The sequence below is a fragment of the Rhinolophus ferrumequinum genome, chromosome 16 (genome assembly GCF_004115265.2).
Source record: "Rhinolophus ferrumequinum isolate MPI-CBG mRhiFer1 chromosome 16, mRhiFer1_v1.p, whole genome shotgun sequence".
NCBI classification, from domain to species: domain Eukaryota; kingdom Metazoa; phylum Chordata; class Mammalia; order Chiroptera; family Rhinolophidae; genus Rhinolophus; species Rhinolophus ferrumequinum.
Genome location: NC_046299.1, coordinates 66,547,966 through 66,620,054, shown reverse-complemented (window position 1 = coordinate 66,620,054; position 72,089 = coordinate 66,547,966). Strand labels below are relative to the sequence as shown.

Sequence of the window (72,089 nt, the reverse complement as noted above, 5' to 3'; positions counted from 1 at the left end):
TATTGACTATATGCTATACCCTACATATAGTATAGGTATATAGATTCCCTACATTCGCATGACTACTTTGTAGCAACCATTTTGTACTTCTTAATCCCTTCCCCTTTTTCACTCATCCCCCCAACCTCCCTCCCATCTGACAACCATCAAAATATTCTCTGTATCTGTGAATTTGTTTCTGTTTTGTTTGTTTGTTTCGTTCTTTAGATTCCACATATAAGCAAAATCACATTGCATCTGTCTTTCTCTGTCTGATATACTCCACTCAGCACAGCACCCTTCAGGTCCATTCATGCCACCTCAGATGCCAAGAACCCATTCCCTTTCATGGCCTAGTAATATTCCACCGTATATATGTACCACCTCCTCTTTATCCATTCTTCCATTGACAGACACCTAGGCTGCCTCTCCATCTTGGCCATTGTAAACAATGCTGCAATGAACATATGAAGGTCTGACAATTAAGTTTGCAACTTGTTGCAACGATGTTGATAACCTTTTTTGATATCAGAGGGATTATTCATTATGAATTTGTAACAACTGGACAGTTAACCAAGTTTACTATTTGGAAGAGCTGAAAAGGTTGCATGAAAAAGTTAGATGACCTGAATTTTTCACCAACAATTCATGGCCCTTGCATCACGACAATGTACCAGCTTACATGGCACTGTCTGTGAGGGAGTTTTTAACCAGTAAATAAATAACTGTATTGGAACACCCTCCCTTCTTACCTGATGTGGCCCCCAATGATTTCTTTATTTACCCGAAGATAAAGGCAATATTGAAAGGAAGACATTCTGATGACATTCAGGACATCAAAGGTAATACAATGACAGCTCTGATGGCCATTCCAGAAAAAGAGTCCCAAAATTGCGTTGAAGGGTGGACTAGGCGCTGACATCGATGCATAGCTTCCCAAGGGGGGGAGTACTTCGAAGGTGACCATAATGACATTCAGCAATGAGGTATGTAGCACTTTTTTTAGGATGAGTTCGCGAACTTAATTGTCAGAACTATGGATGCACATGTCCCCTCGAAGTAGCGTTTTGGGTTTCTTTGGGTAAATATTCAGAAGTGGGACTACTAATAAGAAACAATTGTTATAGCCTTGTTTTAAAGTCTATTTTTTTCTGGTATAAGTATTGCTAACCCAGCCTTTTTGTTGTTATTGTTTGTTTCCATTTTCATGAAATAACTTTTTTCCCACCTTTTTGCTTTCAGTCTGTGTGTGTCTTGTAGGCAGCATATGTAAGAGTTTTGTTTTCTTATTCCTTCAGCCCCCCTCATGTCTTTTGATTCGAGCATTTTTTCCATTTACATTGAAAGTAATTGTTGATAGATATGTAGCTATTGCCATTTTGATACTGATATTTTTGATTTTGTTTTTTTTTCAACTTAAAGAAGTCTCACTAAGATTCATTGTAATGCTGGTTTGGTGGTGGTGAACCCCTTTAGCTTTTTCTTTTCTGGAAAGCTCTTTATCTGTCCTTTGATTTTAAATGATAGCCTTGATGGGTAGAGTACTCTTGGTTGGAATACTTGCTTTTCATCATGTTGATTTTGTGCCCATCCCTTCTGGCCTGCAAAGTTTATGTTGCGAAATCAGGTTACAGTCTTATGGGAGCTCTCTTGTGCATAACTGCTTTTCTCTTGCTGATTTTAAGATTCTCTCTTTGTCTTTAACCTTTGCCATTTTAACAATAATGTGTCTTGGTGAGGGCCTGTTTGGGTTCATCTTGTTTGGGACTCTCTGTGCTTTCTGGGCTTGTATTTCTATTTCCTTTGCCAGGTTGGGAAAGTTTTCATTCATTACTTGTTCAAATAGGTTCTCAATCCCTTGCTTTTCCCCTTTTCCTTGTGGTACCCCTATGATATGAATGTTGTTACACTTGATATCATCCAGAAGTCCCTTAAAGTATCCTCATTGTTTTTGGATTCTTTTCTCTTTTTGCTGTTCTGATTGGCTGTTTTCTTTTACCTTATCTTCCAAATCGCTTATTTGATCCTCTGCTTCATCTAATCTGCTGGCGATTTTTTGTAGTTCATTCTCCATTTATTCTTTACTTCTGACTTTCTTTTTTTTTTGATGGTTTGTTTGTCTTTTTCTTATGCTTGCTATCTCTTTGTGGAAGTTATCACTAAGTTCCTTGAGCATCCTTATAACCATTGTTTTGAACTCTGTGTCTGGTAGGTTGCTTGCCTCCATTTTATTTAGTTCTTTTTCTGGAGTTTTCTCCTTTTCTTTCATTTGGGACATATTTTATTGTTTTGTCATTTTGGCTGTCTCTGTGTGTTTGTTTGTATGTATTAGGTAGATCTGCTACATCTCCCAGTCTTGGCCAGGTGGCTTCATGTAGTAGGTGCCCTGTGGGGCCCAGTGGCACAGTCTCCCTGGTTACTTGTGCTGGGTGCTCCCAGAGTGTCCTGTGTGTGGGTTGTTTATGCGCTCCTGTTATAGTTGAACCATGATTGCTATTGGCATATCAGTGGGTGGGATTGACCTTCAGACTGACTAGCTGTGAGGTTTGGCCACGTCCACAGCTCACAGGCTGCTGTATGGGGGACTTACCCAGCAGAGCGGGATTCACCCCAATCGGCTCTGTTGAGACTGCCCTTTGTGTGTGCTTCTTGTGGGGTTAATTGGGTGATGCTCTGCTGTGATCTGAAGGCAACCTCCAAGTATGGTTTTAAGGCCTCTTAGGAGGGACTCTGGTGCTGGCCCCTGTTACCCACTGTGTGTGACCAACCAGGGACTACCTGGTAGGAGGTACACAGTGATCCATGGTTCGCTGCTTATGCTGGACCTCGAGGCATGTGGAAGAGGCCATGCTATGATCTGAGGATGGCTGTCACCAGGTATAGCTCCAGGTAGCTACACCTGGGGTAGCTCCTCAAAAAGCCAGGACACACCAAGGGTGCTGCCACCTGCAAGCTCCTGTAAGTTTCAGCCACTGATAAAACATCATATGGTATGCGAGTTGGGTGAGGTGGGGTCTCTGAGTCACCAGGGTGGGACGAGTGGTAGTCTCTAGTTTAATGTAGGTTCTGGTTTGGTGCTAGTGCTGAGCCTGACGCTACTCAGAAAAGTCTTATAGTACACTGAGGCCAGTCACAGCCTGTCTGTGGGACTCTTGGACCCTAGAGTTATCCATGAAAGAGTGTAATGTGGATGGGGCTGGCTGTTTACTGAGGAAGTGCCTGTGGCTTTGGGTGCATCAGGTGGGGCGGGGTCCTCTTTTAATTAGATATATTTTTAATTGGATATATTTTTACTTTATTCTTTGAATGGTGAGTAAGAAACATGTACAATGGTCAGTTATGACCTTGATCAATATGGGATTGTCTAAACGCTGAAGATCTAGACAGTTACAAAGGGGCTAATGATATTCATGATGGATTTTTAGTCTCATACCTATGAATGCCCAACATACCTCTTGAAATCCACTCCATCTCCACCCAGATATGGAACAGTCATGACCACTGCATGGGTGGCAAACTGCCCTACTTTATCATATGTTTGAGGCCAGCAGGAACTTTACAAAAGTAGAAAATATACTCTATTGTAGAGTTTTTTACCCAACACTATTGTTAAGCAGGGCACTCAGTCATGGAGCTGGAAGAAATGTAGCTAGTATGACAAAGAACTCTGGAGTTGAAAGAGAAATGCTGAATTGGGAGAAGCCTGGTTATAGTAGATTTTTAAAAAGTCTGTGAAGTTGTAAATGGGTCTTTGAGAAGTGCAGAATTGATCTTTGGTCATTTCTCATTCTTTGAAAACATTAGCTTTCTTACTGGTTCACTCTCTTCAACAGATCCATGTCAAAACTGGTAATTTTAGTATCCACAAAATGACGAGTCAAACACACTGGTTGTTCATCCCTGTGACGACTCCACAGATTTTATTCTCTACCTGTGTGCCCTGCTCATTGTCATTCTTGCATGAGACCTTGTTGTTTCTAGGTGTCCCTCACAAAGTGATGTCCCCTTTACTTGCCCAGCTTAATGTTGATGCTCAATCATTATGAATCCCTCCATTCTTGCTTTGTCATTTGTCCAAACCCTAAATCTGGCTCTTTTGCCTATTATGTCACTCCAGCCATGCAGCTGGACTTGGGTGAACACAATGTCATTCTGATTACTTCAAATTCATGACAATTAATGTGTTCAACAATGATACCATATGTAACTACAGACTCTAGTTACTCTTCCTTTATTCCAGACAATTATTTTATACATACTTCATACATGAATTATTTCAATATTTAGTATGTTCTCTGCTTCTGTCAGCAAGAAGGCCATCCTTACTGGTTTGAAAGTCTTAGTATACTCCTGTTATCTAGATCTAATGATTAGTAGTGCTCATTTCCATTCTCAAAGTGTTCATGTTAAATTATAATCTACTCTGCAATATTGTGATTTATAAAGTGTTTTATCTTTATCCATAGTTTTTGGCTCACAGCTCTCCAAACCCTTGGAATTTCCTAAGTGTTGAGAGTGATCCAGGTATCTTTTATTCATTCAATGAAGGTGATTTTGGACCCCCTCCTGAGGGCTGGTTGCCAAAAGAATCAGTCATGTGATTAGAGGTTTGGAACTCTTTCAGGCCTCCCGCCATGGTCTCCCTCCCGCCTCCTGACCTCCAGGTACGGGAGAAGGATTGGAGATGGAGTTCAGTTGCCATTGACCAATGATTTGATCAATCATGCCTCCGTAAAAGCCTCCATAAAATCCCAAAACGACAGGTTGTAGAACGCTTCCAGGTTGGTGAACACGTGGAGATGCTAGGAGAGTTGCGTGCCTCGAGAGGACATAGAAGTGTCATGCCCTTCCCACATACCTTGCCCTATGCACCTCTTCCATATGGCTGTTCCTGCGTTATATCTTTTTATAATAAACTGGTGATCTAGTAAGTAAAATGTTTCTTTGAGTTTTGTGATCTATTCTAGCAAATTAAACAACACATTGGAACCTCCAATTTGTAACTGGTTAGTCAGAAGCATATGTAGTAGCCTCGGTTTGTGACTGTCATTTGAAGTGTGGGGCAGTTTTGTAGCACTGAGCCCTTTACCTGTGGAATCTGATTCTGTCTCCTGCTAGATAGTGTCAGAATCGCTTGTTGGTGTGGGGATGCCCCTCCCCCCCCCAGTTGGAATTGGATTTCAGAACATCCATTCAGGCTGGCCCGGTGGCTCAGGTGGTTGGAGCTCTGTGCTCCTGGCTCTGAAGGCTGCCGGTTCGATTCCCACATGGGCCAGTGGGCTCTCATCCACAGGGCTGTCAGTTCAATTCCTCGAGTCCCACAAGGGATGGTGGGCAGCGCCCCCTGCAACTAAGATTGAACACAGCACCTTGAGCTGAGCTGCCGCTGAGCTCCTGGATGGCTCAGTTGGTTGGAGCGCGTTCTCTCAACCACAAGGTTGCCGGTTGGACTCCCGCAAGGGATGGTGGGCTGCGCCCCCTGCAACTAGTAACAGCAACTGGACCTTGAGCTGAGCTGCGCCCTCCACAACTAAGACTGAAAGGACAACTTGAAGCTGAATGGCACCCTCCACAACTAAGATTGAAAGGACGACAACTTGACTTGGAAAAAAGTCCTGGAAGTACACACTGTTCCCCAATAAAGTCCTGTTCCCCTTCCCCAATAAAATCTTTAAAAAAAAAAAAAAAAGAACATCCATTCATATTCAACAGATAACCAAATCTTTACAGCAGGGCGCTTGGTTGACCTTTTTTCTGTCTCACTGTTTATTTAGGTGATCGTATCCAATCACAAATCATTAAACAACATCTGTATCCCTAAAAATTTCAAACTGAGATCTTCAATCCAGACCCCTACCCTGATACCCAGAAGTCACATATTCAACCTTGCATAAACTTGTGTGTTGTTAAGTAGGCGTATTAAAATCACTGTGTCCAGCATGAGATTCCTAATCTCCCATCAACCTGTTCTTGACTTTTTCCCATAATAGTGACAATTCTGTCTGCCCAATTACTCAGGCCCGAAACTTCAGTCACTTTTTGAGTCCTTTCTTTCTCTCACACATCTCATGCACTGTCAGAAAATCCTATGAGGTGTTCCCTGTAATACACCTGAGATTTGACCACTTCTCTCTCTCTCCACCAATATGACCCCATCTACCACCATCGTTTTGTATGTGACTTGTTACAATGGCTTCCTAACTGGCCCTCCTGCTTCTGAACTTGATCTTTGGTCATATTCAGGGCTAGGCATTGGGTTAGTGTCTGAAATATACAGGTTATCAATAGAGGCAAATGTTATAGATAATTAGCGACCATAGCCTCCCATTTTATGTATTTGCTTAAATATATACTGAAGGACCTTAGGATCTCAGATAATAGAGAACATGTGCTTTTATACTGCATCAGGCACTTATGTCCATGTTTACCAGCAGCTATCCAGCCAAAACGTGGTGCTCTAGAAGACCTCTAAGAGCAGAGGTAGGAGCATGTGGCCTCCCATCCTAGGACTGGGACAGTTAACTCCTTTCTCCTCTTGTAGGCCTTTTGCCAGTGGTGACATGTTGGTAACTCCCCCCCTTTCAAATTAAAAATCAGAATTCCCTGATTTGATCTGTCACAAAGACTGCAACCCTCACACTGGGAGAGGAACAAAATTAGCAAAACTCACCAAACCTGGGACTTGAACTTATAAAACACATTCAACTCTACAAATGTGTCTGAACCATTTTTTAAACTATAAAGAGCAGGAGCAGAATACAAGGGAAGAGCGTCAAAAAATGAAAAAAATGCAGTAAAACATCTAGAAAAGAGAAATATGGATGGGTGCAAAGAACCGCACACAGGCGGGGCCCTCATTGCATTCTACAGAGGTTACTACCACTGTCATCTCCCTTCTGGACGATCTGTTATTGTGGTGATCCCACAATGACAGATCGTCCAGAAGGGAGATGACAGTGGGAGTCACATCCTGGTATTCACATCCTTGTGTAGTCCCCTCCCATGTTGTGTCAGGGTCACCCATTCCATCAAATAGGATGTGACAGAAATGGCATGCCACTTCTTTTTTTTAGATAATTTTTATAAGAGCTTTCTTGAGCCAAACTGATGACATATGCTGGGGAACAAGATCTCAAATGCTTCTGGTGGCATGTCACTCTGAGCAAGGTTATAAAGGACACTGGCTTTTGCCTCTCTTGGATTGCTTGCCCTGATGGATGCCATGCTGAGATGCACACATGGCAAGGAGTCGAGGCCTCTGCCAACAGCCATGTGAGTGTGCCAGCTGGAAGTGAATCCTCCAGCCCTGGCCAAGCCTTCAGATGACAACAGCCTGGCTGAAAGTTGAAGTGCAACCCCAAGAGAAATCCTGAGCCAGAACCACCCAGATAAGGCTCTTCACTCTCAGACATGGTGTGAAATAACAACTATTTGTTGTTTTAAGCCACTAAATTGTAGGCAATTTGTTATGCAGCAATAGATAACTAAAAAACTGCCTGCAAAATCTGTGATTGTAACAATTTTCTGAGAGAACTGACTTGGCAAGGGACAGGTGACCCCACTGTTTTCTTATGTGCAGAAGCAGTTTGCTGGACACCCTCTGAAATTCTGGACACCGACATATTAAGTAGGCCTTCTGATAGAAGACTAACAGTGACTCAGGATAAAACTCCAGAAAAGCAGCGTCACTTCCTTTGGGATGTCTTTATCATTTCTATTACTTCTCTCATTTATTGGAGAGTTCCCCTCCAACAAGTTCCTCTGGTGCGAATGTAGAGTTTCTTCAGTGGTGGCAGTGCCCACACCCCCCACACTTCCATCAGCTATTTCCTCTGTAACTCCATTTATTTTCAATTCACATTTCATTTCCAGTGTTACCATTTTTCCTTTCTTTGCTGCAATTTCATCTTCATTGGCCAATTCCCTCTTTATGCACTTTTTGTAAAATGTAACATGGGTTTGTGCAATAGTCTGACTCCATATTTGATGTTTGATGCCAGCCTTCAAGCTCAACCAATCTTCCTTCCCCTTCTGCCCCTCATCTGGGCAAGTTACTGTGGAAGCCCGGTTGCTCCCTCCTTTGGCTCTGAAGGGAAGTACAAGCCATACAAGTCTTGGCATGTGTCTTGGAACCCACACTTCAGCCACACCCCTTAACCACAATAAAACCCTGAAGCCAGTCTTCCCTGCTTTCTCAAGCCATTTTTGGCCCTGCTTGGGAGCCATCGCTCTTCACTCCAGAAAACCTCGTTATGTGAGTAATAAATCTTTTCATACCCTCTTTGTGCATGTGGAGTGTGATCAGTTTTGACATCCAAACCAAATTTTGGGTGGGGAGTCCATCTCTTTTCTTCTGGGTAATGTCAGAGATAAGCACAGCTGAAAATCAGTTAAAGCAGTGAAAACATTTTATTCAGTGACTACTGACAGGAGGGAAATAGCTGAGCTCCATTGGATTTGTGCAGAGGTGACATTTTAAAAAGGAGAATGGGGGCAGGGGACAAGCAGGGGCTCAAGTAGTCAGAGAAGTGATAAATTACTAGTGTTGGTCAGTGTAAACACACGAGGCCAGCGGTGTCTGCAAGTATCAAGTTAGAATTCCACCCTACAGACTGGGAGACAGATGACATCATCCTTTCTGATGATTACATTTTAAAGGAATGGCTTTCAGGTCCTTGTGAGAGACACTTCTGAGTTGTGGGAGACACACATACATCTCAGAGGGACAGAGGAAGGATTTATAATTGCAAGTCCTTTTTAATAAATGATCTAAGAAAAGGAGGTCAGGGGCCGATCGTTAGGTGTTGGCTGAAACTAACAGTAAATTCTGGCATTTCCTAGGGCAGGCATTTTAATGGTGTGTGTGTGTATGTGCACGCACATGTGGTAGGGGTGGGGGTGTGCAGGGTGGGTTCAGGATTGGAGGGAAGAGGTGTCACCCTAGGAACACAGCCTTATGTTGCTTGAAGTCATGCTAGAGTTTGGTTTTCTCTGTAGACTTCTGGATGGACTCTTTGCCCAGAGTTGTGCAATTCTTAGTAACCACAAGAATTTATCACTGGGAGACAAAGAGCCCACACAGCTACAGCTGTTGCTTTCTCTGTGTGAATTGAATGACAGATTTGCAGTGACCAGTGTGGATGGAAAAGGGGCCACATGTTAAACCTGACAAGCTCAGGAGACTGAAATAACCACAGAGGATGGCGTGAACACAAAAATTCCTAACTAAGGTGGGCCATGGCGGGAAGTCACATCCTTGGCTGCAGCTTCCTTGACAAAGGTCAATCTTTCCCTTAAGTGAGCCTGTCTGTTGTCTTTTTGCATCTAAAATAACATACCCTTGGAACGTCAGAGTAATCCCTTTTTCCGGACCTCCCAGGGAGCACAACCCACTACACCAGGAAACTACAAAATCCCTCACTGTTATCTTGTTCCCCAAATGCCATCTCTATGTGCTGCAAAATGCTATTAACTGTCCTATAACCACCAATGTAAAGAAGTGGGTGTCTCTCCATTTTGCTTTTTATCCAATCCCAGAGATTTCCCAGCTTTGCTTTCTCCCACCCCCTTAATCTACAACGAATGGATTTCATGTTACCTTCCTCTTTCATTCTAATGTATAAAATAAGTTGCAAAACGGCCATTTCCTGGAGCATTTTCTCAATCTGTTGAGACTTTGCTTCCCAGCAATTGTTTTCAGTTTGGCTCAAACTCTTATAAGCATTCTCTTAGGCTAGATGTGTTTTCGTTGACACCAGTCACAAAAGACTGAAAATAGTGATGTGGCTGGTCACTGATTATGATGCATATGTATTATTAATGTAGTGATTTATAGCCCGAAGAGTTAGCAGCCAAGTTTGTACTTTATGTGATTACTCACAGTTAATATAATGTGGTAACTGAAGTTTGAATTGTGTTGTTGGGGAACTGGTATTATTTAACAAAACCATGGCGACTGAAATTCTTGTATATCTGAACCGTGCAAAGGACTGCCTGTCATGTATAGTGCTGCTACATCTTATGAGAATGTAATTTGTGCAAATTTAAAATGAGGATGGAAAAGGGGCCACAGGTTAAACCTGACAAAGTCAGGAGACTGTAAATAACCACATAAGATGGCATGAATATAAAAAAATTCATAATTAAGGTGGGAAATCACATCTTAAACCTGAAGCTTCCTTAATAAAGTCAATCTTCACCTTAAGTGAGCCTGTCTATTGTCTTTTTGCACCTAAGATGGAAAATGGAATGTCAGTAATCCCTTTTTCCGGACCAGAGCAGGAAAATACAGAATCCCTCATTGTTATTCTTGTCCCTTGATTAACGTCTCTATATGCTGTAAAAAGTGAACTATTACCTATACTGTACCAACCTTTGCGGAAGAAGTACCTGTCTCTCCAATTGACTTTTATCCAATCTCAGAGATTTACCCGCTTTGCTTTTTCCTACCCCTTTAATGTACCACCAGTGGATTTCATGGAACCCTCCTCCTTTGATTCTATGTACAAAATAAGCTGCAAACCGCCATTTTGCGGAACATTTTCTCAGTCCGTAGAGATTTTGCTTCCTGGCAGTTGTCGTCAGTTTGGCTCAAAAAACTTACAAGCTTTCTCTTAGGCTGGATGTTTTTCGTTGACAAAAATAACGTGGAGAAGTGGTTGAAAGTTCTATATTATTCACAAAGTTTCAAATAATATTTATATTTATCTTAATATTTATCTTAATATTTAATAATATTTTATAAAAATATATTGATATTTATCTTAATATTTAATAATATTTTTAGGAATCACAGAATTTCAAAACTCTTGAACATCAAATTGAGGGCAGTGTTTATAGCTATATGTAGTCCCCTTTAAGCTAACACAAAAAATTTAACTCTACCACATGTCAGTTTCCTATAAATGTTGTCTATGTGCTTTGAAACCTTTGTGAATGATCTGCTGACTTGTGCTGCTATTTTAATACTCAATGTTGTTAAAAACAAGTTTTAAACTAACACAAATATTTAGACGTGGTTTTAATACTTGTGCTGTAAGACATACCTGAAAAAATGATAAGTCTGGAATAGAATTTTGATTTCTAATAACATTTAATTTTGATGCACTGTGCAGTAGTAATGGTAGAGAACAGTCTGAAATGCTCAGAAAATGTGAACCAGAATTAAAACAAACATTTTCTATTCTATTTGTAGATTTATGCTTTCTGAGAATACTCTATACTTACTCCAATGGAAAAATTAGTACTTGATTATTTAGGGAGTGAATCTCCTCATGTCTAAACTTATACACTCCTCACATCACTACTATGTGTTATAATATGTGGGTTTTGTTAACTTTTTTTTTTTTTTTTTAACTTAACAAAACCTCTAATAGACATTTTTGGGACAATTGGGGAAATTTGAATATGCACTTGATGTTAGATGCTTTTTATGGAATTACTGTGAAATTTTATATGTTTGAAAATGGTATTGTGATTATGTAGGAGTATTTCCTTAATCTGAGAAGCTACATGATGACATATTTAAAGCTGATGTGTCATCACAAATAAATACACATCTAGATAAAGCAAATATGGCAAAATAATAACAACTGTTGACTCTGTAACCTCAGAATCAGCACAAACCGGTCAGATGCTGTTCCTGAAAAGACTTGGAACCAAAGTTTAAACCTTGTATACACCACTCACGAGTAACTCTTGTGAACCCCTTAATTGCTCCCCACTAGGGAACTAAAGGACCGGGACATGACCCGAACTTGAACGCTGGAACTCTTTCAGAGGCAAAGGGTCCATTGTCCAGGAAGATGTGGTCCCTGGATTGGGAAGACAGATTTGAAACTTGTCTGTCACCTTATGGCTCCACCTCACAGTAAAAGTTTTTTTTTCTTCAAAAACCGGTGTCATAGTATTGGCTTCTATGTGCATAGGGCAGGGAACTCTAGCTTAGTAATATCAACCAATGGTCTTGGTGCCAATTCAACACCAAACGGAATCCCCAATTTGGAATATGAAGAAGGAAACTCTATTCAGTGCAAACAGCTCAGTTGTGATGCAGCAAGGCTGTCAGAACAGCTCTGATTGGATGGGGAAAGTCTAAGTCCTATTGGCTGAAACACAATTTCAGGAACTCAGCTGGGGGCAACACAATGCAGACAGACAGTTAAGTGGGAGGCTGGCAGTTTGGTGCAGGTTTCTCCCTGAACTGTGGGTCGTGTGAAAGGTCACCGTTTAGGAGCTGCTGCTAGGCTCGTCTTTTAAATTTGAGCCCAGTTAGCCGTCAGGAGCCCTTCTCCATAGGTATCTTCTTTCTTAGGGTCTATAGTAACAACTAGGGGTATGTCTGCTCATTGAAGTCTTTCAAATTCTCTATTTGTTTGCAATTTTCAATAAGGAAGAACTGGGAAATAGCATATTAACCAAGTAAATGTTTACATTGTTTATAGAAAACATGCTCTAATAGTTATGCCCCTATAATCCCATTTTTGTAAAAAGCTTTTGTCAGAAGGTTGTACACAGTCGTCTAAAGGGGATGCGGCTGTGTGGCGGTCGTTTTAATTTGTGTGTATTTTTATTCACCTACAACTTTCGTGTATTGCAAATAATTTCGAGAATCTGGCATTACATTTTATCATCATTGCTACCACTATAACCAGCTTCTGAAGCCCTGCTGTCGGGGCTTGTTTTTCTAAATATTCGCACTGCGGGTCTCCTCTGCTGTCGGTAGCCCCGTCAGGGTCTGGGCTCCAGAAGGAAGGGCCTCACTTCCTTCTGGAGCCCAGACCCTTCTGGATTCTGGCCAACGATGCTCGGCCCCGCCACCCTGGCGGGGTCCCCAAGTGGGGCCTGCCCGGAAAATGCCCCTCCGGTGTTCCGCGCGCACCGCCTGGAAGCTAGGGACGGATGCTCTGGCGCATGCGCCGCCCCTCACGCTGTCTGGGTCTGGGCGCCGCTCCGGCTTGGAGCGCGGTTGGGCGGGGGCGGAGCCTGCAGGAGGGCGGGGCCGCGCCTCGGAACCCGGGAGCTGGAGCTGCCGACCGCAGCGGGCCTCTCCCGCCTTTACGTGCCCAGCGGCGCCTACGGGTCCTCACGGAGGCTGCAGGAGGGTTGGCGGCACAGTTCTGGGGCAGCGGAGCGCTCAGCGAAGGATGCCGGGGTCCGTCCCCGTCCTGTCTCTCTGACAGATTAGGAACGGAGACGCAGAGAGTCCGGTGAGCACCTCACGACCACTTGCCCCGCGGGAGACGGCGCTAGGAGACACATCCACGTCTGCCTCCTCCTATAAAATGATTCTGCCTACAGCCGAACGGCGTTGCCGTCAAGTATAATGTGGACTCCGTTATCTTAGGGGGTGCTTGTATTTCCGGGGTTCTTGGTCTCTTCAGGGCTCTTGGGTCACACTTCACAATGGTTAGTTCTGAGCCTGGTCTGTACTGTCCAGCCTGGGTATCCTCAGTGGTCCTGAATTGACTTTTTGAAAGTCAAGAGATTTCAAAAAACCAGCCAGAGATTCCGGGCACAGGAAGTTCCAAGATTTGGGGACCTCATGTAGGTTCCAACTAAAATGACTTTGTCCCCTAGGTTCAGTTCCTGGTTCTGAGGCACAAAGCAGATTTTCTGAGGTAGAGAGGACTCCCATCTGGAAGATGGCTCATCTGAATGGAGACCTCCCAGGCCTCCCATCAGGAGTGCAGAAGAGAAGAGGACGGAGGCCAAGAAAGCACACACTCTAGGTTTGCATGGTAGTGGCAATATGTGCTCCTCGTGCTCCACAAGCCACCCTTCAAACTGTGACAACCTGAGGTTTGAGACAAGTTTCAGGAGAGGTGAGCGGGGGCCAAGGCAAGGGACAAGCCCACCCAGGAAATTACACTTCTTTTGAGGGTTTGAGAGAGCATGGTCAGGGGGAAAGAAATACCACCTACCACGAAGAAAATTCTGTCTCAGACCTCCCTAACATCCTTTGACTTCTTTTAAATTCTTTGCTCTTTCCGGAGCATGGTGTGAAGGGACATGCAGTGTTGAAAGATGTGCCTGCTGCCTCCATACTGACCTCACAGACTTAGAAAGTAATACAGAAAAAAGCTCCCTGAATCATTCTTTTCTGTGTAGCATGAGATGAAAACCATTGAGCCTGAGAAGGTGAATGTCTGGGTCATCCCATTCATCAGTGCCCTGGCCAGTAGTCAGATTTTCAGACATAGTTAAGTCAAAACCGTTTCTGTCAAAAGACTGAGAAGCTACTGCCAAGGTTGTCAGGACCAAAGGATGTTCTCCTACAGGGGGACATTTTATCCAACTAGCGAGTGGAGCTTTACAGGCAGGAGGATTCAAGCGGTTCAAAGCAGATCAGATCTCTTGTGATCCATTCTTTCTTACTTCTCCCCAGCTCCACCTTTGTAGTTCTCTACATGTTTCCAAGATCTGCAGAAAATGAGCAGATCTCAGATGAATTGTTTATTGTTTTCCCTACTTTGTTTACAATGTCTCCTATGAGGCTTTTAAGAGTCGGTAGGTTGGAATTGAAATATGGGAATAGATGAAAATCAACTTCAGGGAAAATATACAGGAGCATATCAATATCAGGACAAAGTGGTATGCAGAAATATGCAGTCTCTCTGCTATTATTGTGCTATTCTGTGCTATTATCAGCCAAATTTGTCTGATTTTTCTGATGGTCATAGCAAAAATGCAAACGTTTTGTTAAATAATTTGCATTGGCCCTTAAAGAAATCATCATTCTAATTCCTCATGAGACATTAAGAGTTCTAAAAAATGTCCCTTTCCTGGCCTTCCTGTAGGTAACATAATAAACAATCTTTCAGTGACTGCTGCATATTAGTTCAGCCAGCTGCCTGTAATTGCTCCTCAAAGGAGCAGTATACTTTGTGCCAAAGGAGAACTCAGTCAATCCAGGTTTCTAGGGGCTGAAACATTGTGGTCCCATGGACCTCTTTCTGATGGTCTTGCTTGATCCAGTCATAGAAGCTGGGATATCAGCAGGAAAGAATGGATTATCTCACCTTCACATAATCTCCTTTAATATTATGTATAGATTGTGCAGAAGGTAGATTAAAGATGTATTTTCTGGCTAGTGTTTCCCCATTTCCCTTTCACATTTCAAATCACATCACTTATTTGATCTGTCAGGTAAGGGACACCAGTGACCTTATGAGGAAATGTCATGGATACTTTAGTGTTTGCCTTAATTGAACATTCTTTCCAGTTGAGGCTCAAGGTCAATCTCTCCTGGAAAGGCTTCTCGGTTGATTTCTGATTCCTCCCTCTGTGGTTATTTTTTTAATTAAAAAAATTTTTTTAAATTACAGTTGACATTCAATATTATATTAGTTTCAGGTGTACAGCATAGTGGTTAGACATTTGTATAACCTACGAAGTGATCCCCATATAAGTCTAGTACCCACCTGACACCATACAGTTATTATAGTATTATTGGCTATATTCTGTATGCTGTACTTTACATCTCTATGACTATTTTGAAACTGCCAGTTTATACTTCTTAATCCTTTCACCTTTTTCACTCATCTGTCCATCTCCCCAACCCCCCCTCCCATCTGGCAACCATCAGTTTGTTCTCCGTATCTCTGAGTTTGTTTCTGTTTTGTTTGTTCATTTATTTTGTTTATTCTAGATTCCACATATAAGTGAGATCATATGGTATTTGATCTCTGTCTGACTTTCTGTCTGACTTATTTCATTTACCACAGTACCCTGAAGGGAAATCCCCAATAAAATGAAAAGATAACCTAGACTTGTAGGTCTATTCATGTTGTTACAAATGGTAAGATTTCATTTTTTATGGCTGAGTAATATTCCTTTGTGTATATGTAACTACATCTTTGTTATTCACTCATCTGTCAGTGGACACTTAGGTTGCTTCCATATCTTGGCTATTGTAACTAATGCTGCAATGAACAGAGGGGTGCATATATCTTTTCGAATTAGTGTTTTGGATTTCATTGGATAAACACCCAGAGGTGGGATTGCCGGGTCATATGGTAGTTCTATTTTTATTTTTTGGGGGAACCTCCGTACTGTTTTCCATAGTGGCTGCACCAATTTGCAATCCCACCAACAGTGCATGAAGGTTCCCTTTTCTCCACAACCTTGCCAACACTTTTGTTCATTGATTTATTGACGATAGTTACTCTGTCAGGAGTGAGGTGTTATCTCATTGTGGTTTTTATGTGCATTTCTCTGATGATTGGTGATGTTAAGCATTTTTTTCTATGTCCATTGGCCCTCTGTATGTTCTCTTTGGAGAACTCTCTATTCAGGTCCTCTGCCCACTTTTTAATGAGATTGTTTGTCTTTTTGGTGTTAAGTTGTGTGAGTTTTTAATATATATTAGGTATTAACCTCTTACCAGATGTGTCATTGGCGAATATCTTCTCCCATTTGTAGGTTGTCTTCATTTTGTTGGGGATTTCCCTTGCTGTGCAAACACTTTTTAGTTTGATGTAGTCCCGTTTGTTTGTTTTTTTCTTTTGTTTCCCTTGCCCAAGGAGATATTTCCAAAAAAATATTACTAAGAGCTGCTGTTTTCTTCTATGAGTTTAATGATTTAGGGTTTTACATTTAAGTCTTTAATTCATTTTGAGTTTATTCTTATGTATGGTGTAAGGTGGTCCATTTTCATTTTTTTCCATGTATTTGTCCAGTTTTCCCAACACCATTTATTGAAGAAACCTGTCTTTACCCAATTGTATAGTCTTGCCTCCTTTGCCATAGATTAATTGATCATAGGGGTGCGTTTATATCTGGGCTCTTTGTTCTTTCCCGTTGATCTGTGTATCTGTTTTTATGCCAGTACCATTCTGTTTTGATTACTCTAGGCTTGTAGTATAGTTTGAGATCAGATAGTGTGATCTGATCTCGAACTTTGTTTTCCAACTTTGTTCTTCTTTCTCAAGATTGTTTTGGCTATTTGGAGTCTTTTGTGGTTTCATGTAAATGTTAAGATTATTTGTTCAAGTTCTGTGAAAAATGTCATTGGTATTTTGATAGGGATTGCATTGAATCTATAGATTGCTTTGGGTAGTACAGAATACATACTGATTTTCATAGCCAGGTATTGTGGGGACTCCTCTTCCCTTCATTGGTGATCCAAACTGGGGAGCCTAGTGTGGGACTGGGGCCTCTGCTCCCAGATGGTGTGACCTCTGCAAACCTGCTATCCCCCCCTATTAACCAACAAACCTGATGTGGGACCAGCCCTTTTGTGTCTCCTCCCCTCTTACCAGTTTTGATGTGCCTTCTTTATATCTTTAGTTATAGGATTCCATTCAGCTAGCCTTCAGGTTTTCAAAGGTGGTGCGTCTATAATTTAACTATAATTTTGATGTGTCATGGAGGATGGAGCATAGCGTTTACCCACTCTGCCATCTTGACCGGAATTCCCCACCATTGGTATGTCTTTCTGTCTTCTCCATGGAGTGTTTTCCCTCTTCTTGCCTCTTATTTTTGTTTCTCTCAAAGTGTCCATTTTTGATCTCCTATTGTTTTCACTCTCCTGGTCTTGCTTACTGATCTCTCCGGGAATCTGCCATTTAGTAGGTTGAATCTAGCTCTCAAGCTCAGACTTCTCCTCTTCCTTAGACTTTGTGGCCACCTCTCTGCTGTACATGTCTGTACAAGTCTTCTACAGGCCCTTCAAACTCTAAAGACCCAAAAGGAAAAGTTGTGATTAACAGCCCACACCCTTCTTTATTTCCCATCAAATGTTTTCACCAGGAGTCCATCATCCAGGTGACAAACATGGCATTTGTTCCTTCTTTAAAAAAATCTGTAAATACTGTACAAATTTTAATAGCTTGTATATACACCTATGGGGGCTAAAAAATCAATACTTTTCCTCCCACCTTCAAAGTTCTTCTAGCTGGGCTAATAATCAAGTTAAAGGAAAAAATCAAGTTAAAGGAAATAATCAAGTTACAGGAAAAAATCAAATTTTAATACATGTGCATGTGGAATTCACATATGCATGAAAATTCCTAAGACAGTGAGGCAACATTGGATATGTATGACATTTGGCCAAGGAGAAAAGGTGGGCATGGGGGATCTTAGATTTCAGAAGTAAGGATGGGTGATTTACAAGTAGTTGAGGAAGAGTGGAACATACATGGCAGGAAAATTCTTTCTGGGCAACCCAGAAACAATGGGACACAATGGGTATCTAGCTAATAGCCTGAAGTCCTCCTATTTACCACACTTAATTCAAATTAGGGTAAGGTGAATATCCTAAGATTTTCTTCCTAAAGCTGGTTTTTCTATCTGAACCTCTTGGGCAGGAAAAGAGGGAGGCTCAAAGGTTCTTTCTGAGTCTTTTGTTTCTTAACAAACCGCTTAAAATCAATATCCCAAAAAGGCAGTTTCAGGTCGCAAAACTTTGGTTCCCTTCACAGCCAAATAAAAACTTACATTAACAATTGATGGAGCTGCTGTCATAGGATCAGTGTGCCAGGCTCCTTTTTCTTGCTCAGGCTCTAGTAGACTTGAGACTGGCCTGGAACTTCCTGGGGTAAGGATTTATTTATAGAAGCCAGCACTGTCCTTGGGCACATTGTTGATTAGTAAACCATTAGGAAGATGTACCCATATTACATATGAAGAAACTGAGCCCCTAAAATGTTAAGTACCCTGTTTTAGGTCCGAGAGTAGGGGAGTCAGGCTCTGAACTCTTCTCTTAGCCAGTCCGATGCTGAGATGGTGGTGGGAACTCAGGCCTTTGGCCCTTGTGACGAATGGGGCAAGTGTGAAAGTTCAGTGGCTGTGGGTTGGATGGGATGGCAGGGGCAAAAAGGCCAGCATCTTCCTGCCTGCAAAGCAGGTGGCCTTGATACCAGGTCAGCAAGCTGGGAAGGGCGGCCCTGTGCTGGGCTGGCCCTGTGCTGGGAAGGGCAGCAAGCAGTCCCTTGTGGGCAGACCAGCTAAAGCTCATCACTTAGCTTCCCGGAGCTGGAAACCCAGTCAGGCCCAACTCTGGTCTGGAATGGAACAGAGGGGACTGGGCCTTCTACCTCTCCATGGGTAGAAAGAATGAGCCCAGGGGCCGACACGGCACTCTGTGCCCCAGTGCCCAGCACTTCAGTTGGAACTGAAGACTTCCGTTCTCCGGTCTCCGTAGCCTCCAAGCAGGTCTGGCTTAAAGCAAGGGCTTGGGAATGTCTGCAGCAGTGAGGGTCTGAGGGCCAAGGAAGGAATGTGCCCAAGGGGTTTGTTCTGTGCTACCCTCCCCTAAACTAGGTTGGGCTATTGCTTGCTCCAGAGGGATAGTTAACAACCTCCAGAATTTGAATAGCTGATCCCAGGAAGGGAAAGCAGGAACAGGCCAAAGTCTGGGGCAGAAGGGGACAGCAACTAATGCCCCCTACTAGTTTTGCTGTTTCTGGTGGGTCTCCAAAGTTAGACAGCCCTCCTCCAGTGCTGTCACCTATGCAGAGGGTCCCATTTCCCCCTTTATGCAAATGAGGCCTGCTCCAAAGACATTTAGACCTCACTAGATCCTGCATAAGCCCTTAGCTCTGGTCTAGTTGCCCCAACGCCCACCTCCCTCATCCTTGGACCCCCTGGACTCCCGTCTGTGGGGGATGCTGTCACACAGGCTGCTCAGCTGCGCCTCAGATACCCTTCTCTAGGAGCCAGGCTTTGAGATGCTGGTCAGAGTAGCCTTTGACCTGCAGGGTACCTTTCCCCTTAGTGACCTGAGTGACAGGTGGCTTCCCAGCTGTGCGATCAGAAAATTTTCCACGTCCTGCAGGGCCCAGATGTCCCCCTCCGCCTCTTGACCATCATCTGGTGGGTGCCATGTGTGATGTTCTTGTAGACAGGGATGACATGTGCATCTGAGAGTGCCACACAGAGTGGGCAGGAGGGTGGTGCGTCTCTGGGGGAGCTCCAGCCCCTAGGAATGGAATAATGGTCATGTTTTGGGGGCTTTGGGGTGCTGGTGGGGGGTGACAGGCACTCCAGAAACTGGTATTCATACACAGACTCCACAAAGCTGGGGACATCAGGAGGCCCTTGGGTCTGGCTCAGCCATCATTACCCGCAGCTTGGCTGTTGTTGGTTTCCCAGCTCCTCAGCTCCGCCTGGAACAGGGTCACTGCAGTCTTGAACTCCCCCGTACACAGCCTTCTGCCACGGCATTTATTCCAAGTGCTGTCCTTTTTTGCGCGCACATTCAGTCAGTGATCAAATCTTCCAAGTTGTTAATATTTCTTCTGTTTTTTGCAATTGGAGTAAAGTGCACTAATCCTAAGGTTACAATTTGATGAATTTTCCATGTGCTCTGCATCTGGATAGCTTCACCGAACAAAATAAGGTGAAGGCCCTTATCCTGCCCCGTAGAAGTCTTTGTGTTTTTTCCAAAATTGTGCTTGCCCACTCTCACTCAAAGGTAACTATTATTTTGACTTCTATTATCATATATTAGTTTTGTCTCATTTTAAACTTCATATGAATAAAATTTTGCAATATATATTCTTTTGTATCTGACTTCTTTTACTCCATGTCGTGTCTGTGAGATCATCTGTGGGATGATCTCAGTAGCTTGCCTTTTCCCATTTAAGAATCAGTACACCACAGTCCATCCATTCTGCTCTGGACAGAGATATGGGCTGTTGCTAATTCTGGCTTTTGTGCATGTCTTTTGGTGCACATGTGCACTTGACTGTGAGGATGCAAGCCTGGGAGTGGAACTGATGCATCATAACACCTACGTGTTTGCTTGGATAGACTCTTTTAAATGTTTTGACAAAGTAGCTGCATACTTGATACTCCCAGTAGCTTTATGTGAGAGGTCCTGCTGCTCTGTAGCCTTCTCAGCATTTGCTATTGTTTGTGAGGTTTTCCTTTATTTTCTTTTTTAGTATTTTGTGGGTGAATGTACTGACATCTCATTGTGGTTTTAATTTGCACTTCTCTGATGACTGATGATGTCTTGAGCATCTTTTCATGTTTCTTACTATTTTTATATCTTTTTTTAAAGTGTGTGTTTCGGTCTTTTTATATGATTTGCCTATAATGGACATTTCATACAAATATATCAATATTTTACATATAATATGTGCCTTTTGTGTCTGGCTTCTTTCACTTAGCATAGTGTTTTCAAAATTCATCCATGCTGTGGCTTACTCGTATGTCAGTACATCAATTTTTTTGTGTGGTCAAATATTTCATCATATGTATATGTCACATTTTATTTATCCAATCATCAGTTGACGGACATTTGGCTTTCTGCTTTTTTTGGCTATTAGCAATAATGCTGCAATGTACAAGATTTTGTGTAGACACGTATTTCCAGTTCTGGTGTATACCTAGGCGTGGAATTGCTGGGTCTTACGGTAAATCTATGCTTAGCATTTTGGAGAACGGTGGAACAGTTTCCCACGGAGACTGCACTTTTACATTCCTGTCAGCAGAGGGCTCCAATTTCTCTATCTCCTGTTAACCATTTACTATCTCTACTTTTTTTTTGTTGTTTCAGGTGTACAAAACAATGTAATAGTAAGACATTTACACCCTTCACAACCCCCCTTCCCCAACCTACGACCCCTACTACATCACACGTAGCCGCCATAGTTCCACTGACCCCATTCCCTGTGCTGCACTCCACATCCCGTGTCTCTCTCTCTCTACATATATATATAGTATATATAGACACACATATATACATATTAACATATATGCATATACATACATATATATATGTGTGTATATATATATATATATATATATACACAGACACACACACACTCATACACACACACACACACACACATATATATTAAACCATAGTCGCCACCCATCACTATTCAGCTTCAGGTGCACATCACAGCGGTCAGGCACCTACACCATCCATGAAGTGGTCTCCCCAGTAAGACAAGTGTCCATGAGATACCCTATAAAATCTTTACAACATTACTGATTCACCAAATTGTCCTTCGTATCCCCATGGCCATCTTGTGGTTACTGACTGTGCTTTCTAATCCCCTCACCTTCCCCCTTATCCCCACTCCCCACCCCTCCCATCTAGCAACCCTCAGTTTTTCCTCTGTGTCTCTGAAACTATTTCTGATTAGTTCATTTATTTATTCTTTTCTTTAAATTCCACATATAAGTGAGATCACATGGTATTCCTCTCTCTCCGTCTGACTTATTTCACTTAACGTAACGTTCTCTAGGTCCATCCATGTTGCTGCAAATGGTAAGATTTCTTTCTTCTTTATGGCTGCGTAAAACTCCATTGTATAAATGTCTGACTGGTTCCTTTTAGTGTTTTCTATCTCGGTTTTTATGTTTCCTATCTCTATTGAAATTGTTCCTGAGATCATTGAGCATTTTTATAACCAGTGTTTGGAACTCTGCATCTGGTAGATCACTTGTCTCCATTTTGTTTAGTTCTTTTTCTGGAGCTTCGTCCTTTTTTGGGGGTGGGGTTCGGGGACATGTTTATTTGTCTCTCCATTTTGACTGCCTCACTGTGTTTGTTTCTATGTAGGGCGTTTCCATGTAGGGCTGCTATGCCTCCTGGTGTTAGTAGAGTTGTTTTATGTAGTAGGTGTGCTGTGGGACCCAGTGGTTTAGTTTCCCTGGTCCCCTGAGCTGGGTGCTCCAGGTGTGTCCTTTGTGTGGGTCGTGTGTGCTCTCCTGTTATAGTTGAGCCTTGATTGCTATTTGCACATTATTGGGAGGGATTGACCCTCAGGCTGATTGGTTGTGAGGACTAGCTGGACTACAATGGAGGAACTATTGTGCAGGAGCTGAACCTACAGTGCAGGGTTCACTTAAAGAGGGCTCTGGTGCCTGACCAGTGTGCTCTTTGGGTGTGATGTCCTTGGAGGTGGACTGGTGATGCTCTGGCCCAGTCCAAAGCTGGCCACTGGGATCTGGGAGGGGATCTATCATGAACCATAAAGCAATCCATGCTGGGCTCGGAGGTGCTTTGAGAAGCCAAACTGGGCACCTAGGTCGGCTGTCACTAGTGCTTGGCTTAGGGATGCACAGCCAGAGGTACGGGACATGTGAAGCCAGATGCTGCTTGTTTGAGTTTTGTGAACCTTGGAGAGATTTTTAGAAAGTCCACAGCATGAGCCAAGGCAGGCTGTTTATATGAAAGGCTACTAGAAGTGGCTTGGGTGTGCCCAAAAGTTGGGTGGGACAGAGTCTCAGGGAATAACTAGGGCAGGACAGACAAAAGGTGATAGCCAGTTTGATGGAGACTCAGATATGGTGTCTGCCTGTGTCTGCATGCAGGGAGTGGAAGGGCTCAACAAAGAAACAGTGGGTCCCGCCAGCTCCTCCTCCTGGGAGAAAGCTGCCCTTACTCTGAAGCTAGATAATTCAGTGCCTTGCCATATGTCCCTGGTGCCTTTCGAGCTGCTGCCCCGCGCTGGAGCTCAGAGTGAGTGAGTCTGTCAGTGAGTAAGTCATTCATGCTCCCTTTAAGAGGAGTATCTGGGAGTTTAGCCACCCTCTGTCTCACTCAGCCACTACTTCCACTGGTTTTCACAACCAGAAATTATGGGGACTTCTCTTCCCAGAACTGGGCTGGAGAAGGGCTGGGACCCCTGCCTCCCCAGTGGGGAGCTTTGCAGCTGAGATATTCCTTCCAATTTGTAATGGTCACATGTGGGTGTGGGACCAGCCCGTTCTATGTCTCTGTCCCTCCTACCAGTCTTTTTTTTTTTTTTTTTTTTTTAAGGGGAACAGGACTTTATTGGAGAACAATGTGTACTTCTGGGACTTTTCCAAGTCACATTGTTGTCCTTTCAATCTTAGTTGTGGAGGGAGCAGCTCAGCTCCAGGTTCAGTTGCCATTGTTAGTTGCAGGGGGTGCAGCCCACCATCCCTTGGGGGGAGTCGGACTGGTAACCTTGTGGTTGAGAGCCTGTACTCCAACCAACTGAGCCATCTGCCACCTGGGAGCTGAGCAGCAGCTCATTGACTTCATTCTAGTTGCAGAGGGCACAGCTCGCTGGCCTATGTGGGAATCGAACCAGCAGCCCCGTTGTCCAGAGCTCGTGCTCTAACCACTGAACCACTCATCCGCCCACCTCCTCCCAGTCTTAAGGTAGTTTCTTCTGTATGTCCATATTTGTAGGGCTTTGGTTCAGATGATTTCTCAATAATGATTGTTCTGTGGTTTAGTTGTGATTGATGTGGTCCTTAGAGGAAGTGAGCACAGCAAATACCTACTTTGCCATCTTGACAAGAAATCTTGATAGTTTTATTTTTGACTTTTGGAGGAGCCTCCATGCTGTTTTCCATAGCGGCTATACCAATTAACATTTCCACCAGCATTGTACAGGGATTCTTTTTTCTCTGTATCCTTGCCAACATTCAGTTGTCTCTGAAACCTCTGTCATTGTCCAAACTGCCTTCTTTGTTATTCGTGGCTCCCAGTAGTGGAGGGTGCACTAAGACCTGGCAGTGTACCAAAGGGCAGGTACTGTATATGTAGGCTTATTAGAAGCTGAATCCTCAGGGAGCAGGTGGAAAAGTATGTAGTTAGGATTGTTCCAGGGAGCAACTAGAGATGGGAGGAGAGGTGGGGTGGGGGTTAGGGGAGTGTGCTCCTGTACCCGTTTAGGACTGTTTTTTTGTTTGCTATAGTCCTCTCGGTCTCATGAATGGAATCCCTGGTGGCCATCAGAGCCAGGCAATCCAGGGGCCAATCTCTTGGAAAGCAGCTGCAAAAGCTGTGTCACCAGTCCTGTGTCCAAGCTCCTTCCATGGAGATACTGGTGATTTGGAGTGGGCTTCAGGGAGAAGTTGGAGTGGTGGTGTCTTATGTCTTCCCTGGTTTCCTGGGAGGATTGCAGTTAGCCTCTGGGTGGGTGCTAATTAGATGCCTGGCCCTCAGGCAGTGGCTTTTAAAGTATGCAAGAGGGCCTCTTTAAAGGAAACACTGGGAGATGGGCATTTTGTGTGCTCTCTCTGCACTGCCCTTGGGGAGAACCAATGAAAGTCTCTGGGACTCTGTGGACTCAAACCTGTTGGCTTTCAGAGCTTGGTGTTTTGGGGGCCTGTCCTTCACATAGGAGTCTTAAAAGTTGGGGCAATTGGATGTGGAGTCCAAACCTTTTGCTCCTCAGGGAGAAGCTTGGAGTTGGGAGTTCGCTCTTGATTGTATGGTGCTGTATGGGGCGGGTTAGGGGGTGGGTAGTGGGTGCGGTTTAGGGGGAGGTTGTGTCTCAGTGTTTCCTACCGATTTTAATGTGGGTATTTTAACGTTCGCCCATTGTGTAGGAGTTGCTCAAGTAGCTCTGGATTCCTTTCAGAAGGAATTGCTCTGTGTATTGCTGTAGATTCAGTGTGTCCATTGAAGGAGGTAAGTTTAGGAGCCTTCCCTGGTGCTCTCTTGGACTGTACTGTTACTATTTTAAATGCTCAGGAAACAAGGCTCCATCTTCTTGGGACCTCCTGTGTATATTCAGCAGCCTCTATCCTTTGTCATTTGTTCTAGTGTTACCAGAGAGAAGAGGGCGGTGGGGAGAGAAGGGGAGGAAGGAAAGGAGGAGCTATGGGAAGACAAAGGAGGGAGGAGATTAGGACATCCTTAAGAAAAGTGCAGCTACCAGACCAGCTGGAACTAGATTTCATCTGCAGAGAGCATACCCAGGATGCCATCTTGTCACTTTATGTGAACTTTAGCTAATTATAATGGAGTCTAATATTATTTGCATGGCAGCCACGAAAAATCTCCACTCCCTGTGTCACCATGACAGTTCCAACAAGAGCCAAATGAGGACAAAAAAATTCCTCCTTCTGACAGGAATGAGTGGTCAGCAAGGGACAGCCTAGGAACACTTATAACCTCACCCCTAAAACTTGAATATTTCACGCGCTCATTTGAAGAGTAATAACTTCCTAAGGCTCTTTGTTCTTTGAGGCAGCTACTCTTCTCTTGGCCTGCCCACTCTCACCTTCTTGAGAGTGTACTGTCCTTCTTTAATAAATTCACCACTTGCTTGGCTTACTCCGTACATCTTTGAATTCTTTCCTGTGGTGCCACCAAGAATCCATTTTTTGACAACTGTAGGAGATTTGCACAATTTTTCATATATGTCCATTTTATCTCAGGCCTTCAGTTGAGAGTTGAGTTTTACATTCACCAGTCAATTTTTAATCTTTGAGAATTCTTTCTTGTTTGATGACTCTTAATAATTGAAATCAGTTTTACTTTATTTTTTTTGCTCCCTCCCACCCCCCATATATATACACACATACACACACACACACACACAAACACACACACAAACACAAACACACACACACAAACACACACACGCACACCCTGTTGGAATAAAAAACAGATTTCCTTCCATTTCTTGCTGTGATTTTGTTTTTTCTGTGTTCAATTTTGATTATTTTAGTTCTTATCATTATGCCTTGGTTTTCCTAAAATATTTTTGCGTCTTCATTTTCTATTCTTTTTTCGTAAGTGGAGAACTATATTTGTTTAATGTAGGTTACTGATTTTATTTTCACCTTTCAGATACCTTTATTCTCAGTTTTCATGGCCTGTTCTTCTTCCAGGCTCCTGTGTGGAGTTTCCTCAGACCCTGTACTTTTTCTTTGACCTTCTCAGTCTCTTTCCTCAGCCATCAGATTCACTGCTGGTTTCAGTTACCACCAAAATGGAGTGACTCCTCAGACCTCACTTTCATCTTGGGCTTCCCTCCTGAGCTTCAGAAGCAGTTTTGTAGCTGCCTCCTAGAGATCTCTGTCTGCCTGTTCCACAAACACTTCAGGCACAGTACATCCAAGACATCTCTAATTCTTATTTCTGCCTATCTTTCTCTCTGCTTCTCAGTCTTTGCAAATGGCACCTGGATTTACCTGAATGCTCATAAAGATGCCCTGGGAGGTCATTTCCCTGTCTTTCCCTCTGTACCTTGAGTCAGAGATCCGATTTTTTTTGAGTTCTTTTTGTTGTAGCAAGTCTCTGTTCTACCTCTCTGTTATGAGACCCTGGTTAGGGGTCAGCTCTCACCCCAATCTTTACCTTCTACTTTTCATTAAGCCATTCTCCACCATTGTTCTAGATCAGTGCTGACTAATAGAAATATAATGCAAGCCACATGTTCAGTTAAATTGTTCTAGTAGCCACATTAAAAAAATAGAAAAGAAACAAGTGAAATTAATTTTAATAATATTGTAAGGCTTGCGGCGAGATAATGAGGCTAGTCAGGCAGGTTGAGGAAAGTGAGTGCTTTATTCTGCGCTCCCGGGCGAGGTTCACAGTTCCCACAGACGGGGGCCGGCGAAGTTGCGCCCAGGGTAGAGGGAGGGAGGCATATATGCGGTTTTTGGGGTGGGGGTTGGCTGAGTGAGGTGGCAGATGAGCAGGACCCCCTAGCACAGATCGGGTGCGAGCGGCTGTGTCCGGAGTTGCTTATCGCACCAGCGGTCTGCTGCCTTTTCTGGGAAACGTCAGGGGCCTCAGTCTCTGTCATGTGGGGAGGGGTCTGACTTGGCAGAGGGCTATTTTTGGCTCCTGGCCGCTGTGACCATGCCGGTAGCTGACCTAACAAATACATTTAACTCAGCATTTTCCAGCTATCATTTCAGCATGTAATCAGTATTAGAAAAACAATAAAGTCTTACATTTCTTTGTGCTGTATTTGAAATCCGGTCTGTATCTCATACTTATAGCACATCTCCGCTCAATGGAGACACGTTTCCATTGCTCAGGACTACGTGTGGCCACGCGCGGCCCTACTGGGTAGCACGACTGCATCATTGCTTTTGAAATGCACATTTGGTCATATACCTATTCCTGAGTTTATCTCTTCATTGACTCTAGTGTTTGTATCCATGTTCTCAAAAGGGGGCAGTATCCGCTAACTTGGTCTAAAGGCATAGATTCTGGATCAGCAGCAGCATGAGCATCACTGGGGAACTTGTTAAAATGCCCATTAAGTCATTCACGAGGCAGCCCCTCTTGTATTTAAGGTGTATTTTATGAGATTAGTTTTGGTATTACCATATTTTACTTTTCTTGCCTATTTTCTAGATCAGGGTTTAGCAAACTACAGTCCATAGACCAAATCTGACCTGCCACTTTTCTTTTTCTTTTTTTTTGGTAAATAAAATTTTATTGGAACCCAGACAAACCCATATGTTTACAAATTGTCTGTGGTTGCTCATGTTACACTGGCAGAGTTGAGTAGTGGTGATGGGAACTGTATGGCTTTCAAAGCGTAAAGTATTTACTGTTTGGCTCTTTAAAGAGAAGTTTTCCAACTCCTGCTCTAGACTACATGCATTGGTGTCTATCCAGCTACCTAGAGGGCTTGTTAAAACACTGTTTGTTTGCTAAGTATCATGTCAGAGTATTTGTTCATGTAGATGAATTAGTTTTCTAATGCTGTGTAAGAACTTACCCAAAACTCATCAACTTAAGACAACAGCAAACATTTTTATGTCATGTAGTTTTTCTGGGTTACATATTTACAAGTGTACGGCACTGTGATTCTGGTTGGGGTTTCATGAGGCTGCAGCCATCTGAAGGCTTCACTGGGCCTGCAGGATTTGCTTCTATGATGGCTCACTCACATGTTGGCAAAGGAGTGCTGACGCTTGGCAGGAGACGTCATTTCCTCCCATGGAGATGTCCCCATAGGGCTGCTGTATCCTTATAACATGATAGCTGGCTTTCCCAAGAGAAAGTGATCCCGGAAAGAACATAAGGGAAGCAATAAAGCAATAATATTCTGTGACCTAGCCTCATTAGTCACACTGTCATTTCTGCAACACCCTATTTGTTACAAAGGTCAGCCCTAGTTAATGTGGGAGAGGATTGCACATGGGCACGAATAGTAGGAGGTGAGACTCATCAGTGGCCATCTTAGAAGCTGGCTACCATAGCAGGTCTGGGGTGGGGCCTGAGAATTTGAATTTCTAACAAGTTCCCAGTGCTGTTGTTGACCTAAGGATGGCACTTTGAGAACACTGTCCCAGGGAGTGTCCACGAAAGGCTATTGGAATGTGGGAAGGAATTAGTAGCATATCTATATACAAATATTTGTATTCAAAACAATGAGATTTAATATACATATAAATGTACAAATAGCTATGCTGGGTGAGTGATCAAATGTTAACTAAGAGGTAAATGATCCAATATTTTAGAACGCCTAGGCTATAGGAACATATCCCAAATTACCTAAAGTGTCGCTCCTGATTATGTCTGTGAGGCTTTATCTTAACACATCTCAAACCCTATTCTCCTATCACATAATTCCATTGACTTATCAAGTATTTTATTTACTTATTTTTCTTATAAAGTATTTTTTAATGCTTCCATGCCTTGTTTATGTAGTTGGCCTATATTTATAAAGAATACATGATTTATGTATTGGGACTTAAAGCTTTACTCCTCAGTAAACCTCAGACTAATAATACAAAATAGACCTTTTCTTCTCCCTTTACAACTTTAGACCTTTTCTTCTCCATTTACCTTACAGGGACTTGTAGCTATTTATTGTAGATATTTATGTTTATGTATGTTTTCTGACCTGATTATAAACTCCTTGAGAGCAGGATTATTCTTTTCTTTAAAGGTTTTTATTAAAATGTAGCTAACATACAGTATTATATTAGTTTCAGGTATATACCATAGTTATTTAACATTTATATACCCGAGGAAGTGATCGCTATGATGAGCCCAGCAACCATCTGACCCTGTCCCAGCTATCACAATATTATTGACCATATTTCCAACGCTGCACATTGCATTGCTATGACTTGTGTTATACCTTGAAACTTCGACCTCTTATTCCTCTTCACCTTCCCCCATTTATAATTTTTCAATTACAGTTGACATTCAATATTATTTTATATTAATTTCATATAATATAAAAAGGTGTACAGCATAGTGGTTAGACATTTATATAGTTTAAGAAGTGATTCCATTACTCTAGTACTCACCTGACACTGTACATAGTTTGTTACCATATTATTGACTATATTCCCTACACTGTACTTCACATCCCCATGACTATTTTGTAACTACCAATTTGTACTTCTTAATCCCTTCACCTTTATCTCCCACTCCCGACCCCTTTCCCATCTGGCAACCATCAGTTTGTTTTCTGTATCTATGAGTTTGTTTGTTTTGTTCTTTAGATTCCATATATAAGTGAAATCACATTGCATCTGTCTTCCTCCAACACTTGACTTAGCCCAGTACCCTCCATGTCCATCCAGGCCGCCACAGATGGCAAGAACCCATTCCCGTCCCTGGCCGAGCACTATTCCATTGTATATATGTACACTTCTTTATCCATTCTTCATTTATGGACACCCAGGCTGCCTTCACATCTTGGCCATTGTAAACAATGCTGCAATGAACATATAGGTAGATGCACACGTGCCCTCTAAGTAGCATTTTGGGTTTCTTTGGATAAATATCCAGAAACAGGATTATGGGGACCTTCTTTGTCTTTTGTTACAGCCTTTGTTTTAAACTGTTTTGTCTGATATAAGTATTGCTACCGTTTTTTTTTCATTTCCATTTTCGTGAAATGTCTTTTTTCATCACTTCACTTTCCTTCTGTGTGTGTCTTTGGATCTGAAGTGAGTTCTTATAGGCAGCATATATAAGGATTTTTTCTTTTCCATTCAGCCGCACTATGTCTTTTGATTGGAGCACTTAATTCATTTACATTGAAAGTAATTGTTGATAGATATGTAGTTATTGCCATTTTATTATTCATATTTTGATTTTTTTGTTTTTAATTGTCTTAAAGTAGTCCCTCTAACGTTCCTTGTAATACTGGTTTTGTGGTGATGAACTCCTTTAGCTTTTTCTTGTCTAGGAAGCTCTTTATCTGTCCTTCAATTCTAAATGATAGCTTTGCTCGGTCGAGTACTTTTGGTTGTAGGGCTCTACTTTTCATCACTTTGAATATTTCATGCAATCCCTCTGGCCTGCAAAGTTCTGTTGAGAAATCAGCTGACAATTTTAAAGACGCTCCCTTATAAGTTACTAGTAGCCTTTCTCTTGCTGCTGTTAGGATTCTCTCTTTGTGTTTAACCTTTGCCATTTTAATTATAATGTGTCTTGGTGTGGGCCTGTTTGTGTTCATCTTGTTTGAGACTCTCTACACTTCCTGGGCAAGTATGTCTATTTCCTTCACCAGGTTAGGGAAGTTCTCAGTCATTTCTTCAAATAGGTTCTTAGCCACTTGCTTTTTTTCTTTTCCTTCAGGTATCCCTATGATGCGAGTTTTGTTAGACTCGATGTCGTTCCAGAGGTCTCCTAAACTATCCTCATTTAAAAAAATTCTTTCTTCATTTTGCTGTTCCAATTGGGTGTTTTTGCTACCTTGTCTTCCAAATCGCTGATTTGATTCTCTGCTTCATCTAGTCTGCTGGGGATTCCTTCTAGTGCATTCTTCGTTTCAGTTATTGTGTTCTTCACTTCTGACTTGTTCTTTTTTTATGGACTGTCCGTTTTTTATGCTTTTCATCTCTTTGTGAAAGTTCCCACTAAGTTCCTTGAGCATCCTTATAAACATTGTTTTGAGCTTTGTATCTGGTAGGATGCTTGCCTCAATTTTGTTCTTTTTCTGGAGTTTTCTCCTGTTCTTTCATTTAGGACATATTTGTTTCTTCATTTTGGCTGTCTCTGTGTGTGTGTTTGTACGTATTAGGTAGATCTGCTACATCTCCCAGTCTTGGCCAGGTGTCCTCATGGAATAGGTGTCATTTGGGGCCTAGTGCACAGTCCCCCTGGTCACCTGCACTGGGTGCTCCAGGAGTGTCCCTTGTGTAGGTTGCTTGCCCTCCTGTTGTATTTGAGCCTTGATGCTATTGGCATGTCAGTGAGTGGGATTGACCCTGAGGCTGACTGGTTGTGGGGTTTTGCTTTGTCCACAACTTATGGGTTGCTGTGTAGGGGGCTACCCAACTGAATGGGATTCACCCCAATAGGCTCTGGTGTGTGTTGAGACTGCCCTTTGTGTGTGCTGTTTGTAGGACTAAGTGGATGGTGCTCTGCTGTGGTCTGAAGCCAGCCTCCAAGTGTGTTGGTTCTGGGGCCTCTTGTGAAGGGCTCCAGAGCAGGTCCAGGTCATCCAGTGCCTCTGACCAGCTGGGGACTACCTGGTAGGAGCTACAGAGTGGTCTTTGGTTGGTAACTGCCTATGCTAAACCTGGAGGCACATGGGAGAGGCCATGCTGCAAACCAAGTATGGCCACCACCAGTACTGGGCCTGAAGTAGCTCAGCAAAAAGCCGTAACACTCTGAGGACTGTTACCACCTGCCGACTCCTGTACAGTTTAGTCACTGATTAAGCATCATGCAGTACATGAGTTGGGTGAGGCAGTCTCTTGAGGTCACCAGGATGAGATGAGTTATAGTCACCAGGTTAATATAGGTCCTGGTTTGGTGTCAGTACTGAGCCTGGAACTACTCAGCAAATGTCTCAGAGCACACTGAGGCCAGCCGCCACCAGCCAAGGACCTGCAGACCCCTGATAGTTGTCCAAGAACAAGTGCAACGTGAGCAGGACTGGCTGCTCACTGAGAAAGTGCCTCCAGCGTTGGGCAAATTGGTGGGGGCATGGTCCCAGGGAGTCACCAGGGTGGAGGGAGCTCACCAGTCCAATTCAGATTCAGATTTGGCCACTGGTATGGGGGTAGGGCTCAACACAGGAAAGATGGCACCCACCTGCTGGCTGCACGAGAGAGGACCCTACACAAGGAAAATGGTGACTGTCCCTGCAGTCGTCACTCCAAAGCCACACAACTCAGTCTCTCCCTGTATGTCTCTGATGCTTCCTGAGTCACTTTCTCCACGAGAGCCTAGGGTGAGTGCCTGTGAGCAAGTTAGTCTGTGCATGGGCCCTTTAAGGGGATGTCTGGGTTTCCCGCAACCTCCGTCCCACCCAGATGGTCGAATCCTCACTGTTTTTCGCAGCCAGATATTGTGGGGGCCTCTCTTCCTGGTACTAGTACTCTGGGCTGGGGAACCCAGTGTGGGGCAGGGACCTCTCACTCCTCTGAGAGGAACCAAGATATTCCTTCCCATTCTCCACTGCTACATGGAGGTTTGCGGCTGTCTCATTCTGCATCTCCAGCCCTCCTAGCAGTCTCAACATGACTTCTTCTTTATATCCTTAGGTATAAAACTTCTGTTCAGCTAGACTATAGATAGTTTTCCAGGTTGATTATTCTATAATTTTAGTGTGTTCATGGGAGGACGCAAGCACAGCATTTATCTACTCTACCATCGTGGATCCTATCATCATTGTTTTTGATTTTTTTTTGTGTGTGTGTGTGTTCAGATTGTGTGTTTCCTGCTACTTTGTCTTCCAGAATGCTATTTGGTACTCTGCTTCATCTAATGTGCTGTTGATTCTCTTTAATATGTTCTTCATTTCATTTATTGTATTCTTCATTTCTGACTGGTTCATTTTTATGGTTTCTATCTCTTCTTTTGTATTTTCTGTCACTTCATTTAAGTTCTCACCAAGTTCATCTGCGCTTCCCCTAAGTTCATTGAGCATCCTTATAACCAGTGTTTTGAACTCTGTATTGGTATATTGCTTGTACACATTTTGTTTAGTCTTTTTTTTTCCCCTGTAGTTTTGTCCTATTCTTTCATTTAGGACATATATCTTCGTCTCCTTATTTGGGCTGATTCCCTGTGTTTCTTTGTATTAGTTAGATCTGTCTGACGTGTCCCAGTCTTGACAGAGTAGCCTTATTTAGAAGGTGTCTGTGGGGCCCAGTGGCATGCTTTTGTTCTTCCTGGTCACTTGAGCCAGGTCCTCCAGAGGTGTCCTCTGGTCTGTGGTGCCCTCCTGTTATAGTTGACCCTCATAACTAGCTGACTGGTCATTAGGCAGCTGGTTATGATGGCTTTTCATGTTTATAATGAATGTTGTGCAGGGACTGACCCCAATAAGAGGGAGTCATTATAGTGAGGCTTTGGTGCCAGCCAAGTCTGTCCTTTAAGTGTGTCATTTGTGGAGCTGGTTGGATGGTGCTCTGGTGTGGTCTACAGTGTTCATTGGGTGCATTGGGTTTGGGGCCTCTTGGGAAGGGCTCCAGTACAGGCCTAGTACAACCACCACTTGTGCCTCGCTTGGGACCTCTTGGTTGGAAGTATAAAGTGATCTGCATTTGGGTGCCACTTGTGCTGGCCTTGCAGGTGCTTGGGAGAGGCTATGCTGCGAACTGAGGCCAGCTGCCACTTGTGCCAAGCTTGTGGCTGCTTATTTGAAGCTATAGTCCAAGATGGCTACCACTTTTGCCGGGCTTGGGGTCACCTGATGGGAGTTACAATGCAAATTGAGACCATTTGCTACTTGTGTTGGACTTGGGGCCGCTTAGCAAGAGGTACAGGCATGCTCACAGCCACTGTTTGTTTTGGGTTTGTGGACCTTTGAAAGTTTTTTGGAAAGTCCATAATGTGAGTTGAGTCAGGCTATTTGTGTGGAGAAGCTGCTGGAAGAGTCTCGGGCAGGGTGGCAATTTTAGATCAGGTGGGGTCTCAGGGAATCCACCAAGGTGTGCTGAATAGTGTTATTTAGGTTAATGTAGAATTCAGATCTGGTGCCCATCTGTGCCAGGCTGTCTGGGTGGAAGGGGAGTTCAATAAAGGAACAGTGGTACCTGCCAGGGCTTCTGTCCCTAGAGAGAGCTACCCCGGGCCCTGCCCCTCCAGCCGTTGCCCTGACTCTGAAATTAGTCAAGTTAGTTTCTCTTCGTATGTCTCTCGTGGTTTTTGAGCTGATGCCCCTGTGCTGGGACTTAGAGTGAGTGAGTTTGTGAGTGAATGAGTCTTTGTGTGGGACCTTTAATAGGAGCACCTCATTCTCTAGCAGTTTTTTGTCTTTCTTGGACATGAACCCTTCCTGGTTTTCACAACCTGATGTTTGGGGGACTCCTCTTCCCAGCACTGGTGTTCTGTGCTGGGGAGCCTGGTGAGGGGCTGGGATGCCTCTCTCCTTGGGAGGAACTTCTGCAGCCAAGATATCTCTTCCAGTTCTTAATTGCCACACCTTGGTTGTAAGACCTGCCCATTCTGTGTCTCCATCCTTCTGTCAGGCTTGGCATGGCTTCTTTATATCCTTAGTTGTAGGAATTCTGTTCAGCTATTATTCAGGTGGTTCTCAATGATGGTTGTTCTATAAATTAGTTGTAATTTTGAGCTGGTTGTGGGTAGAGACAAACACAGGGTTTACCTACTTTGCCACCTGGAGTGGAAGTCGTTCTTTGTTTCCTCTTCTTTTATGTTTGGTGTCTTAGCTCTGGATTTTGTGGTTGCCATTCAGTGTGTGTAAAATGCCTCATATATACAATAGTCCTTTTTCTTCTGATTGCCTCTTTATCTTCATTCACCTGTACATGTTCAGTCCTTTTTTTCTTCCTCTTTTATGATTTTGTTGTCACAAGTTATCGTTTTATTTTGTGCATTTGTTACCAAATTGCGGTAGTTATAATGATTTTTAATGTTCCTTTTCCCCCTTTAACCTTTATGTTGTAATTAAGTGGTAAACATCCTATTGTGAAGTAGAGTTGCATTTTCATGCTTCTATCTGTCTGTTAGTCATCTTACTGAGAGTTTTGTATACTTTTATCTTTTAGCTTCTGATAGAAGAACTCCTTTCAACACTTCTTGTATTGCAGGTCTTATCATGGTAAATCCTCCCAGCTTTTGTTTGTCTGTGAAAGCCTTTATTTCTCTTTCATATCTAAAGGATAACTTTGCTCTATATATTATCCTTGGCTGATGGTTCCTCTCTTTAAATAATTTGACTATTTCCTTCCATTTTCTTGGCTTGTAATGTTCCTACTGAAAAATTGGTGATAATCTTATGGGCTTTTCTTTGTAGGTTACAGTCTTTTTCTCCCCTGGCTGCCTTGAGAATTGTTACTTTGTCATTAATTTTTGATAGTTTGAACAAAATGCATTTTGGAGAAGGTCTTTTTGCATTGGTACACTTAGGTGTTCTGTTAGCTTTCTCTGTTCTAATGTTCAGTTCTTTCCATAGGCTTGGAAAGTTCTTACCAATTATTTCTTTGAGTAGGCTCTGTGTTCCCCTCTCTTTCTTTTCTCCTTCTGGTATTCCCATTATCCTTACGTTTGTTGCCTTTCTAATGAAGTCAGATAGTTCTTATAGAATTTTTAAAATATTAAAAAAAACCACTTAGTTCTCTCTTCTTCCTCCTGGGTTATTTCTAGGTTTTTGTCTTTGACCTTGCTAATTCTCTCTTCCATCTGGTCTGCTCTATTTCCAGTGCTCTCTAATGCATTGCTCATCTCATATATCAAGTTCTTCAGCTCCAGAATTGTTTTAATCAATCTCTTTGATAAATTACTCCTTTTGTTCATTAGTTTTTGTCCTGAGCTCATTGAACTACCTTTCTGAGTTCTCTTGTATCTTAATTGAGTTTTTTCATAACTGCAACCTTAACATGTCTGTCATTTAAATCACAGTTATCCATGACTTTGAGTTTTGTTTCTGGAGACTTTTCATATTCTTTCTGCGCTTCCATGTTACCTTGATTGTCCGTAGTATTTGATAGATGGTTTTTCTGCGTGTGCAGAAAATTTGTGGAGTGATGTCTTTTCTTGTTTAGTGTTTTTTCTCAACATCTCTGCAGGTTGATAGCTATCATACTTTTTTTGTTTGTTTTCCAGTAGATAGTGATGTAGTGTTGTTTCTTGCCTGCAGTATTTGTGCCTCTGGGATTGCAATGGAGCTGTGTTGCTGTGATTTGGAAAATGCTGCATATCCTTTGAGATGGTTGTTGTCACCTCTGTGACCGGTTCACCTTACGGGGCACACCACTGTTGTGGGGGAATGTGGTGGGTGGTGGAGAACATGTTTTGTGAGCTTCTAGCACTGCCTCCATTTTAGTAATGGTCTCTAGCACTTCTGTGTTTTTGGAGGCACCTCCACTACCTCTACCTGGCTCTGCCTTGATGGGTGAGGCAGGCAGCCAAGGCCACAGTTTCATGGCTCCACCTCCCTGTCAGCAATGGCTATTGGCACTGCTGTGCTGTTTGGGGCTTCTCAACTTCCTTTACCGGGCTTTGTGGGGACAGGTGAGGCAAGGGAGACAAGTTTGTAATCTTATAGGTGAACTTCTTTATGTAGACTACTTTAGATGAATGTTCCATAACCATTTCATACTCAATATGTGCAAAAAAACTCATTCACTCACCCACCCCCTCATCATGCTTCTTTACCTGTATTCTCAGTCTTAGTGAATTTCATCACCAACACTCACATGGCAAAAAAAGAAAGAACACCATAATCAATCACCCAAGTTGCTTCACTCAGCATCTCTTTAGGGAGTTTATTTCTTTCTGTCTCCATTGCCATTGTCTAACTATAGATCCACATCATTCTCATCTGGTATGCTATGTCATCCTCACCTATTGTCGCCTTCTCTGGGCCTTGACCCACAGTGCTTCCAGAATGAACTATCTAAATGAGGTCTGCTGTTAATATCCTTAGGTGACCCTGCATTGTTTATAGGAAAAAAACTCTACTCCTTTGTGTGACATACAAAGTCATGTGTAAACCTGACCTACTCCAGAGATATTACTCACTGCTCCCCTACTTCCATTCCATGCTCCACCCATTCTGAAGACCCTCGTGTATTCCCTGAACTTGACTTGTTCTCCTTTGTACCTCTTCATGTGCTACTCTCTCTATGTGGACGGTCCTCCTCACCCCATTCTGATTTATTCAAAACTCACTGAAAACATTCTCTCTCTTGAGAAACCCTCTCTGAGCCCCTAATTTTGATAATTGTGCTCCTATTCCTCCTCAGCTATTTATTTGAGTTTCCTCACATCCCTCCTCCCAATAAATGGTGGACATCATCAAAATTTATTGACTGATGTGTCCTCAACTTCTAAGCCTAATATAGTGAGTGAATGGGTGATTTAATGAAGTAATGAAGTTAAATGTATTAAAAATTGGGACAGAAATAAGGTGGTCAGGGAAGCACATGCCCAAGGAGGTGTCATTTAAGCAAAGGCCTGAATAAAATGGGGTACAGAACTATGAATCAGTCTGGGGGAAAGCTGGCATAAAGGCCTACAACAGGAATGAGCCTGTTTGTCCCTGGAACAGCAAGAAAGCTCGTGCAGTGAGTGAATGAGCAATAGTGTCCTAAGATGAGTTTAGAAGGGAGTATGACTCAGAGGACAGGTTGAAGAATTTGGATTTTATTCTGAGTATAACGAAAAGCCATTGGAGGTCTTTTGATCAGGGGAAAGATATGATCAGATTATGTATTTTAAAAGATAAATCTGGGGTGGTGGGATGGCTCAGTTGGTTAGAGCGCGATTGCAGCAGTTGGTTAGAGCAACGGGATTGCAGGTTTGATTCCCATGTGGGCCAGTGAGCTGCACCCTCCACGACTAGGTTGAAGATACCAATTTGAGCTGAGCTGCCGCTGAGCTTCTGGTGGGTGGCTGGATGATGGCTCAGTTGGTTAGAGCGCTGGCTCTCAACAACAAGATTGCCGGTTCAATTCCCGCATGAGATGGTGGGCTGCACCCCCGTAATTAAAATTGAAAACGGCAACCGGACTTGGAGCTGACCTGCGCCCTCCACAACTAGATTCAAGGACAATGACTTGGAGCTGATGGGCCCTGGAAAAACACACTGTTCCCTAATTAAAAAAAAAAAAAGATAACTCTGGCTGCTGTGTGGGACTAGTTGTAGGGGCCCACAGTGGAGTTAAAAGATGATTGTAGTAAAGCCAGGTAAGAAATTATGGTGGCCTGATGCTGATGGGGTGGTGAGAAGGGGTGAGATTTAGGACATATTGTGAAGATCACATGGTAGGACTTGCTGATGACCTGAATGTGTGGTGTGGGGAAAAGATCAATTAAAGATGACTCCGTGATTTTAGACCCGAAACACTGAATGAACAGTGGTGTCATTACCCAGATGAGGAAGAATGGGAAAGGAGCAGGTTTGGGTTTGAGAGATAGTAAGTCTGGAGCTCACTCAGGAGGACAGGACAGGAAATATAAACTTAAAACTTTATTCACAATACATGTAGGAGCCCAGAAAATAAGGACCCAATATGTGCTGTGTCCTTTCTTCATACATGCACAACCACAGGTATGAAGTGGCAGAGACCTAAACCTAGTTCAGGAAACAGTTTGCTCTGAGGGAAAGACTGTGAGCTGTATATTTTTTCCAAAATTTTAAGCCACACACACACACACACGCATGCACACATGCATACACATACATATGTATGTGGGTATGTATACAGTAGTCCCCCCCTTATCCATGGTTTCGCTTTCCATGGTTTCAGTTACCCAAGATAAACCAAAGTCTGAAAATATTAAATGGAGAATTCCAGAATTAAGTTTTAAATTGCATGCCATTCTGAGTAGTGGGATGAAATTTTGCTCCATCCTGTCCTGGAGGTCAGTCATCCCTTTGTCCAGCGTGTCCATGACGTATGTGCTACCCACCTATTAGTCACTCAGTCGCCCTCTCATCAGGTCAGTAGTAGCCTCATACTGGGTCACAGTGCCCACGTCATTCACCTCACTCCACCTCATCACGTAGGTACTGTATCATCTCACACCGTCACAGGAAGGGTGAGTACAGGACAGTAAGATATTTTGAGAGAGAGACCACATTGGCATTTTTATTACAGTGTAGTTGTTCTATTTTATTATCAGTTATTGTTGTTAATCTCTTACTGTGCCTACTTTATAAACTAAACTTTGTCATAGGTATGTATGCATAGGAAAACAGTATAATATACGGTTGGGTACTATTCATGGTTTCAGGCATCCACTGGGGGACTTGGAACATATGCCCTGTGAATAGGGCTGGGGCGCACGCGCGCGCGCGCGCGCACACACACACACACACACACACACACACACACACTGTTTTGATCATGCAGCAGTCTACTACTTGAAAAGCAGTTTGCCAGACCCCTAGAACTGCTTGAATGTGCAGCATCCACTTTGTTCCCTGACAAACAGGCATTGTTTGCCCGTTAACTGGGCATATATATATATATATATAATCTCTTTGCTAACTGCTGGAGTGATGAGCATCTAGTTTTAAAATGTATTTGTGATAGCCATTGATTCATCGTAAACATTTATGCTGCTTGCTATATCACTGAAATATGATTGAAAATAAATTTACCTTGGGGATTTTTTTATTGCTATTTTAATCCAAACATGACTCATGAGCGCTTGTTGATATTAACAGTGTCCTGTGAACAAACAACTTTAAATACAGTTAATTGGTGAGTGTAATAACTATTAATCCTCTTGATTCTTAAAAGAGATGGGGATAAAAACTGCATAGGACAATGAGTTGGTAACACTTGAAACCAAGTGATGTAGTTAATGGAGCCACCTTTTACTATTGGGTCTCATTTCTGCTGTTTGAAATTTTCCATAAAAAAAGGATGAAAAGAAAATGACGAAGAAAGAGAAATGAGCCTTTATTGAGGAAAAGGAGGAGTATTTCCTTGGGTTCCCCCAAATGAGGACCCAGTGATGGATGATCAAGAAAAGGAAGCATCACAGGACTTTATAAATCAAGATTTTAACTTTTGCAATGTCCTGAGACTCACGCAGGCTCTGAACTTGGGGAAAAAAACTCATGAGTCCACGTGTTCACAGGAAAATAGGGGTGAGTTGGTGGCCCGGGAAAACTCGGAGCAAAACATTGTAGGGAGAATGCTTCTGTGAGCTCAGTGAAACCCAGGGTTAACGCCTGTCTGATAGCAGAGTGCAGAACAGTAAGGAATCTGCCATCACTACTGATCGAGAGATCTTGTAAACAACAAAGCAGTTGTATCATCCCAAATGATGTGGGCAGGCCCCTCATTCATAGTCTAACTCACAGAGACAGAGAGTAGAATGGTGGTGGCCGGAGGTGGGGCAGAGGGAATATAGAACTGCTGTTCACACATAGAAAACTTCAGTTACGCAAGATGAGTACGTGCCGGAGACCTGCTGTACAGCACTTGCCTGCGGTTAACAGAACTGTATTGTGCACCTCCAGGTTTGTTAAGAGGGTAGAGATCATGTTAAGTGTTCTCACCACAGTAAAAAGTGATGTGCACCGCTGTGTGTGGATGCGCATCGTGTGTTCTATTAGTCCTACTGATTTATGTTTATACATGACATACAATTTATATACAATAAAATCTACCCACTTTATGGTAATTGTTAAATGAATGCAGTCATGTAACAGCCACAACTGAGAGAACACTTCCATCCTTCATGCCACTTTGCAGTCACCTCCCTGCCGCCCTTAACAACCACTGCAGTGCTTTCTCAGACAGCTTTTCCTTTCCTGGGATTTCCTGTGCACTATGGAGCATTGAGTCTGACTTCTTTCACTTAGCATTATGCTTTTGCGATTCATCCTTGTTGTTGTTTTGGGAGTTTGTTTCTTTTTATTGCTGAAAAAACATTCTATTGTCTGGTTATTCCACAATTTATGTACTCATTCATGTGTGAATGGACACCTAGGTTGTTTCCACTCTGAATATTGTGAATGAACCTGCTGTGAACGTTCACACGAACGTTTGGATGAGCATGTTTTCACTACTCTTTGGTAAACACCTCGGAGTGGGATGGCCGGGCTGTGTGATGAGTGTGTATGTCCTTTTATATAACAGCCACATTGTTTACCAAATGGCCATTTTACATTCCTGCCAGCAACTTGTGGTAGAATGTGGTAACTTTTCAGTTTGTGTTTTAGAGTTTTTGTTACACATGTATCCACAAATATTATAATATGTAGTATGGCTTTGTCTTATACACAATTGTACTATCCTGTAACTTGCATTTTTTACTCAACATTTTGAGATCTGTCCATGTTGATATATAGAACTGATTTAATTTTGTATAATGTTCCATTGTCTAAATACATTAAAATTTTAATCCATTCTTTTATCCATTGACCATTTGTTTTCAATTCTATGAATTGCCTGTTCGTATCCTTTGCCTATATATTTTTGGATCACTTCTCCTTTCATTTCTAGGATTTCTTTATATAATTTCTATATTTATTTGTTGACTGCATTAAGCTACAAATAATTTCTCCTAATCTGTGGCTTACCTTTTATTTTGATTTATGCTGTCTTACATTGTACAGAAGTTTTCAGTTTTGATGCAAATATATCAATCTTTTCTTAGTCCTTTTTGCTTTACTACATTGAGGTTACAAAGAAATTCTACATGTTCTTCCAAAAAACTGATGTTTTGCTTTTCATGTTTATAGTTTTAATTTACCTGGAATGTAGTTTTTTAATGGTATAAAGTACTGATCTACCTTAATGTTTTTTTCCAAATGGAAAAGTCAGTTGTCCATGACCACTTTTGAAGGTCTGTGTACTAGTTTCCTAGGGCTGCTGTAACAAAGTACCACAAACTGGGTGGTATAAAACAATAGAAAGCTATTCTTTCAGTTCTGGTGGCTAGAAATCTGAAATCCAGGTGTCATAAGGATCATGCTGTCTCCCAAAGGCTCCAGGGGGAATCTGTTCCAAGGCTTTCAGCTTCTGGTCGTGACTGTTGATCATTGGTGTTCCTTGGCTTGCAGCTACATGTTTCTAATCTCAATCTATTGTCACCTGGCTTTCTCCATTTGTGTGTCTGGGTCTCTGTGTTTCTTCTCTTTGGAGCTGGCTCATCCATAGTCCTTCCTTGCCCTGCTCTGCTTGACCCTTTAGGCCCTGCCAGGTCACCCAAAATCCAGTGCACACTGAGCATGGTAACATACTGGGACTCCCAACAGGGACCCCATCCTGTTGTTTTTATTGCCTTCTTCACTGGCTAGAACATCTGGGATAATGTCAACTAGAATTGGTGAGTAGACATCTTTGTCTTCCCAATCTTAAGAGAAAGGTGCTCTTTACTTCACCACGAAGTCTGATGTCAGATGTATTTCTTCCATCGATGCCCTTTATTAGATTGAGGACAGTCCCTTTAATTCCTAGTCAATTGAGAGTTTTTAATCATGAATGAGTGTTGAATTTTTTCACGTCCCCCCCTTGTCTTCCCCCTCCCCCTACTCCAGTTCAAGTTGTTGTTTCTCAGTCTAGTTGTGTAGGACACAGCTCCCTGGCCCATGCTGGTGTTATGAGCCTTGCGCTCCCCACGGTTGAGGCAGTTGGTTGCCCGTTGTTGGTTGACCGTTCACAGCATCACACAGCAGCCTGAGTCATCTCACACCAACCTCTGGCTGTTCACTGCTGCCCAGCTCCAGGGAGAGCTGTTCACGATCTTAGCTGTAGAGGGCGCAGCTCACTGGCCCACGTGGGAATCGAACCGGTGACCTTGGCATTAGGAGCACGGCGCTCCAATCATCTGAGCCACCGGGCTGGCCCTTATAACACATTTTTTAACGTAGAAAAAACATTTGAGGCCGTCCCAGTGGCTCAGGTGGTTGGAGCGCTGTGCTCCTAACACCTGAGGTTGCTGGTTCGATTCCCACATGGGCCAGTGAGCTGCGCCCTCTACAGCTAAGATTGTGAACAACGGCTCTCCCTGAAGCTGGGCTGCCATGAGCTGCCAGAGGTAGGCATGAGATGCCGTGGGCTGCCGAGTGCTGCCACAGGCTGGTGCAGGCTGCCGTGTGATACCGTGTGCTGCCGTGAGCGGCTGGCGAGAGCGGCTGGCGAGAGCTGCTGGCGAGAGCTGCTGTGAGCTGCTGTGAGCAGTCGACCGGTGAACCACTGCCTTAGCCGGGGGGAGCACAAGGCGCATAGTACCAGCATGGGCCAGCGAGCTGTGTCCTACACAACGAGACTGAGAAACAACCGCTGGAACTGGAGTGGGGGGGGGGCGTTGAGGTAGAAAAAGGGGGGGGGAGTGTTACAAAATGAGAAAAAAGTAGAAAGACAAGTATATCGTTTTTCTTTTATATAGCATGCTAATATGATGAAATACATTGATTTTGAATGGTACAGCAACCTTGCATTTCTAAGATAAACCCTACTTGATCATGATGTTACCATCTTTTTATAGATTTTTTAAATTTGCTATTTTTAAAAAGAGTTTTTCCATCTATATTCATGAGAGATCTTGATCTATGGTTTTCCTTTCTTGAGATGTCTCTGTCTGGCTTTGTGGTAATTCTGGCTTACAAAATGAGTTGGAAAGTGCTTCTTCCTGAAAGAGTTTGTGTAGAATTATTATTATATCTTTCTTATATTCGTTGGTAGAATTCACTTGTACCATCTGGGTCTGTACTTTTTTTTGTGGGAAGTTTGTCAGCGACAGATTCAATTTTATTTAATAGAGCTATTTAAGTTTTCTCTTCTTGAGTGAACCTTGGTAGTTTGTGCCTTTTCAAGGACTTTTTCAGTTTCATCATGTTGAACTTATTGGCATAAAGTTGTTAATAAAATTCCATACTGCTTTATTTGCCTCCCACAAAATTTGATATATTCACTTAGTTCAAAATATTTTCAAATTTTCCTCATTACTTCCTCTTTAACCCATGGCTCATTTAGGAGTATATTATTTAATTTCCAAATATTTGGGGATTGTTCAGATATCTGTTAGTGATTTCTAATATGTTCTGGTGATAGAACATATCTTCTATGATTTCCATTCTTTTAAATCTTTTGAAACTTATTTTATAGCCCAAAATATGTGAACTTAAAAAGAATATGTGTTATGCTGTTGGTGGGTGTTCTATAAACATCACTCAATTGAAAATCTTATATATCCACGTCTTGGCCACCATAAATAAAGCTGCAATGAACATCGGAGTACATGTATCTTTATGGATAAATGTTTTCAGATTTTTGGGGTATATACCAAGGACAGGGATTGCTGGGTCATTGATAGATGATTGGATAAAGAAGATGTGGTATATATACACTGTGAAATACTACTCTGCCATAAGATGAAATAATGCCATTTGTGACAAAATGGATGGACCATGAGATTATTATGCCAAGCACAATAAGTCACACAGAAAAAGTCGGGAACACTGATATGTGTGATATAAAACTGAAAGCAACAAAGGAATAAGACAAACAAGTAAAACAACAAAAATTTGGGGTGGCCGGATGGCTCAGTTGGTTAGAGCACGAGCTCTTAACGACAAAGTTGCCAGTTAGATTCCTGCATGGGATGGTGGGCTGTGCCCCCCGCAACCAGATTGAAAATGGCAACTGGACTTGGAGCTGAGCTGCGCCCTCCATGACTAGATTGAAGGATGACAACTTGGAGCTGGTGGGTCTTGGAAAAAACACGCTGTTCCCCAATAAAAAAAAAAAAAAAAGAAAAAATGAGGGTAAGGGGGTAGAGGGGTGGTAGATGAGGGTAAATGGGGTCAAATATATGGTGATGGAAGAACTGACTCTGGGTGGTGAACACACGTGATAACATAGATGATGTATTACAGAATTGTACACTTGAAAATTTTAATTAAAAAAGAAAATCGTATGTATCCTTACTGATCTTCTATCCACTTGTGCTGTGGATTACTTAAGTGTTGAAATATCTCATTGAAAATTTGCCTATATATCTATTTCAAATTTACCTGTTTTAATTTCATGAGTTTTGAACCTCCATTCTAAGTGTACGGATTTAGAAGATATTTGCTTTACTGTTGGATTCCCAGATACCAGGATAGAGGTCTCTCACTTGGGGCCAGTTTCTGCAGAGAAGAAACTTCCCATCTCTTGCTGGAGGGTAAATCCCTGGTTGACAGTGCACAGGGGTTGGGGAAGAGTATGTGTGTATGGGATGAGGCGAATGTTCCATATACAACCAGTCATGTCACTGCTTTCCCTCCATGTCTCACTCTCATCCTCATTAGGCATTTCTGAGACAGCAGCCTAACTGGTTCCTTCTTATCCTTATCTTCATATGTAAGCAGTATAAATGGTGCCTGTATCTGCTCTGATACAACAGCTATCCTCCTTCCATGTTTCAAATTTTCATTGAGATCTCCTTTGCTGATCGTCTTTCTCCTGTTCTTTTTGCTGTTTTTTATAAATTCAAAATTTATTTCTCAGCATTTTAATTGCTGTCCAGGGAGATCAGACATGTTTAACAAAAACACATTTCCTAGTTCTTTTTCTGCCAGCCATTTTGCTTAGTTGACCAAACCCCGACATTTCTGTAGTCCCAGCCACATGTTCCCTATACATTAGCTTGTCCCAGCTCTACCTCTTGTACCTACTTGTTGGTATCATCTGCTCTCAGGTACCAACCTAATGCCAGTTTTATTCTGGCGACTACTTTGGGCATGATTCTTTGGACTTTCCCTTGCTTTCATTACCGAGGGTTCAGCCTTGCACTCAATGCTCAGTTATGACCCTTTCTCACTAATGAAAGTAAAATGAGGTAGGCTGCAAAAGTGAACTAATATGTTCTGTCCCCTAATTCTGACTGTCAGGGTAGGGGATGGGGAAGGAAGAATTAAAAAGATTCTACTTTGGAACTGTACAAGTACTGATCACCAGTATTTTGATTTAAAGATATTAAACAATTGATATAGAAAACAAATACTACCAATGAATAGGTAAGAGTTCTAAGAATTGTAAAAGCTTGTCTCAAGTACTCAACAAATAATAATCTGTATATTAGATCCTTTGCTAAGTTAGTGATAGAATTATCAATTGAATGTAATGATTACTGAGACTAGCCAAAGGTCCTTGTTCAACTCAACAAATACTGGTAAAACATCAAGCCTAGGGCAGCACTTAGAATTTTGAAAAGGACTGAGGTTTTAGCAATTTGAATACACTTTTTTTTTTTTCATTTTCACATTTCTGAAATTGGGGTATGTCTGAAAATCAACCAGGAGCATTCTTTTTCACAATCCATGGTATGTGAAGATCTGATAAAATGTGACATACCCTGTTCCTCCTGCATCTTCATGCAGAAGCCCTTCTTTTCCTAATTTATTGGTTTCTCTAAACTTCCTTCCCATAATCAGTGAAATGCTCCCCAAGGACTCTGATCACATTTCAATAGTATTAAGGAAGGTAATGCTTAAAGAAGAGTAAAAACTATTAAATATTGTTAAAAACATTGATAACTTATGTATAAAAGGAAATCTGGAAAAAAAAGGCTATTTTATACCCATTTGAGACTTCCTGGGTATAACAGCTCAGTCACTACCCTAATATTTCCATATAGACTGCTCCATTTTGGAGTCAAATATTCTGAACTATCCCTTGAAGGAGGGCAAATGTCTTAATCTGTCACCCTCCTTCACTCCTTATTAGAAATACCTTTGTTTTCCTTAAATTAATATATACCTTCCCTGTTACCTATGTCCAGTTAATTGCATCAGGTTACCTTTGGTCTGGATATGTCAGTTACAACCCCACCATCTCAAGCTAATAAATAAAGCATCCATATTTTCCCTATCTGGTATTTTTCATATGGATTCTAGTCATTGGAGAAAAATGAATATGGAACACTGGGCAGCCTCCTGAGCACTGCTTGAGTTATCATTAACCATCATTTAGAAATTCAGGGCTACAATTAAGAGCTCATTGTATCATAACTAACTTCTGATTTAATTATGTGTTTGCAATCACTTTTCTACTCTTAACTGTTGCACAAGCTTCTTGTAGTAACTCCTGAAGGAGGAATGCCTAACTCTTTCAGGTGTCCTAGCTCCACACCCAATCCCACCCAAACCCCAAGAGAATTACATATGATGCAATGCATATTTTAGGCCTTCCCAAACTTACTCTCCAAATATGATTTAAATATTTTTATATAGCTATTTTTATATGATAGTACTTTTAGAGTTGGATGTCTATAGTGAGGTCTAAAGAGGCTGGGGATGCTGCAAAAACAAATTACTTTTTTTGGGGTACTTCAAATATTAACATAGACATAAGCCTGAAGAGACAAATATCAGAAACTTTCTCTCCTGAAACTTTAGTTTAGAACAGGGGTGGTGAAGGAAATTAAGGAAATGAGAGGGAAGTGTTGAGAGAGGAACTGAATTCATTTAAGTGTTTCAACACCATGAAACATTTGACATGTTTCAATACCATGTAGGTAACCTACTTGGCTTTAGTTTGGGAGAGTCATATGAGATGGTGGTATCTGGAGGAACCCCAAAAGACTAGCTGCATCTAGGAAAAAGAACTATAGTACTTATGTTCCTAAGCAGTTGCTTTCGGAGGAGGAGGGCGTTCAACATCCTGTAAAATGATATGTGAGGTGTACCACACGAGTAGCTGTTCTCTACCTTCTTGTGTGGTCACAGACTGTTGTACATTGTTGCAATAAAAACAACAAATTTCCATGTCTACTATATCTCCAACCACCCCTTGGCTTAAAATCAACAATCATAGTTTAGACAGGGCTACTCAGGGCTGGAAGGAAATATGAAAAACAAGGCACATGATTTGAAGAGAAACCAGAGTTCACATTTCTCAGAGATTGTGAAAAAGGGAAACATGTTCTGCTTGGATAAATATAAAGTTCTTGCCATTACAAATGCTGGGTAGGATATGTAGTTCTAGTAACACTGGCTGAACTACAGAGTACAGATGTTTTCACTCTACCCAACTAAGGAACTAAAACAATCAATTCATTATATAGTCTAACAAAGTTCTTGTTATTTCAAATACTTCGAATGAACAAATGATTTTCAGTGAGGGAGCATATCTTAATAACTCTTCTCTCTTCCCTGCACTGAATATAAAGATACGAGTGATGTTAAACATATTTAAGTCTTTAGGGGAAAAGCATGTGACTGAAGACCTCACTAACAGGGATCTTTCCTGTGCACTCGTTGGTGAATGTGGAGGTTGGAGCTCTGGCTGAAGCCTTTCCCACACTTGCTGCACTCATAGGGCTTCTCTCCCGTGTGCACTCTCTGGTGGATGAGGAGTTTGGAGCTCTGGCTGAAGCCCTTCCCGCACTTGCCACAGTGATAGGGCTTCTCTCCAGTGTGGACTCTGAGATGGATGCGGAGATCCGAGCTCTGGCTGAAGCCCTTCCCACACTCATAGCATTGGTAAGGTTTTTCCCCCGTGTGTATGCATCGGTGAATATGAAGGTTTGAACTCTGACTGAAGCCCTTCCCGCACTCTCCACACTTGTAAGGCCTCTCTCCTGTGTGGACTCGCTGGTGGATGTGCAGGTTAGAGCGCTGACTGAAGCTCATTCCACACTCCCCGCACTCATAAGGCTTCTCACCAGTGTGCACTCGCTGGTGGATATGCAGCTTGGAGCTCTGACTAAAGCCCTTCCCACACTTGTCACATTTATAAGGTTTCTCGCCTGTATGGACTGCATGATGAATGAGCAGACTTGAACTCCTCGTGAAGCCCTTCCCACACTTGTCACACTTATAAGGTTTCTCATCTGTGTGGACTGCTCGATGGATGAGGAGACTTGAGCTTCTCGTGAAGCCCTTCCCACACTGTTCACATTTGTAGGGCTTTTCTTCTGTGTGGACTCTCTGATGAAGCAGTAGTTCTGAGCTCTCACTGAAGTCCTTACCACACCGACTACATCGATGTTGTTTCTCTACAGTGTGGATTTTCTCTTGTGGATGACTCACTGAGCTGGTGTGAGGTGTCTTCCCACAGTCATAATGGTTACAGGGATGCTCCTCCATATGAGCTCTCTGATGGCTGACCACCCGTGATTTCCAACCATAAAAGTCTTTGTAGTTACAGTTAAAGGGATCTAAGGGTTCTTTCGATTGGCCATTCTGGCAAATTGCCTCATCACTGAACAATGGTGAGACCAGTTCTGTTACATCAGACATAAGTTTAATATGATGGTTCTCTGAACAATGGTCTATGGGAGGACTTTCCCCCCCTATTAATTTTCTTTCAGTGGTTTCTTCAGTTACAAACAGATTTTTGCTTTCCTGAGGATCCTGGTGTTCATTCTTACAGAATGTCACTGAGGAGTCCTCTGTGTTCCTATGGCTCTGAACTTTCAAAGACAAATAATCTTCATTTTCCATGTTTTTGAAATCATCACTTTGAAGGGTCGCCACACTGCTCTTATTTCTGGAAATGTGAGAAGATGCTTCTTCCCACTTTTGACAAGGGGAAAGATCTAGGTCAGGGCTGTACACTTCCCCTTGAAGGTTCACAATATAATCCTGATTCCCAGTTTTTGTGCTGGCCATCTCTTCCCAAGTTAGCCAGCAGGAAAGCTCTTCATGTAACAGATCCCTAAGTCCTTTCTCCTGAAGGTTCTCCACAGAATTTTCATTCAAGTCTCCTAGGGAACAAAGACAATTCAGTGATAAGAACAAAGGGTAGATTTCAAGATTTCAGAACTGGAGTGCCTAAGTCCTGAAGACTCAGTAACTAGGAAAAGTTCAGTCTTGTCCTTATAATCATGTCCTTTAGGTTAATGTCAGAAAGAGAGAAGGCTTGGGTACACACAGCAGAAATCTTGTCTGCTTTTAAGCATAGCCAATAAAAGTATTCCTCCCCTAACTCTGCAGAAGGCTATGAATCCCAAATCCTTGCCACAAATTACACTTCATTTCACTTTACTTCATTTTAATTCAGTTTGCATTTAATTGGTAATCCACTCTAATAGATGCTGGGGATACAAGGAAGAAAACAAATCCTTCTGCTTAACAAGCTAGAGCCCACCTGGAAGAAAGACAAATATATCAACAATGATAACATCACATTATTGCGACAGTAGATGCAGACACAACCAGATATGAGAGCACAGAGTAGGGGCATTCGACACAAACCTGGGGGCAAATGTAAGGGGGAAAAAAGTGAAATGTGGAGAGAAAATATAACATGTTCAGGAAAAGTATAAACAAATCTTGTGAAGGATATAAGGCAGGTAACAGTGATGAAAAGTATGGCCTGCAGAGGAAGGCAGGAGCCAGAACAAAGGTCTGTGTGGTAGGGTGGGGGACATCCGTGCATTCACTTGAGGTTAGTTGTTGTAAGTTTGACTGTTGATACTTCTCGTTTGGACGGGAAGGGATTTAAAGCTATTAAAGGATTTCAACTGGAAATGAAACGACTAACTTGCTCATCAGAAATGAGCAAGACTTTAGGTAGAGAAACAACTGCTACAGCAAATCAGAAGAAAAGTATAAGGATGATGGTTATGGAGAGAATGGGAGAGAGACATTCTAAATCATGTGGCAGCTAACCAAATGTAGAAGAAAAGGGAGGCACCAAGCACGATCCCCTAGTTTCTTGCTTGAGCGACCAAGGTGCTGTGTAATAATTACAGGGAATGCAAAAGGAAAAGGCTGGAGTGGAGAAGGAGGACAGATGACAAACTGTAAATCTGATGTTAATGTGGTGCTGGTGGAACCTTCTGCACTGTTCAGAAAGCAGTGAGATATATGTGTCTGGAACTCCTGAGAGAACTGTGCTAGGAATATAGACTTTAGACTTAACTAGCATATATGTTGGTCAAAACTATTAGACTGAATACCCTAATATTATACTGAAGTGACAAAAATTTGTAATAGTCTTGGAAGAAAACAAAGGTTGTCAATGTTGAGGAACTCCTAGATTATAAAGAGCAGATGGATTAAGAATTATGGAGCAACTAGGAAAAAAAAAAAGCACAGCTCAAATCATTTACAGGGAAGACTTCTGAAGGAGTAAGAGATCTCAAGAAGTCCTAGAAATTCAAATTCCAAACTCAGTCAACAATTATAAAGTGAGAGAGTTTTGTCCTGGAAATTCAGGTTAATTCGTTAGGCATTTCTGATAGCTGTACTAGTTGTTGCCATTGGCAGCACAACTCTCCCAACCACCCTCTTTCCCACAAACTAAAATACTGGGTGGCTAACAGAAGTGGCCCCATATAAAGTCTCAGGAACAAAATAAATGACCTGCTGAAGAAAGACTCCTAATAGTATTAGTTGGGCTTAAAAGAGAAGCAGAAGTTGAGGTAATGCTGAACCTGCACAATGACAGGGTTGATTAAGGTACAAGAAGAAGCAATTGACTCCACATGTGTCCAGGACGAAGCCTCAAGGGAACCCCTGAAGTGGGATTTGTGATTAGGGAGATACCCCAGAGCTGGAGATCAATCCCCAGATAACTCACCTGCTTGGAGGGGCACATCCATCCCACGCTCAGTCAGCAGAAGTGTCCCCTATAAGTAGAACCTGCATGCACCAAAGAGGGTTGGGTATCAGCTGAGGATGTGCATGCCGGTATCATATTGTGATCATAAGACTTTTGAAAAAAAAAAAAGAGACAATAAGAAAATGTCAGCAGACAAAAAACATTTAGAAACTAATTTTAATAAAGAGTGGCACAAACTCAAGAAATAGTGAACAGAGGAAACAGAATTTAAAAGGTACATAACTAAAATCCCAGAGAGATCTGAGAGGATAGCACATCTAGAAAAACAACAAAATCTAATAATAAAATATAAACATGTTGCCATGAAAAATAATCAGAATTCTTCTAAATTAGTAAAAGGATTAAAAAAGATGATAATTGTAATAATTAAGACCTACTGTGCCTCTTTGAAGCACTCAGGCACTAGTTACACAGTCATATGTGAGAGGAACTATTAGGACACCCATTCTACACACAAGGAAAGCAAGGTTGTAATGGTTAAGTGTCAGGCAGTTTGATTCTATGCCCTGCATTCTAGATGGGCTGAATAACAAAATGAACACATGGCTAAGATGGAAGATTGAGGGGTTCTCTAGAATGCATAGTAAAAAGAGAGATGGAAAGAAAAAGTAAACACCCATCTTGTAGTTCTATGAATAAGTGGAGATAGAATGAAAGGGAAGAAATGATCAAAGAAATAAGGGATAAAAACCAAACAAAACGTTTCCTAGAACTCAACATTCAGGGCCCACTAGATGCTAAAAATGGTCTATTAAACCTCAGGACTTCAAGGGAAAAAGAAATCCCAGAAAATGCTAAAAGCATCCAGAGAGAAAAGCCAGGTTATGTGCAAATAAATGAGAATTATGCTGACATTGAACTACTAATTAGCAATACTGGACACCTGAAGATAATTGAGAAATATCTCCTAATTTTGGAGGAAAAATGATTGTGGAATTAGTATTCTATACCGAGCCAATCAACCATTTCAGTGGGAGGAATAAACAGACACTTTTTCAGATAAGAAAGAATTTAAACAATTACTGAAACAATTACTCAGGAATGTAGTATAGCAAAAAGTTTTTAAATTACTTTAAGGAAAAGATGACACTGGTACAAGAAATAGCAATGAGCAAAGAAGTCAATAAAACAGAAAATTACATTGAATCAATTTTTGATACATAAAGAAACAACCAAATTAACCCAAACCCTATAAAACATGGAATTAACCCCTCCCCGGCCCCAAATAACATATATTTTAAAAAGCAAGTATTAGCTTTAGGGGGAAAAAAAAGGAACTGTAATCATAGTATACTACTTGACTCTGCAGGAAATAAGAATTACAAAGTCAAAGCAATGTAAGCATTAATCACTGATGTGACTGACAAATTCTTGGGAGGATGGGCATAATGGGGGAAGTAATGTAAAAGAGCAAAATCCTCATCTATGATATATATAAGGAAGTCAATAGAAAATATCAAATATTGATAAATTGAAAAACAGAAGTATAATATAATAAATTCAAATTAAAACCATACTGAGGTACCAATTTCTGCCTGTTACAAAACCCCAAAACCTGAAGACACAAACTGCTTGTGAGTGTAAACTGGCATCCCCCTCCAAGGACATTTTGACAATTATTGATCACAAACACAAACGTATGCACTCAGCATTCCTGCTTGGGAGTTTCACACTTCAGATTTCCAGACACAGCTGTGAAATGATATTTGCACAAGATTTACTTGGTGCAGACAGTCTGTGGTAGCAAACAACTAGAACCCGGGTACAATGGAGTTGGGGACATGACAAAAGTTTTCCTGTGCATCTTTTTATTTTTGCAGTATAACTTTAACCATTTAAAAATATTTAGTACACTTGGGGATTTTACTTTTCTTTGCTACTCATGCATAATTTATTTTCTACCTTTCTCCAGCATGTTCAAAATTCTCATTGTACTTTTTTGTTCAGCTTTATTTAGGTATAACTGACAAATAACATTGTACACCTTTTTATGCTCTTTTTTTTTTAAAAAAGTAGTAGCTGCATAATCATGTTATTTAGAAATATGAAGTCAAGCACAATAAGGAATAGTGGAAAGGATTAAAACTGAGTGCCTCTGAGAAGCCATGCTGTGGCACAAGGAGTAGCTGAGCAGGGAGACTAGCTTTTATTATGAGCTTTTCCATACAATTTGCTTTATCTAGGTGAATATATTACTTTGTTTGCAAAGTTTAAAAGTAATGGCAAAAAGAAAAAGGAAAAAAAATGATAAAACAGTGCAGTATGGAGCAGTGAGGTTATGAGGTGGGCCAAAATTATTAAATGGTCAAAGGACACGGCTTCAACATCCTAGCTTTCCAATACTGGGGATGGCTGCAGAAATGACAGGTCTATGGAAATCAGTGGGCAGGAATTATATTAATAGTAGGTTTTATAATAGTAGGAATTATATTAAAAAACTTGTGATATTAGTTTTTTAAATATTTAAAACATTAAGAATGAGTATGTAATATCAGAAGAAAATGCTGACATGAGGAAAGAGGTCCTTTTACAGGGAGTTAATATGACAACAAAGGTCTCTAAGATATACTACACAAAACAGCCAGTTGAAAAATACATACGATATAATCTCATAAAATTAACACATATGTTTGTAACATACAGTACGTATAGAATACATAGAAAAAACAAGATAAACAATTATTGGTGATTTCATTTCACATTATACTTCTGTGTTCTTAAAATTTTTGAGATTTTTTTTTATCTTGCATAAAAAAATGTTGGACAGCTATGTTCAATTTTATATCAAAAAGGAAAACTTAGAGCAGAGCTAAAAACTGGAAGCACATATCCTACTTCACTTTTGGCGCTCTGCAAACCACTCTCTACAAAGTAGGCCGTGACACTGGGTAAATCAGATCACACCACTCCATAGTTCTACTGGCTTACCACTGAACTTGGCACAAAACCATACTTTTTACCAGTGCTTTCAATGCCACAAATGAACCAGGCCCTGTCTGCCACCTCTTCCCGCTGGATTCTTCCCAAATGCTCCCTGTATCCTAGCTACACTGTTTCTTCCAGGTCTTCAGGTCTTCCCTTGCACATCTCTCTGACTGGAATATTCTTCCCCTAACCAGTAACCTGTTTAATGCCTAGTAATACAGTGGTACCTCGGTTTTTGAATGTAATCCGTTCCGAAAGACAGTTCGAGTTCTGAAATGTTCGAAAACTGAAGCACTGTTTCCCCTCAGAAAGTAATGCAAAATGGATTAATCCTTTCCAGACCTTTAAAATCAACCCTTAAAACTGCAAATTTAGCATGAATTTTACTATCTAATGATACCATAGATCCATAAAACCTACAGCATTCGTAAACCAAAATGTTCATCAACGGAGACGTTCGAAAACCGAGGTACCACTGTACTTTGAATCTCAGTTTAAATGTCACTTCAAGATTTTCCCTGATACTGAATAATATACACATCATCCTTGTCGTAGCCCATGCCTTCATTCTCAAAGCGCACTGTCTGTCCTTCACAGGGCAGGACTTAATCAATTTATAATAATATATTGTGTTTACTAACGGTCTCTTTCACGAGACTGTAAAAAATATTTCTTCCCTGATAAGCACAGCAGTCAATTTTTAAATTTCAACTATGTACACACACACGGCACAGGAAGTAATAGATACATTGCTTTCCCTCCAGAAACCTAGCTGGAAAAAAGAAAAATAAATCAGACTTGTAGATTCAATAGATAAAATGACAGCATACAAAAGAATGTGTAATCAAGTTGAGACTGTGAGATATAAATGTAAAGTTCTGAGATGAAGAGGGTCAAGCGGAAGGGGCAATCAAAGATTTCACACAGAAAATGGACATGGAATAAAATCTTAAAGGACAAAATCAATGAGGAACCAGAGCATGGTGTAATCAAAGGTTCCAGAGCAAGGATGCATGGAGGACCTCAGGAAAACAGGTTTAGCAGGAAGGAGGGTAAACTTGGAACATCAGGGAACAATCGTCTATAGGTAAGAGCAGGGCATAAAGGGCCTTGAAAGCCAGGTGGGGAGTTTAGAGCCATTATACAAGCACTAAAGGTGATTCTAGCTTTTTATACAAAGAGTGACATGATAAACGATATGCTTAGGGGGGACAAGTCTACTTGGAACATCTAACTTGAATGTGAAGAATGGTATCAATAATCTGGCTAATACCATAATTCAAGCATTAAGTGGACCCATTTTAGGATGACATCAATGGGACTTGAGGTGTTAATAAGTTTAAAAGAATTTAAAGTAAAAAAGAATTGGTAACAGAGTTGCAGATACTGAGGACAGGGAGGGAGAAACTTAAGGGCCCATTTCTACACTAGGGGACTGGAAGAATGTTAATATTGACAAAAATGAAAATATTAGAAGGGAAATTAAAAAGGAAAAGAAATTTGAAAATTCTCAATACACTGAATTTGAAGTGACATTGTATATTCCCGTGTAGGTATCCCATAGCCAAAAGAATACCTGGGAATAGAGTTTAATATGAGGACAGGAAATAAAGACAGTAGAGTTATCAACGTAGGAAGGATGGCTGAAGTTGTTTAAATGTATGAGAGCTCTTTGAGGGACGGACCAGTGTACACACACAGGGTGCACTCACAACAGGCACTATTGCTCCCAAGGGGTGAGAATCGGTTCTTGGAGAGGGTGCAGTGACAATAACAACAACAAAAAATAGTTGAGAAACACTGATATACAGTGATCAAAAAAGTAAAGAGCCTTTTGGGATTTCCAATGTTAGAGGAAAGACAGAGAAGCCAGTGAATGTGCAGAATAAAAGGGATGAAGAAGACAGAGGCTGGAGAAAACAGAAAAACTGTAATTTCATAGAAGTCAAAAAATTTTACGATTAAGGTGAACACTATCAAAACCATGAGAAAAACTGGTACTAGTAAATATTCCAAAAGAAAAATTTAAAAAGGAAAAGTTCTGAAAGGGACAAAAGTTTAACAATTTAAGACAGCAAGCACTAGGCGTATATGAAGAAAAAGTTCTCCGCCAACTGCAGAGACCACTTTACCCTGGTGCTGGCCTCACCCCCAGGTTTAGTTGAAAGTAATGGTCAAGATCCACAGTTACTGATGGAAGAGAACCATGTGGACTAAAGTGGAAAAAACCTTAAAAGCCACCATTATAGGATACTTTTTCAGTTGTTTTTGTAGAATGTCTGTTTTTACTACAAAGTGGCAATTTCACATGGTTCAACCCAGTAGGTAGACATGTATCTTCCTAGCTAATTAAAAGGTCTTGATCAGTATATTTTTTATTGGCCACATATTTTTCTCCACTATAATTTGTATAACCAAGACCTCTGATATATTTGGTGAACAATTTTTTCAGTATTTTAAATAATTCTATAATGACTTATCTTTGTTCACAATTTTCAGTTGGGGTTACTGATTAATTCCTTAAGGATAGATACCTAAAAATGAATTATTACCTCAAAAATGTTTAAGGTTCTTTGCTTCAAGCAATCAAAATATTTTTGAAGAGAAGAACTATCAATTATACCCCTATCTATTGCTAGGTTTGGGGTTTTGTCTCACCACATACTGTCCAATACTCAGAAAGGGAGATGGAGGAATCTCTGAAAGTGTGAGAAAAGAAGCAATGGAACCTAGCTATTGCAGGGCAGGTGATTTAATGAAAATAAAGTCCAAGGAATGATGGCACAAGACCAATGTGGGGAGAACGTGGGAAAAGATAGAGAGCAGATAAGAAGGTTAGTGTGAATGAGAAAGACTACAACCTCCTAAAAAGGTAGAAGGGACATAAGTAAGTAGCTCAAGGGAGATCGGTTTGTGGAAAGTATCCTTGAAGCCTCAGCTTTCTCCACAGACCAGAGAACTTCAAAGAGAACTCCTGGAACATTTAAATAAGGGACTCACTCCTCTTTCATGGATCAGCCTGGGTTTATAACGTTCCTAGCGGATTCCTTTGAAGTTTGTTCTCCATTATATAATTACCTTCAACTTGTTCTACTAAGAGATCGCATCTGGGAAACACACGGGGACTGGGTAACTGTGTAGAAAGCAAAATCAGTGTCAAACTGGCTTGTCAGGGATGGACCAGGTACGGCTTTTCAGACAACTCAGTAAAGCTACCATTCTCCAATTCTTACCAAGTAGAGTCTTTTAGCTGCTTAGAATAATCAGAAACATCCTTTAGTGCCAAAAGGAAATTAAGAAACTGATTCCTGAACCCTAACTCCTGGGGCCCATCACTATTTAAAATCGAAGAGACAAAGACTCCAACGGGTAGGTGTCCAGCTCAGGTTCTTACCCACAGAGACCAAGTGGCTGTATCACAGCTCTGCGCAGCTTCCTCCGAGTGTGGGGACCCCACTCCTAGTGAAGTCCACAGAGGAATCCTTGAATGTTACTGCTTCCTAAAACATTAAGCACATTCCTGCTTAACCGACAACCATCTGCACAAATGCCCTGGAAGGAAGGTGAGGATGGTAGCACTGGAAAAGGCGAGAAGGGAATAGAAGTGTGCAGTTCAGGGGTCTGAGGGATCTAAATCAAGTTTTGTTGGAAACTTCTTTCTCATCTACTTTTCTCCTTCCTCCCAAATCCTTCCCCTCCTGCCCACAACTCACTCAAGCTCATGCCATCCAGCTGCTGAATCTTCTTTGTCACTGTCATCTCACAGTCATTGTTGAGTTGTCTTTTCCACCCCATTCTTACTATTATCCTGACAACCTCAACACTCACGAGAACAATTTACCCAACGCTCTTACCATCACATTTTTTAATCTCTATAGTGCCAATGATCTGTCTCATTTCACTCAATAATCATAATCATTTCACTATTAGACCATCCTGCTTTTGAAATATTACTATCTTAATATCCAATTCTTAAAACATCTTCCAATTCTTTTTGTTCTTCCTTTTCTATCACACCTGCTTTATCAAGATCACCATCCTTTAAATCTTCCTCTTTTTCCTTTCACCCAAAGTATACTTTAGATCTCAAATTTTTTCCCTAGTCACATCAATCATGTCTTTTCTTTTTCTAAATAGTTGAACATTACTGAAACAACTAAAATAGCACATATCCATAAAACCGTAACACACTCTCCTTGGGTATTTTTAAATACTGATCTCCAGCTCCAACCTTTCCCCTTAACTCCAGGCTCCAACTTTCTACCTAACATCTATCTATATATACTTCAATGTCTAAAAGGCACTTAAAACTTCATAGGCCCCAGTGAAATTCTTCCTCCTGACAATCTCCATCAATATCTACTCTTCCCTGTTGTCCCCATTTTAGTAAACAGTCACATGACCCACCCAACTGCTCAAGTCATTTTGATTCTTTCCCCTCTTCCTCACGTTATCCATCACCAAGTGCTATCAACTCGACCTCTAAAATGTATCTGAATCTACCCATTCTGTCTTGCGCTATTATCATTATGAGTCTCAGCTGTCGTTAACTCTCCACCTCTTAATCTGTCTCTCTTGCTCCCCAACACAATAAATTTTCCACATAGTAGCCAGAGTGATCTTTTAAAACACACACCATGTCAGGCATGAAACCCTCCAAAAGCTTTTCAGTGGATATTGAGTAAAATTCAGACTCTTCATCCTGGCCTGCAAGGCTTTACACAATGGGGTCCTGTCAATTCTCCAATTTCGAGTCACTCCTCCCTTGTGTTACACGGCAGACCTTGATCACATTAAGCACCCCAACTGGCCTTGACACTAGTTGACCTCTCGGCCTAGTATGTTCTTTTTTCACATCTTCACATACCTTCACATACCTGGTTCCTTATTCAGGTCTCAGCAAAACTGCTACCTCCTCGGAGAATCATTTCCTTGGCCATCTAATCCACAGGAGCACCGAAAAAAACAGTTCTAGGTACTTTTGCTGTAGCATCTTTGCCACAGCATTTTTGTCTGTAAGGCAATTTTGCCGTAAAAAAGATAAAATAACTGGTTGACTGTTTTTAATTTGGTTGGTTTCATTTCTCCATTGACAAATCAACCACATTCAGCAGACTAATGTATTTAAGCTAGTTATCAGTTTGGTTTCATTTCTCCATTGATGAAATTCTCAGTTATTTTCATTTTTATATTATATATAAATCTCAGCTAGTCCTTAATGGTCTACAGAGTGACAAGTAGATGTGGTGGTGGTAATCTTAAAATAGTGAGCATTTCTTCCAGATGATAATGATTTGCCCTAAGAGCTGGTTTCTTATTTTTGAACACACTACATGGGGAGGAGAAAGAGAGGCAAAGGGCCCTCACTGAGGACGCAGAGTTGAACCCACTTTTCCCATAGAACAAAGACAAGTGCTTTGGTACAATCCACAAAATAAAATCAGTTATTTGAGTAGTACTGCCATGAATCTAAACACATTTTAAATGTATTCAAATATTTTGTATTTCGCAATAAAGTAGTCTTTTAAATTTTATGTTCTTTTTAATATTCCTTTAAATTTTTGTGATTTTACATCTTTTTTTTTTATGGCAAAATTGCCTTATGGCCAATTAGTTATGTGTGAAAATATCTGTAGCAAAAATGCTTATGGCAAAGATGTCTATGGTGAAAATACCAGACACACCCCCAAACCATCATTTCTCCGTTTTAATTTCTTTGTATACTTATACCTTATCTCATTTTCTTATTTATTTATTTGCTTTCTTACTTAGTGTCTGTCTCTTCCCACTAAGATATACAAGGTATGATCAAACAATACAGTGAACGTTTAAATAAAAAAAAATTTTTTGGAGTAAAAGACACATTGCCATTAATCCCCCTCAAAATACTCCCCCTCACTTCAAACACACTTATCCCATTGTTCTTGTCACTTTCTGAAGCAGTTCTGGAAGTCCTCTTTTGTGAGTGTCTTTAGTTGCGTTGTCATTGCTGCCTTGATGTCCTGAATCATTTTGACTTTGGGAAAGAGCCAAAAGTTGCACGGGCCAGATCCGGTGAATAAGGTGGATGAGGACACACTATAATGTTTTTATTTGACAGAAATTGCTGTATATCAGAAGCGATATGTGACATGGAGCATTGTCATGATGGAAAATGATTTATGTCACGCTTTAAAACACATCTTCTCCCAACTGTAGCTCACATCCGACTGACTGCCCTGAACAAATTGAAACTTGTCACACACTGTTACTAAGGTTCAACACACGGCTTCCTGTATTGAAGATCCCTGCCTTTCCGTTAGATGGCACTCGGCAAGCAGCATTCATCATATTTTGTGAACACAATGGAAAGGCTCCATGTCACACATCACTTTTGGTATGGCAATTTCTGTCAAATAAAACATTACGGTGTCTCCTCATCTATCTTATTCACTGGATCTGGCTCTTCCCCAAAGGCAAAATGATCATGAAAGGTAAATGTTTTGAATCAATTCAGGACATCGAGGCAGCCACGACAGCGCAACTAAAGACACCGAAGAGGGCTTCCAGAACTGCTTCAGAAAGTGGAAAGAACAATGGGATAAGTGTGTTTGAAGTGAAGGGGAGTATTTTGAGGAGGATTAATGGCAATGTGTCTTTTACTGTAACAGTATTTTTTTATTTAAACATTCACCATCATGTTTTGATCAGACCTCCTAAGTTCCCTGAGAAGAGAGGCTGTCTGATTTGTCCATGGCTGCATCTGCAAGGCCTCACACAGGGCCTGGCACCCAAAACACGTCCACATATTTAGTTAACTTCACAGTGAATCTGGTTCCCCCAGGGTTCTGTTGATAGAGCAACATTTTTCCAACTGCCTCTGGTAAAGGAACACTTTCTTTTTAAAAATTCCTACTATGTCACAAACCGATAGTTTTGTGAAATACAATAAAAAGACATATAAAATACCAACACCAATTTTTAAAATTATTAGATTTAACAGATACAAAAATTTTAAACTCTCAATTTCTGTCCTTTTTTTTTTTCAGACTGATAACAAACTGTTTGTGGGCTGGCACCAGTCTACAGGCTACACGCTGAAAAGCAGAGGACAGAATATACACAAAACAACCGAGAGCCAAGTGAAGCCCAAAGGAGCAATTCATGCTGAGCCAGGGAAGTGCCCAGTAACCTTCAGAAGAGCTCACACATTAGGCCTGAAGCTGAAGGCACTACTCACTCCCTCCTCAGGAAACTGAGAACAACTAGCCCTCCCTTACCCCACTCCTCCTACAGGAATGACTTGACTCTCCTGGTCACCAGTGGAGAAGGTGATAATGAGGCAGGTGGCAATTTCCCCTCAAGGTCACAGGTCTCCACTGTGTCTGAGGAAGAGGGATGAGATTGGGCTACAGAAGTCTGCAAGACCCTGCACAAAGGTGGGACAAAGAAGTGAAAGTGAAGGTTGGTGACTTAGAGTGACATAAACGTACCCGTTAGTAGGACAGGGCCCGGTGAATATCAAGCAGTTGGCTTAGCCACGCCTCTCAACCAGATGTTTTCTTTTCAACCTCAAAGAAAAAAGTTTCTATTTGTCCAAGGCTAACCTCTCCCTATGTATTCTAGATCGAATTCTCCCTTCTGAGATTCGAGTCCACCAATTATCTTTTTTCCCTTTTATTTTTTTATCCATCTCCCTGAATTGTCTGGATTGTCTAAGACTCCTCCTTCCCGTCCTCAACAATATCAGGTCATTTCAGATCTTGTCAATGCTGTCTCCTAAATATCCCTCCAACGTGTTACCTCTTCTTTATTCCCACTGCCAGTGTCCTAGGTAAGGCCTTCATTTCTTACCTAGACCACAATAACTCTTTACCAGGTCTCCAAAATACAAGTTTTGTCATCTCTCAATCCATAGACCGGATAGTCCGAGTTACTAATTTTTTAAGATTCCACAGATGAAGTGGTGGGAGAATTCTGTGCTGAGAATGGAAAGGTTATGCTGACAGACCACAAACTTTGTAGTAGGTTGAAAATTCCAAAATGAGAAATGCTATGACAGTGGATCAAATGAAAGGAATCAGTGTGACAGAGGAAAGGAACAAGAGAAAGAAAATAGTGGTTCTGCTAAAGCAAAACAAAGTTGTGACTAAAACACTGAATAATGAATAGTCTTCCTGGTATGAGTGGAGCAGATGAGTCACCCCCGGGTGGAACTCAAGCTCACTTGAGAAAGTGGACTCAGAATCCTGAAGGCCAACCAAAGTGGAAGGTCATGAAACCAGTAGTTTCCTGTCCCCACCGGCTCCCAACAAATGTCAGGCTCCTCTAAACAACATACATCATGTGCTGTTCCACTTCCCTTCCACAGCCCATCCCTGCTGGATGCAACAACTTACTTAGGACAGGAAATAATGCAGAAGGCAGGAGGTGGGCAGGAGCTGTCGTCATACTGGATTACCGGTAGTTATTCAAAGGTTTGCTCTAGTCTAAAATAGACCTTACACACTGCTTCTGCCCTGACTTATATTTCTCTCATCCATTTTGGAATTCTTTTAGTTTTAGGACAATCAACAGCCTCCTTTCTGAAGCATGAGCATGAGTCAGATGCTTCCTCCTCCTCTGTTTCACAGTATCTTTCATATACCTCTACTATAGCTATTAAATCTGTCTCCCAGATTGGCTATACGATTCCAAAGGATAGGGGCCATGCTCAACTAATCTTTAAATCCTCAGTAACTGCACAACTGACTTAGAATCTAAATGCTAAGTATTTATAAATTCACATTTAATTTACAAGAATAATCAAATGCTACAAGTAAAAGAGAACCCTGAGGTTATCAAACTCAACAAACACTCTCACTTTTTGATGAGAAAACGAGGGTTCATAATGGTGAAATGACTTACCCCAGTCATAGAAGAATGGAGGGGTTAAATTAGGACTTGTGCCTTTCAGTAGACTCAAGAAAAATGTCTGGTACATAGAAAACACTCAGCAAGTACTGGTCGGATGAAGTCCTTTCTTTAAATTTAAAAAGTTATTAACATATACTAGAATTTCAAAATTTATCATACTAGCAATCCCCAACTTAATCAGCAGTGAATAAATAATCTTCATTAGTAAACAGGTAGAAGGAAAATATAGAGAGCACAGGGTCTCATATTATTCTCCATTGAGGTCCTCAATTACTTTTCAAGACAGAGATGGCATGCTCTTAGTTCCTTGAGGCAGTTTACTATCCTCTATATAAACCAATTTTTATAGGAGTTTTCACAGTCTCTTCCTATACGTGTTAGGACTTTATTCGCCAAGCAAAAAGATGGTCTTGGTGATGGTGTTAAGAACCAATTATTTTTTCCTTAAAATCCAGCCTGTTATTTTCTTCATATTGTTTCTGGTGTGACAACCTGCTTAGTTATGGAGAAGGAACAGCCTGGAGTTAGAAAACATGGGGTTTACTTCTGGCTCTGCTGCTCTCTGCAACAAAAGACATGGTGCTTCCTTTCAGCTCCCTCAGAATTAGAGCTCTCGTCTGTAAAGTGATGGTACCAAGGCAGAGAGGGGGCTGGCTGACCTCTTAATCTCTTAATTTCAAACATTCTATGATTCTAAGTGCCAATCTCTCTCTCTCTTTTCTTTTTTTGCTCCAAGTTCAGTCGCCATTCTCAATCTTTAGTTGCAGGGGGCACAGCCCCCCATCCCATGTGGGAATTGAACCTGCAACCTTGTTGTTAAGAGCTCGGGCTCCAACCAACTGAGCCATCCGGCTGCCCCCTAAGTGCCAATCTTGAGGTAACTTTCTAGAAATGGTTTTATGGAGACAAATGAGAAATCAGTTTTTAAAAAAGTGCTAGCTGGTAATTTAATGATTTATTGTACCAATTAAACATGTACTTATGTTGGTAAAGGGAACAAAGCAACCAGAGCATACAAGATGAATAAACATCTACCTTAGAGATGCGCACATTAAACATGTAGAGAAATATCTGACAATAAGTGCAGCAAATCTACGGATGTACAAAGATCATGGAATAAAAACGGAGTAAAATTCTCTTTTTTGTAGTAGGTCTGGAAGGTAGTGGTGCTTAGGAACCTTAATTCTTAAAAACCACCACAGACAATTCTGATGCACAGCCCGGTTGAAGATCATTTTTGAGTGATTTGGTAAGTTCTGTGCTGCTATTTAACACATTTTCTCATGTTTTTAATGCTTTCATGTTTAGTGAATAATCATCATTACTGTGCACACTTGTTTTTCGTACATGTAATCTGCTCATGAAGAAAAGCACTTTATAGTTTATAATGCTGTTTGTTTCCCTAAGGCCACTTAGCACTGGACTGAGCATGTAATAGCTCTGAATGACTTTCAATGTGAGTGAAATGTCTGGCAGGAAAGGCAGGCTTTGAGAGAGAGGAGGCAACCATGCTGTGTGGAGTCTTTCAACAAAAAAGCATAGCCCAGTGCTCTGGGGAGTGGACCAGGTTCATAGAGGTAGGGTGGTTCAGTGAAAACTGATGTGGAATTTAAAGCCAGCAGACACCTCTGCAGACCCTGGCAACATCATTTGATAGCCATATGCCCTCAGTATATTAATGTTCCTACACCCATATTTATAAAATACTGTATGCCTCAGGCTGCAGTGTGACAATAAAGAGAAAAAGAACACACAGAACAAAGACAGGACCTTACGTAGAGAAGCACTCAGTTCATGCTTATGTCCTTCCTCTGTCCCAAGAAAGAAAGGTTATGGCCATTCTCAGGAAGACGGTATTTTGGAAGAAGAAACACCAACTCACCTGGAACTTGGTCATTTCCTCCTCTCAGGACAGAGTTAGGGAAAGAGGAAAAGCCATGAAAAGCAGTCCACCTCGCAGGCCAGCCCAGTTAGTCCAGCAAGACTGTAGAAAGTTGCTCAGCTCCTGCTAACTAAGTAAGCTCTTCCAGCCAACCCTTCATACACCGTCTCCTGAGGCGACTTTCCTGTTTCCCTCACCCTGCGTCTCCCTCGTCTCTGTCCACTGGACTTCGGATCAAACAGGCCAAGTCCCCCCACCCTCCAACCCATGAGGGTCCAGGGCGCTGCGCTCTCCTAGCAGCTCTGAGATGTGTCCATTCTCAGGCTTTCCGATTTCTGCTCTCCAGTTCTACTCGGCACAGTAAGAGCTCTCAGGTCGGATGTGTCGCCTCGTGAGATGGATTTTGGACGCCCGCGACGCCTTCCCCGCCCTGACTCGTTTCTAGCGTGTAGAGGCTCAGATGCAACCTTTTAGTGAGGACTGTGCCGCGGGGACAGAAACCTCGGTCCCTCACAACAGCCTCTCTCGGCCACCTAACGCCTCCTCAAAACCTCCTTGGAACAAGGCCAGTCACCGGTGCGGAAAAGGCCAACTACGAAGCCCCTAGGCCGGCCAAGGCCGGAGCTCTGCCAGGCGAGCCGAGGGCCTGTCGGAGCCCGCCGACTCAGCGCTGGGGGCCGCCTAGTCTCAGGTGCCCGCAGCCGGGTCTTGAGGACGAAGCGGCGGTCGCTGCGTCCGGACACACGTGCGGCCCTGGACCGCATCTCCACCAGGTCGCGCGCCCTCCCACCACCGCCCCGCCAGGCTTTCGGGTCTCGGCGATCAGGCGCCGGGCCCGCAGCGCTACCACATCCCCACTGCCAGACGCCTCTCTACGGGCGGCGCCAGCAGCGAGGCGCCTCTCACCTCCCCAGCGAATCCGACACCTGGAAACGCAGGATTCCGGATTGTGACCCGCGCCCGCGCCGAGGGCCCAGAACTACAAGTCCCAGAAAGCTACGGATGGGTCACGCCCACTTCCGGGACCCACTTCCGGTGGCGGTCGAGGGCTTCCAGCGAAGCTCGGCGCAGGGCGGGTTCCCAGCTGAGGCTGCTGCTTTTCGCTGTTTGAGGTCAATGACTAGTTCATTTCACGAGATCTTCCCTGGGTTGTTTGCGTTGTTACAAACGTGTAAGAATTATTTTAGGAGTACCCATTAAAGTGTTTTGCATTTTGCTAAAGTGCTAGTAGGAGAAAAGAAGGTAAACATCATCCGTAATTCGTCTTTACCTTTAAAAATAGTATTCTGAACCGAATACATGCCACTGGGCATTTTCATCTCGCCTCTGAAGTTCATTCATTTAGTAAACATTTGAGGGCCTACTGTGTTCCAAGACCTGTTAAAAGACGCTTAAATCAAAAATCACATTGGATATCAAATTCTGGGGGGAGGGGAAACAAGCAATAAATGTGTGTTACAAGCTGTTATGTGTTATGGAAAAAGTAGAGCTGAGTCAGGAGGTTGAGGGATGCTTGAATGGGGGTGTGTGGGTTGGGATGTGCTTTTCAATTTTAAATGGGAAATATAGGAACAAAGACTTGGAGGAGATGAGGGAATCAGCCATGTGCCACTCAGCAGTCAGAACTCTTTCCAGAATTTTTCAGTTATAGGAGGGAGGACTTGGGAGAAATGGGGCTATTCCATCTTGGCTGAAACCAGAAGTCCCTGTTTTAATTTTTCACCTATTCATATTCTTTTCCTTATGAATTTATTTCATTAGAGGAAGAATGCAATTCCAGGCCCATTGATGCTAGGCTTGGCAATGTCACTTGCTTTGGTTAATAGAACGTTGGTAGATGTAATGCAAACAGATACTTTAAAAATGCTGTGGCCTTACTCTGTTGCACTTCTGCTATTGCCATGAGAAGAACATGTCCTGGGCAGTCCGCTCACTCAGAAAAATAAGAGACATGTGGAGCAGACCCAACTGTGGCCTGAGTCCAAGCTTAACTATGCCCAGCCTAGATCATCCAGACCCCAGCTGGCTTGTGGATTCATGAGCATGAAACAAATGATTTTTGTTGTAAGTCACCACATTTTGGGATATTTCATTACATAACAAACACTATTGTGAAAAGAGCTGACTGGTACATTGTTGCACCCTACGTAACAAACTTACCTTGACACATTTAGTCACACATCATACTGTCCCTATATGCATGCATCCTCCACACATACACACTTTCTTATACCTCATATTCGTCTTCTTGCTCATGTACTATCCCCACAGTACTCTCTGGTCTCAGATTCTGTTTCTCACACTCATGTCTCACTCACGTAGACCCGCACACAATTGTTCCTCACACACACAGCCTATAGTGACACATACCTGTCTTAACTATAATCAGTTATACACAGATGTGGATTCCTCTATATTGGCGTGTTTATTATATGCTATACCTACTCCATGAGGGGATCACACTGGAGTTGTGCAAACTGGAGTGGTACAAACCTAGATTCCGTAAGGAAGCCTCATCATTATTAAGCCCAGGAAGTCTGCAAGGAGAGGGGCAGTACACAGAATTAGAAACAATTGCTATGAAAATTGCTATGAGGGTCCTGGGATCATGGTAAAGCAAGCAAGCAGCTGGCCTGAATAATATGGGGCCAGGGTCCAAGTGGGAGGTTTGGTAGAGGAAACGAGCAGAAGAGGCCACGATTTTAGCAGTCCTTGGCTATGGCAGGCAGGTGAATGTCAGAGGAACATGGAGCTGCTCTGTGCTGCCTGAAGACTCTCATGTATGACCTCAGAACTCAGCCCAGAGACACTGGCTGGGCAAGAGGTCAGGGTGAGAGGTGGGGCACTTCGCTGCTCACAGTGCACTAATTGCCCTTGCTGTTGGGTAGGCCCTCTTAGGTTCTGTCTGAAGGAGCTCATAATATGGCAAGGATCCTTTAACTAAAACAGTGGGACTGAGCTTCATAGGAGAGGTTTAAACTTCTCCTATGAAGTTTATAGCTTCATAGGAGAGGTTCAAAGCCAGTTTATAGCACTGGTTTGCTGTGTGGATCTAACAGTGTTTTCTCTTTTCCCATCCAGCACTCATTCGCCATCACTCTGTGGGGACAGAGCCAGGAGTGCAGTTTCCAGGCTCTCGGCTTCACGTGGAAAGGTGCTGGCTGAGGTAGTAAATGGCCGTCAGCTGTAACCAGTGAGCCATTGGCCACTAATATAACTGCTGTGGCTATGCTAGCAGAACATGGGGGGCTAGCAAGAAGATGGTGGCTGAGCCTGCAAGCGGCTCAATGAGGGTTGCGAACAGTGTGGCTCCTGCTTCCTGTGTCTCCCATCCAGCTGCCAGCGGGAATATAATGGTATGACTCCCCTATCTATGGCTCCTTGGGTGTTCCTTTTTGGCCTCACCCTGTCCTGCATTCTTATTTAGGGAACGGGACTAGAGACCCCAGAAAAGACCCCATGGTCACCCTGCATGACACTTCTCAGCTGATTCCAACCATGAGCCCAGAAAAGGGCAGTAGTGGTGTGGCCTTCTGAGGCTGTGGAGATCTGGCCAAGCCCTCCCTATTTGGGAAGCTCTCCATGTTGCCAGTGCTTGTGCTCTGAGAGGAAGCTTGGGAGGCCTTCACTTAGGGTGTACATCTTCTGCCTGTTGAGGTCTTGGGGCCTGGAGGAACACTGGTCAGGGAGCACCTAGGTCTTCAGGCCTCAGCTGGGGAGACCTTGGGAGACAGGTAAAGGGACTTCCATTTAATGATTTCCACCTGGGTGCTCGGCACTGGGCTCAGGGCCCAGCGTTCGTCTTTGTCTGTTAACAGTGCTGTGGAGTAAGGGTTATTCCCCACGATTCTTAAAGTGAAGACACAGAAGATGAGAGGGAGACAGAGGCCGTGATTTGCCAAGATCCTGCTGCTGGTAAATATCAGCAGCTTGTATATGGAATTGGGAGCACCTTCCCTCTCGCACATTCATCTGGCACTTCATCTTCTGAGGGGATCCCAACTGGAACAGGCCATGAGGAAAGGAGCTTCTGCTTGGACCCTTTGTGCCCCCCTCCCAGTCCAGCCTGCTGGGGGATCTCTCCAACATAAAACACACCAGGCCAAGTAGGGTGGCGGCAAATTCAGGTCCAGCCACGCTGGACTCCTAGGAACGCTGAAGAAATCACAGTAGGAGCTGGAAAAGGGAGGTTAGGGCCCCATATGGATTTGAGCCCTTTCGCCTCTTCCACATCCCTGAGAGTTCTAAGAATGGCTCCAGCTCTATTTCCCACCTGTTCCCAGGATATCCTCAAATGCCATGAAGCCATGGGAGTAGAGAGGGTGATAGAGGGGGTCTCATCCAGCCTTCTTCACTTTTCAGAGAATTGAGGCCCAGAGGAAAGACGACAATTGTTCAGATGCGCCCAGGCAAGCAGGGAGGAGTGAAGAGGGAAAAAAGTGTCGCTCAGTAATGCAAGGCTGTTGGTACCACCCAGACGGGTGGAGGCAGATAGCCTCTGGGCTGTAGAAACTCAGCATTATAGTACACGGGCCGCTGGCTGCCGGTCAGCATCACCCTGTACTAACTCATTCAAAAGTACTCATTGAGTGTATTCTGAGTATCTTGTCACACAAAATGCTGTTTCTCCTCGGGGCTCCACCAGCATAGGGATGCAGAGACTGTTAGCAGTTTCTAGAATTATGCATCTCCTCTTCTCCCCATCAGCACTCTTCTACTGGTTCCTGTGTTGTCACTGCACTTCCCCACCTTCCTTCAAATTCTGTGGACTTTCTCAGAGATGTTAGGCACAGACAAGTAGGGACACTACTGAGTGGATAACGGCTTAAGGAGCCTCCCCCAATCCAAGGTTAAATGTATTTTCATTATGTAACCCTGTAAGGAATAGAAAATATGAAGGTCTGCATGGGAACATTTGGGGATGTAAACTCTCACAGTGGCTGGGGTACGTGCTTGGCCTTGGAAGGATTGGGTACCCTCCCAGGGACCAAGAAAATATTTACAGGATGTGGAGCCTGGCCTTCGCTTTGGTGCAGGTGGGCCGAGCTCCGACACATCTAATCTCGTACCAAGGACTGGCCCCGGCTCCTAGCCAGATCCCAGACCAGTTCCTTGTGTTGTTAACACGTATGCTTATTGGCTCCTTGCCGCTGCTGTTAGTGAAGTCCTCAAAACCCCAGAAAGCCGAGTAGGGCGCAGCAGTAGGTGTTGTTCCCCAGCCGCCTGGGCTGCTGCAAGATATTCCGCCCGTGCTGATGACTCTACTTGACTGGGATTTTGCCTACGCTGATGAAGGACCGGTGCTGTTTCTGCGCATGATGTTTTGCCCGTGCTGATGAAAGACCGTTGCTGTTTCTACGAGTCTAATTGACTGGGCCCTGGTGGTACGATGAGTTGCCTCCTTGCTTGTTAGTGGCATGATGATATATATTCCCCTAATCTCTGTCTTGTTTTACTTACTTTCACTTTGTAATAAAACTCTTTAACCCCTTCATCCGGGCTTGTGGTGGTGTGTCTTACGTATCGGGCCTTGGAAATAAGTCTGTACACAGCAATCGATAATACTTATCGATACAAACCCTTAAGATCTAGAAATCTTTAAACCAAAAAACTGTGGCTCTTTAGATGTTGTATTAAGAAACAGAAATGTAAAATAAACCTATATGGAGTGAGGAGGGTTGCCAGATTTAATAAATGAAAATACAGGATGCCCAGCTACATTTGAATTTCAGATAAACGATGAATAATTTTTTAGGAAATGTGTGTCCCCTACAATGTTTGCCTGAAATTCAAATATCACTGGGCATCTGGTAATTTATCTGGCAACTCTAGAAGAGGCACATGCTTCCGAGGGTTCCTTGAAAGATGCTAAGGGGTAACTAAATGCTAACTGAAGAGATGTGCTGAGCCCTGCCTTCACCTCAGTCACCCACCACAGAGAAACAGGACTCCGAGACCAGCTGCCTGAAGCCTTTCACTACAGAGCGTCCTAAGCAGCCCCTCCTGGCTCACCTTCTCCTCTGTCCTCTGTCTTTCCTTCATCTTCAGTGAAATCTCACATCTTCTGCAGTTCAGAAGCCTATGCAGAGCTAAAAGCAGGGGCTGTGAAGTGAGATAACCTGGGTTTAAATACAGCTCCTGCCACAAGAAAACTGCCACCGTGAGCAGGTTTATCAGTGTCATGAAGCACTGATTTCCTCCTCTGTAAACTGAGGCTGACAATACCTGCTCCTTCAGGTTGCTGTGAGGAGGATGTGAAATAACATACAGATGTGCTTACCACAGAGCCAGATGGTAAAAGTTAGCTGAC

General features: G+C 42.3%; 1 protein-coding gene and 1 long non-coding RNA gene across 12 annotated transcripts; one reads left to right on the top strand and one right to left on the bottom strand.

Moving 5' to 3' along the window:
• Positions 1 to 13,058: 13,058 nt before the first annotated feature.
• LOC117035943 (uncharacterized) lies at positions 13,059 to 68,895 on the top strand. Of its 3 annotated transcripts, none has more exons than XR_004425300.1 (5): positions 13,059 to 13,187; positions 13,558 to 13,802; positions 62,031 to 62,445; positions 65,046 to 65,146; positions 68,861 to 68,895. It is a non-coding gene; the product is annotated as an uncharacterized LOC117035943 (long non-coding RNA). The 3 variants fall into 3 exon arrangements; XR_004425298.1 differs by lacking the exon at positions 68,861 to 68,895 and adding an exon at positions 65,719 to 65,856; XR_004425299.1 differs by lacking the exon at positions 68,861 to 68,895 and adding an exon at positions 65,723 to 65,850.
• On the bottom strand, positions 47,697 to 67,151 carry ZNF239 (zinc finger protein 239). 9 transcript variants are annotated; one of them, XM_033130215.1, is made up of 4 exons: positions 66,686 to 67,151; positions 58,081 to 58,135; positions 52,036 to 52,167; positions 47,697 to 50,215 (listed from the first exon to the last, which is right to left on the bottom strand). In XM_033130215.1, the coding sequence occupies exons 3-4, from the start codon at positions 52,055 to 52,057 to the stop codon at positions 48,738 to 48,740; spliced, it is 1,500 nt and encodes a 499-aa protein (XP_032986106.1). In that variant the 5' UTR covers positions 52,058 to 52,167; positions 58,081 to 58,135; positions 66,686 to 67,151; the 3' UTR covers positions 47,697 to 48,737. The 9 variants fall into 9 exon arrangements, with proteins under 9 accessions (XP_032986106.1, XP_032986109.1, XP_032986108.1 ...); XM_033130218.1 differs by lacking the exon at positions 66,686 to 67,151 and adding an exon at positions 59,870 to 59,934; XM_033130217.1 differs by lacking the exon at positions 66,686 to 67,151 and adding an exon at positions 58,397 to 59,814.
• Positions 68,896 to 72,089: the final 3,194 nt, after the last annotated feature.

Bases quoted from the DNA above. Each gene is read 5' to 3' on its own strand.
- ZNF239 (XM_033130215.1), bottom strand. From the start codon at position 52,057: ATGGATGTGCCCCTCCAAGCAG. The intron at 50,216-52,035 runs GTGAGTTATCTG...TTTGTTCCCTAG, and splicing joins GGATGTGCCCCTCCAAGCAG to GAGACTTGAATGAAAATTCT.